Below are 70,630 nucleotides of genomic sequence, written 5' to 3' on the forward strand. Positions count from 1 at the left end.
CAAGCACTGTGCCTGTGTGGCTTTCGATCAGACGGAGCTGGGGGCCTGTGTATATTTGGTCCCCTTACACTTTGCAATACTTCTGCTTTTGTTATTACAGGAATAAAGATAGAGGCTTAGGGCCATTCGACCCATGAGGAACTAAATCTAGATGTTACGCCCCATTTTGCAATCAGTCTTAAACATCTAGACGCCTAGTAGACATATAGAAAAGGTCAATATCTATATTTAATAAAGGTTGCTTACTTCTCACAGACATACTGTGCTAATATTATAACAAGATATGTTTATGTACTTATTTTGTTTGCCAAAATTATGTACTGAGACAATTCCATGAAATCATAAACGCGTGACCTGGACCCTATGTAAGTGCTTGAATGCTTCGAATAAATCAGACTTGGAAACCTCACTTCCTGTCTCACCTTGTCTTCTTTCTTCACCGACGCCGTTCATCCCTCAGGAAACCTGGACTCGGCTGGAGCTGGACTCCAGCATAGGTGTAAGTCCTTCTAGTTCTTCTATGTGAGCTGCCACCACAGCATGGCAACTGATGGATCAGTGGTGTGGTTCTGCCACAGGGAAATGAACCCAGTCCACCAAAGTGGTGAGTGCCAAACTTTAACCACGAGGCCACCAGGGCTGGTTCTATGGATTCATTTTTTTTTCATTTAAATCTTTCATTGATCTGGAATATATTTTGGTGTAAGAAGTAAGATGGGATTTTTTTTTCTTCAAACGGCTAGCCAGTTGTTCCAGGACCACTTATTGAATGTGCAAAACCAACCTGCAGTTTCTCCTTCATCTTATCCTAAATTCTTATTCACATTTGGATCTACTTCTCAGTTCCTATTCTGGCCCATTGATGATCTATCAGCGTATTCTTACCTTAATTATTGTAGCCTTGTGTTTTTCCTAACTTTTCTTTTTTTTTTTTTTCGCTTGAGGAAGATTTGCCCTGAGCTAACATCTGTGCCAATCTTCCTCTATTTTGTATGTGGGTCTCTGCCACAGCATGGCCACCAACATGTGGTATAGGTCCGCACCTGGGAACTGAACCCTGGCTGCCAATGTCAAGCACACTGAACTTAATCACTAGGCCACATGCCTGGCTCCACCTAATTATTCTTTAGTTTTATTTTCCCAGACTAACTTTAGTACCACTTGGTAAAGGCAGATAAAAGAAGAGGAGATAGAGGAAGCAGAAATAGCTTAGGCCTCATCAGGTCCTACTCAGTTTGGCTCCTGGAAGGAAAAACAATCCAAGGAGGGAGGGGTCAACAGTGTCAAATGCCTGAGAAAGATTAAGATGAAGACTGAAAAGTGTCCTCTGAATTTAGCCAATACTATTAGAAATCATTTATACCCTTAAGGCAGATGGGCTGAGTGAGGATGTGGGTAGGAATTTATTTTTAAATAAAACATTTTATTAATAAAAATTGTATTTTATCAGTTAGGTTTCTGTTGCACATGCAGACAATCCAAATAAGTGGCTTAAAGAAGACAATGACTTCAGTCTCTCTCACATACATGAAGTTTGGATGCACTCTGCAGTGAATAAGAACCCAGGATTCTTTACTTTTCAGTACACCATCTTAGTGCTGGCTTCCATCTTTAAGATTCCCTCATGCTCTAGGACAGCTGCTTGAGCTCCTATCATCATGTTCACATTCCAGCCTGGAAAAAGCGGAAAGGGGGAAGGTTAAAAAGGTGCACTTCCCAGCTGAGGAGGCTTCCTTTAAGAAGCTTTCTCAGAATTCCCCCTCAAAAGCTACCATGTAGATATCACTGGACACCCACAATCTCAGGACCATGTTGAAGTGTGAAAGAAGTGCTGGTTGAGTTGAGTGTTCATGGTCACATCCATTACCAGCCAGACAAGGTTTCATATTGTAGCATTGTCTTCATGAATTTACCAGAGTTTTGGCAGCAAAGGGGCCTGGGAAGTATCTTTTAGTTGGGCAGATTGCTACCTGGAATAAAATTTTAAGGAAGGGGTGGAAATTGGCTATAAAATAGTCAACAACAGTCCCTTCCACGTTGTGCTAAGATTGAAAAGTTATTATTAAAATAAGTAGCTGTACCAGAAGTCCTGAACTGGAGGTCAGGAAGCCAATTTCATCTTGCAGAGAAGATGTTACAATTTTTGGTTAGTTTCCAGCACTTAAAAGTCAATAAATTTCACATAAAACTCCAGATTTCTGCCTTCTCTTTTGTTTGTGTGTGCTCATGGTGGCTTTATTTTTTATTGCAATAACATTGGTTTATAACAGTACATAAATTTCAGGTGTACGTCATTATATTTTGACTACTACCTCGTGTTTGCCACCAAAAGTCTAGCTGTCATCTGTCACTATATATGCCTTCTCATGGAAATCTAAAACTTAGGCAATATGCTGGGTCTACATCTCAGTAGTCCTCTTCAGCTAGAGACAAGAAATAGCTGCCTCTCAGGAAGGACCTCTGTCCTCCCATTAGTCACTGTCTTTGTCTTTCCCTGTTGTGTCTCTGGTCTGGTCTACTCATAAGTTACCTTCTTGTCTCCAACAGGCATTTGTGTTTGCACCCCTGTCACTTTACAAATGAATAAATAATAACTGTTATAAAGAAGTGCATAAAATGTGACAGTGGAATCATCAAGTTAATTATTAGTCTAATAACTCAAAAATTCAGGTATTTAAGTACTTTCAATATGATTAGAGCTATGTGCAAGGTGTAATGGAAAGCATAGGAGGTCTGGAGAGGAGTCTATCTTCATGGAGTTACTTAAGTATCTGATCTCAGTTTCCTTATTTCTAAGGTATGTTGGACTATAGGAGAGCACAAATCACTTCCTATTCTATTTATGCCCTTATTTGGAACCTTGGTAGACAGGTTAAGGGTTCCATACAAGGGAAAGTCTCCAGAAAATAACCAAGTACCAGGATTGGAGGATCTATGTGAACATGGGAGGCTGACAGTGTAGGGGAGGAAGACATTTCCTCTTCCCAAATGTGGGTTCGTCTGACCGGAGAACGAATTAAATTCACATGAAACAGAATAGCAAGAGAAAATTAAACAAAGCTTTATGAGGAACCATGGCCCAGGGCCTTTCTTCCCAAAGGAAGAAAGGGCACTGAAGAAGTGGGGTGCACAGAGTGGTTATATACCCCCAAACAGGGTGTTTCACATGATTGAAATGTCCCTCCCACAATAGTCACAAGATTGCCCTGTTGGCACAGCACTTGATGGACACAGCAGGCAGTGGGTCTGCTATCTCGGTGGGCATAGCAGGAGGCAAGTCTATTGTCTGGAGCTGGGTGGTCGCAGGTGAGCGCAGCAATCAGTTCCTAGCCTAAGGAAAGATGCTTAATCCTTAAAGAAATGCCAACGTTGGGAGGGGGAGGGAAGTCAGTTATAGGAGGTTACCAGACAAGCACAATAAAATGCAGATTTAAGTCCTTGCCTTTGGCATTGATTAAGAGTTTCTAGAGAGAAGGTCATCTCCTTTCTTCTTCCTGGTACAGAGAGGGAGGCACCTTTTACAGATAGAGATTTACCTTACAAATGTAAATGTGTCCTAACAAAGGGCAAGTTCCATTCCTCAGATCCTCCTTCCCTGTCCCAGTGTATCAAAAGCAATCAACCTCAAATAATCCTGATGCCAAAGAGACATATCTTGGGGTGGCCAATTCCAGTCCCCCACAACGGGAAAGGCGAGAGAGCCATGTGGCCTGTTTGTTTAGGTTAAGCTCTAAGGAAGGGGTACGATTCAGGAGTGAGCCTTGTGGAGGATTGTGGGGAGCACAGTCTGAGCCAGAGGCTGGGCTAGCAGCATTCTGAGATGACAGTGAACACGTCAGCCAGAAATGCTCAGACTGGACCCCATTCTCAAGGGTTTGGTCAATGTCCTGGAGGCAAAAAGGAAGCTTTGAAGATTTCTGAGTGAGAAGTGACAGAATGAAAGAAGCATTTGACAGAGGTTTTAAGGATGATTCTCTCCCTTAACAAGTTATGTAAATAGGTTAGAGGAGACTAGAAATAGGCAAACTAGTGGAACTGCTCGCATTCATCCAGTTACTAATTCATTTAATAAACATTCGCAAACTGACATTGTTTAAATAATTTAGATCAAATTGTATTAATGGAAATTAAAATGAACACAGGCAAGTTGAGAGAGAAAGCAAAGCAAGGCTGTCCAAATTCAATTAAATCTAGAGGATGAAGGGCAATACTGAGAAAACAGCAAAGGAAACTAGGAAACACCGAGGTAGGGATGAGGGAGCAAGGCAAAAGATTTGCAAATTTACTGGATAATAAAAAGAGCCCAAGACACCGGTAAGATTACCAATCTCCCTACACTTGGGGAGGGAGCAAGCATGTTTAGGTCCTATTCAATACAACTCTATGCACTGGGTATTTTATTATTTAATGGATAATTTCCTTATGGTTAAAAAAGTAAAAGATGTAATGAAATCTCCCTCCTTGCTGGAGTATAATTATTCCCATTTCACCAGAGAGTAAACTGAGGCTCAGAATGGGAAACCAATTTGCTTCGGCACAGTAGGAAGTATCAAGTAGGGCTTGTCTCACTTAGTTTCTGTCCTACAGAAATGTTGCAGTCTGATAACAAAGCCTTTCTTTTTTGAAACAAAATTGCGACTGTCTGTAAATGGGGTTTAATAAAGCGCCTCACTGACCGGATGGGGCTCCGTCGGCCACCCCCATCCCTCCAGCCTCCTGGAGAGGCCAGATGTCTCCTCCCATAGCAACACAAAGCCACCTTTCTCTCGTCTGGCCAAGGCCTAGGCACCTGACAGGAAACCCAACAAAAGACTAGCGGTCCAGGGCCGCCGAAACTCGGCGGTGGGCCGGGAGCGCGCAGGCAGGGGCTACGCTGTCACCGCCGCGCCCCGCGGACACCGCCTGCCTCCTACACCGCTCCCGCGGCTCGTGCTCCGAGCATTCTGCCCAAGGGCGGATAACCGGGCCGCCACCGTCCTCCGGGGGAGGAAACACTAGGGACCAGAAGCCAGTAAACCCGGCGGCGCGCGGGAGGCCCGGGCCAAGCCCCGCCCCCCGAGCCGCCCCTTCCGCTCGCGCCGGGGTGGGATCTGCGCGGCCGCCGGGATCCGCTCGGCCGCGGCCACGTTGTCTTGCGCGCCCCGAGCGCCCGGCTCCGCGAGCCCGAGCGGCGGAGCCTCCTTCGCGCAGCCGCTGCGCTCGGCGGGGCCGCGGGGTCCCCACGCTCCCTCGGCCGGGCCCCGCTGCCCGGTTCGAGCGCGCGGGCGCGTCTGGGATCCGGGCCCGGGAGGCGCCGCCCTCCGTCAGCGCCGCTCGCCTCCCGGCGCCGCCCGGAAGCAGCGAACGGGAGGGAGCGCGGCAGAGTTGGGCTCCGCTCAGAGCTGGGCGCCGGGGCCCATGCCCGTGCGCCCCCGCGGGCCCGCGCCATGGCCTCTGGGAGCGTGGCCGAGTGCTTGCAGCAGGAGACCACCTGCCCCGTGTGCCTGCAGTACTTTGCCGAGCCCATGATGCTCGACTGCGGCCACAACATCTGTTGCGCTTGCCTCGCCCGCTGCTGGGGCGCGGCGGAGACCAACGTGTCGTGCCCGCAGTGCCGGGAGACCTTCCCGCAGCGGCACATGCGGCCCAACCGGCACCTGGCCAACGTGACCCAGCTGGTGAAGCAGTTGCGCACCGAGCGGCCGTCGGGGCCCGGAGGCGAGATGGGCGTGTGCGAGAAACACCGCGAGCCCCTGAAGCTGTACTGCGAGGAGGACCAGATGCCCATCTGCGTGGTGTGCGACCGCTCCCGCGAGCACCGCGGCCACAGCGTGCTGCCGCTCGAGGAGGCGGTGGAGGGCTTCAAGGTGAGGGCCGGGCGCGCGGGCCGGGGAGGGGCAGGAGCGCGAGTCGGACAAAGGGAAGAGCGAGCCAAAGGGGCTTCCTTTTTTCCGCCTAGAAAATGGCTGAGCCGGACGTGTGGTTCCCAGCCGTCATTTCCTCTCTGTCCGCTCCAGAGCCTCGGCACTCAGATTTGGGAGGAAAACCTGTAGCTGATGAGGAAGCCAGAAGTCTCCCCACCCCCACTCTCCTTATGTGCCCCTAGGTTTGCCGGCTCACGAGCACATTATGCATAAAGACGGCCCCTGGAGACCCCTTTGACTGTATAAAAGATGTGAGTAAAACCACGTACACATCGACAAGATACAGAGACTCTCTTACTCCTGTTGGCTCCTAGATCTCAGACAAAACACACTCGCACCGCAACTGTCTGTATACACATCGAGCAGATGCTCATCACCTAGTCTATAAGCATTTCCTCGGTACTTCCCTGTTCTCCATCCTGTTCTGGAAGCTCACGGAAAGAACAGAGCTCTTTCCTGTTTGAGTCATTTAACCGCTCTGAAACTCATAGGAGATAAAATAGTTATTGTGAAGATTAAGTGAAATAAAATGTGTGGAGCTCTTTGTGAACTGTTGGACCAACAGACTCGCCCAGCTAAGCAATAACGTGGAAACAAAGTATTCAATATGAAACAGTTGTAAGGCAGCATTCAAAGAGTGCGTGATGTGGTGTTATTTAGATATTTGAGGGCTGCGGGAATATGTACATGTTTAAGTGTGAGTACATTCATGCCTAATTAGTAAACTTAACTTTTACCGTGCTTTCTCATGTATTAGTTTACTCACACTGATGATAACCCTTGAGTAGTTGGGAAGGTGGTGTTTGCCCATGTCACATATGAGGAAAATAAGTCAGTTTCTCACTATGCGTCTGTGGAAGAGCTACAACTTAGCTTTAAGCTTCCTAGTCCAATCATCTTTCCACTAAGCTGCACAGTATCCTTCCAAGGGCAAGTAGGTGACCCACTGTTTAAGATACACACTAACTGCCAAAGGAGAGGTGTAGTGGCCCCTGTGCTCTGGTGATAACAGTGTGGTCCAGGGACAAGCTCTAACCACCGACTTGACATGTGAGTTGCATGTGTGATAAGCAGAATAGCCATGCTAATGTTAGGGTCTGCCTAATCTTGAACTGCTTAACTGTTTTTGTTCTCAGGAGCAAATCCATAACCAGCTGGACCACCTAAAACGAGTGAAAGACTTAAAGAAGAGGCGTCGGGCACAGGGGGAGCAGGCACGAGCTGAACTCTTGGTAAGGGTCATTGGAATTCACAGATTGCTGGTCACTCCTTCTTTATGAGGCTGTTACTTCCCTTAACCTTTTCTAGCCAGGTCACCTAGAACTTCTTGGGGCAGGTAGAACAACCCCATATGGCAGTTGGGAACTCACTTGGAGAACGAAGGGATTCCCACATTTTTGGGGAAAGGATAGAAGATCGCGATTGGAACCCCTGGAGATCTGACCTATCAAAAATTTAACCTGCTAGCTTTGTGTAGATCAGAGCTGATATAGGTATAATTCTTGGATACAGTTAGCCTCCTTTGGTACCATTCTGCAGACAGTTGCTGACAGTGGCTTTGCATAAGGCCCGCTGTTGCTTCTCAGTGGGGTGTTAGCTTTCTTAACGACACTTGAGTTCTGAACTTTTTTTTTTTGTCTTTTTTATTTTTCCTTTTTCTCCCAAAGCCCCCCATACATAGTTGTGCATTTTTAGTTGTAGGTCCTTCTAGTTGGGGCATGTGGGATGCCACCTCAGCATGGCCTGATGAGCGGTGCCATGTCCCTGCCCAGGACTCAAACTGGTGAAACCCTGGGCTGTCGAAGCAGAGCGTACAAACTTAACGACTTGGGGGCCGGCCGGGTGGCGCAGCTGTTAAGTGCGCACATTTCACTTCGGTGGCCCAGGGTTTGCCAGTTCGGATCCTGGGTGCGGACATGGCACTGCTTGGCAAAAAGCCATGCTGTGGTAGGCATCCCACATATATAAAATAGAGGAAGATGGGCACGGATGTTAGCTCAGGGCCAGTCTTACTTAGCAAAAAGAGGAAGATTGGCAGCAGTTAGCTCAGGGCTAATCTTCCTCAAAAAAAAAAAAACAAAAAAACTTAACCACTTGGCCATGGGGCCGGCCCCTAGTTCTGAACTTCTTGCTTTGTTCCCTTCCTCTAGTTTCCTAAGGCCTTAGCAAGTGGCTGATGTACTAATTTATGATAGGTACATTTGGGAGTTTTGTTTCAAAAAACCAAAAAGCGCAGAGGCTTTTATAACATAATACTTATATCTTCACCACCTAGGTTTTTAAGCCTCATTTTTTGAACAATAAATAAAATACTACAAATTCCTACCTATTAGAGGTATTTGCATCTAAAAAGCAAACTCTTAGACTAGCATTGTCTTGTGAGAAATTTTGTCAGTTCTGGCCAGAGTGTAGTCAAGAACTTTGGGACGTGGAACTTATTCCCGTGATGCCCTCAGATCCCACCACTTGTTCTGCTCACACAACCTGCTGTGACGTCAGATCCCCTTGCTTGAAAATAGATCTGATGGATGGAGAATCTTCTCAGTGAGCCTGAATGGACTCAGACCATTATGCACAACTGTATCCTCTGTGGGAAGATTGTCAAAGAAGGGAGACAGCCTTTCTCTCAGAATCAGGGCACCTGACATACTTCTTGGCTCTGACACTAGCCACTTGGATAGATAGAGAGGGTAATACAGCCTCTCTGGGCCTCGGTTTCCTCATCTGCGAAGTGGGTAGGTTGGACTAAATTTGTGGTTCTTCAGCAAGGCTAGCACCACTCTCTCCTCCCCTCCAATGGTGTGTGGGTGTTTCTTTGGTTGTCACTTGAGGAATCAATTGATTGGGGAGGGTGGGGCAGGGCTGCTGAATGTCCTGCAATGCAAGAAACAGTCCCATGCCAGGCAGAATTCTCCCTACCAGGGTGCCAGCAGCACCGCCATTGAGAAACACCAAATTAGTTGATGTTTAAGATCTCTTTCAGCTTTAATTTTCCATTTCTAAGATTATATTGTATCGTTTATACCTTTGAAAGACTTATCCAGCTGAGAAGTATGAGCTTATGAAAAGGATTTACAAATAAAGGTATGTGTGCATCACTATGTTGCACAGTAAATGCTTAAGAAGGGTGGTTAGAGGGATGGTTAGTTGGGGAAGGTTCTCAGGAGGAGATGAGTTTGGAACAAGTGTCAGCAAACTTTCTATAAAGGACCAGATAGTAAATATTTTTGGTTTTTTGGCCCATATCATCTCTGTCACAATTACTCAACTCTGCTCTTGTAGCTCAAAAGCAGCGAGGAACAATGTGTAAATGATAAGTGTGGCTATGTCCCAATAAAGCTTTACTCCAAGGGAGTTTGCTGACCCTTTGTTTAGTACAAAGTGTTAATAGAATCCGGTCAGTGGGAGGTGGGGTACAGAAGGAAGGGGCAGACAAGCTTTGGCAAGCAAATCTGCTCCAAGAGGGAACCACGCCCAAAGCCAGTGGGATAGGGCAGTTGATGAACACCTTTGAAGGCCAGATAGAGGCTGTGGGTTACATGTGAATTGCCTAAGGGAACTGGTGAAAGTTATTACGCGAGGATTGCTGTAGAAATTCTGCTTAAGTGTTCCAGACCATCCTCCACAGAGCACATAGCTGACCTAACCGTGTCACTTCTGTGTGTGACAGTCTTTTGTTGCTCCCAGTTGCAATAAAGTCCTTGCCCATTAGCCTGCCAGGCAAGATCTGCTCTGATCTCTTCTTACCTTTTCTGGCCACTTCCCTCAGCACTCATGTGCTGCAGCCAAACAGAACCGTTTGTCTTGTCTCCCCACTCCTTTGCCCATGACATTTCTTCTGCTTGGAAAGCTGACCTGCTCTTTGAAGTCATGGTGAACTCCTGTTCATCCTGCAAGACTCTGAACATTGCTTCTGTGAAGGATGTACCAGCTTCTCCCTCTGCAGGCTGTCACCTTATCCTTAATTATCCATCCATGATTACATGTATCACATGAACCTCTCACTTTGACTGAGTTCTTTGAAGGCGGAGACCGTGTCTTAATTATCGCTGGGGTAATTCAGTTCCTGGCCATTATATATCTAGTCACTAATGACTGGAAAAAATGAGTGAGTGGAAAAGGTGCTTGTTTGAGTACACTGGGGTGAAATGATGAAGTCTTTTGGTGGGTAGTCAGGGGAGGGGATGTGAAAGGCTCTAGAAGTGAGTCTCCTCGTTTCACTGCCCTTCCCTGTCATCTGCACAGAGCCTGACCCAGATGGAGAGGGAGAAGATTGTTTGGGAGTTTGAGCAGCTGTATCACTCCTTGAAGGAGCATGAGTATCGCCTCCTGGCCCGCCTGGAGGAGCTGGACTTGGCCATCTACAACAGCATCAATGGCGCCATCACCCAGTTCTCCTGCAACATCTCCCACCTCAGCAGCCTGATTGCCCAGCTAGAAGAGAAGCAGCAGCAGCCCACCAGGGAGCTCCTGCAGGTAAGGCTTAGAGTGCCCTGTCAGGATGCTTCTGCTAAAAAGCCTCCTTTCTCTCTTTGCCAGGAAGTGTCCAGGGCCCTACTCCCTTGTTAACTCTGTGGGAGAACCAGGGACTTGCCAAGCTCTCTATTTGGCAATTTGGAGGGAAAACATGTACACTAGAAGCTCTGGTTGACATGACTTGGATCAGTCAGTTGTGTTGACTCTTGGAAAGGGCAAAGGGAAAAACCTAATGTCCAGGCCTGTCCTGCACTAACAAATGGTGTGATCACAGGCAAGGCTCTTGACCTCTCTGGGCCTCATTTGCTCATTATGAAATGAGGAATTTGGCCCACATGCCATTTAAAGACGCTCTTCACTTCAGGATACTGTAGCTTTAACACATACATGTGCTTTACCATAGCCACGAAACAGCAAGCACTGAGCTGGAGCTGTCAGCCCAAGCAGTCCTGTGATTTCACCTTGCTAGTGCAGGTGGTTAAGCTGCAGTAGATCTCACCTGGCAAGACCACAGGGAATGAGCTACGGCCTGTCTGTCATTTGTTCATTCGGTGCATATGAATTGTGTGTTCTGGGTCAGGCACCATTCTAGGCACTGGGATTAAGTGGTGAATAAGCTCTCCTGAAATTTATCTCCTAATGTCAAGATCAGACAATAAAGAAGTGGACAAACAAGTATAAGTACCATTAAAAAAGGGAAGATGGGATAGGTCAAGAGTCAGCAAATTATGGCCCACCACCTTTTTCTGTGGGTCTTGTGAGCTAAGTATGGTTTTTACAGTTTTAAATGGTTAGGAAAAAATGTTAACATTCAGAAGAATGTTATTTCATGATACATGAAATTATATAAAATTCAAATTTCGTTGTCCATACATTTTTGTTGGAACATAGCCATGCTCATTCGTTATATATTACCTATCGTTACGTCTCCACTACAACAGCAGAGTTGAGTAGTTACAACAGCAACTGTATGGCCCATAACACTGAAAATATTTACTGTCTGGCCTTTTGAGAAAAAGTTTACCGACTCCTGCTTTAGACTAATGAGAAGAAGGCCTAGTTTTGAGCCTTAATGAACGCCAATATTTAATTGCCAAGGAGAGAAGGAAGAGCTTGCAAAAGGAACAGTTGACCAGAGAGGCAGAATGTGAGCAGGAAGGAAGAATGTTTCAGGAAGAAGGGAGTAGACAACAGAGTCTTATGCAGTTGCGGTGAAATAATATGAGGGCTGATATCCATTTAGTTTAAAACATGGGCATCATTGATGACCTTAAGTAGAATGGCCACAGTGGAACAATTCAGGCAGAAGCCACGTTGGTGAGAGTTGTGACTGGGTAGGGTGAATGGAGATTTCAAGAGTAGATGACTATTTCAAGAAGTAAGTCTGTGGAGGAGATGTAAGAAAATCCTTGGAGATGAGGTAGCATTGTGGGCCTTCATGGGGAGGGGATGCTTAAAGAAACTGGCTAAACATATTTTATAAGACTATGTGGGAGGAGAGCCTGTGTTGTAAGGATCCAGGTGAGGAAAATCACTGAAGCTGTAAGGATGTTGAGCTAATCACTAACGTGCTATTCCTGAGAAGGCAGAAGGAAAGGGAACTAAGGCATGTGTGCTGGAGTTACTTTTGGAAGATCCTCTGTTGTATGGGAAGAAAGGAGGGTGGGGGAAGGTAGATGCAGGCAGGTTGTGAGGTGTGGTAGCAAAACCTCGTGGCTTTTGTTCTCGTTTAAAGTTGGAAAGCAGGATCGTCTGCTGCCTTTGAGCAGGGGTTAGGGAAAATATGAGCTTTGAAGAACATGGGAAAGTTCTGACATTATTGTTTCAAAGAGTGTGGGAAAGCCAGTTGGTTCGTGAGACATAGTAGGAATGGTCAGTGAATGTCAGTTTACATTGGGACCGGTCTGCCCTGTTGTGTGACTTTCACATCTGCTTTGTTTTCTCAGGCCATGAGTGCTTTGGTGCAGGCACAGGGAAAACAGGTAGTTGGGCTCATCCAGGATTAGGGCTTTGCAAGATGGACTTGATGTTTTTGTTTCATTTCTTGTTTTTTTTATTGTGATAAAATATACATAACATACATTCACCATTTCAACCATTTCGAAGTGTGCAACTCAGTGCAACCATCATAGCTATGTAGTTCCAGAACACTTTCATCACCTCAAAAGGAGACTTCAGACCCATTAACAGTCACTCTTTATTCTTTTCTACCTGCTGGCAATCACTAATCTGCTATGTGTCTCTGGGTTTACCTGTTCTGGATATTTGATATAAGTGGACTTATACAATATGTGGCCTTTTTGTGTCTGGCTGCTTTCACTTGGCATACTTTTTTCAAGGTTTATCCTTGTTGTAGCACATATCAGAACTTCATTTTTTTACGGCTGAATAATACTCCATTGTGTGGATATATACCACATTTTGTTTATACATTCATGGGTTGATGGACATTTGGTTTGTTTCTACCTTTTGGCTATTTTGTAAATAGCGCGGCTAAGACCATTAATAATATGAAATGCTTCACCAATTGATGCATTATCTGTGTGCAGGGGCCGTGCTAAACATCCATACATGGTTCCAATTTGAGAATATCTGTTGCCAAAGTGAGTAGTAGAGGTTTTAAAACTTATTATTTGATTATTATTTTTTTTTTGAGGAAGATTAGCCCTGAGTTAACATCTGCCGCCAATCCTCCTCTTTTTGCTGAGGAAGGCTGGCCCTGAGCTAACATCTGTGCCCATCTTCCTCTACTTTGTATGTGGGATGCCTACCACAGCATGGCTTGACAAGCGGTGCATAGGTCCGTACCAAGGATCCAAACCCAGGCTGCCGAAGCGGAATGTGCGAACTTAACCACTGCACCACCAGGCTGGCCCCAAAACATTTTTTTTAAGGTAGAAAGTATTTGCAAGAGTACGTTTGAGCAGGTGGACAATGAAATCAAAACTGGATGATGAGGAAAGTGGGGAAAGGAAGAGAGCTCATTGACTCCATGGGGGAGAGGGTCTTGATCATTATCAAAGAGTGGTTATGGTGGAAGTCATTCGAAAAGCAAGCTGAATCTTACTTACTGGGGAAATATTGGAGGCATTCTCACTGAGATGAGGATCTGGCCACGATGCCCACTATTGTCTACCTCTGTTTACATTGCATTGGAGGTTTAACCAATTTAGTTAGATACGAGAAAACGATTATAAGCATAAGAGTTAGAAAAGAAGTTGATCTTATTTGGAGAAGATATGAAACATAATTGTAAAATAAAGCATCAGTGATGAAAGTAATTAAAGAATTCAGCAAGGCAGTAGGATATAAGATTAGCATACAGAGATGAGCAGCCTTTGTTTGCACAGATAACAGCCACTGGAAGACATATTAGAAAAGAATACCTCATTTCCAGTTACAAAAAAAAAAAGATAAAATGCCTAGGAAACTTAAATAAACTTATAAGAAATGTATGAAAGCCTGTGAGGAGACAATTATAAAACGCTTCTGAAAGATACAAAATAGGCTTGAGCTAAGAAAAAGACATCCCTTGTTCTTAGACATCTCAACATCGTCAGGGTGTCAGTTCTTCATAAGTTAATTTATAAACTTAAATGCAATCCCAATTAAAAATACAACACATTTTTTTTCTGGAGCCAGACAAATTGATAGTAAAGTTCAGATAGAAAAATAAGCACATAAGAATAGCTAGGCAACACTGAGAAAGAAGAGCTATGAGGTAGGAACTGGCCCTATTAGATGTTAAAACATATTACAAAGCTTGTATAATTAAAGCAGTTAAAGGAAAGAACACAACCACATTGTAACCAGTCAGAAGACCACTGTCAAATTCAAAGAACATATTGCAACAAATATCGCTAATAGAAATAATGTATTAAGAACTTTTAAAAATTGAGAGGAGGGAAAAGACATTCTGTAGACAAATGATCAAAAGACATGAACACTGGGGCCAGCCTGGTGGTGCAGCAGTTGAATTTGCACATTTCTGCCTTGGTGGCCCAGGGTCTGCCGATTTGGATCCCGAGTGCAGACATGGCACCACTCATCAAGCCCTGCTGTGGCAGGCATCCCACATATAAGGTGGAGGAAGATGGGCACAGATGTTAGCTCAGGGCCAGTCTGCTTCAGCAAAAAGAGGAGGATTGGCAGCAGATGTTAGCTCAGGGCTGATCTTCCTAAAAAAAAAAAAAAAAAGACATGAACAAACAAGTTGCAAAAGAAATATAAAATTGGACCATGAACTTGTGAAAAAAGTTCTATTGTACTTATCTTCTTTTAATAATAAGAGATGCAGGTTAAAAGCACACTAAAATATCCTGTCTAAGAAAATAGCAAAATTTTCTTAATTCAATGCACTGTTAGCAAAGATATGGAAGAGACAACCTTAGTGAGAATGCAAATCATTTGGCAGTATTTAACAAAACTACATATGCAGTTAGACTTTGACCAAGAATCCTTCTAGGAATTTACCTTGAAGATAATTCCTGAGTATGAAAATATGTACAAAAATAGCTATGTGCAAGGTTACTTGATGTTACAAATGTAACGTTTGTTTATAATTGCAAAATATTGGAAACAACTCAACTTCCAAACCTAGAAGATTAGTTAAATCAGTTATGCACGTGCACCCACATGGAATGGAATGCTATGCAACTGTAAAAAAGAATAAGGAAGATACTTATGAAAGGATATAGCGTGGTTTGCAGGATGTATTGTTAAGTGAAAAAACCGAAGCGCAAAATATAAAGTATACTACTTTCTGTGTAAGAAAAGAGATAGTTGGAAAATACATGTATCTGCTTATTTTTCCAAAGGCAACACTGCAAGTATAAACCAGAAAATTACAATTCATTGAATAAGAATCCATGAGTCCATACAAATAGTAAGTAAGAAGACAGAATTTGTCCTTCTAATAGAATGTTGACTAAGTAATATGGGAGGAATTTTGAAGTTAGAAAATAACCATTTAAGGAGCTGCCTCCATGGCTGAGTGGTTAAGTTTGCATGCTCTGCTTCGGCAGCCAAGGGTTTTGCCAGTTCAAATCCTGGGTGCAGACATGGCACTGCTCATCAAGCCATGCTGAGGTGGCATCCCACATGCCACAACTAGAAGGACCCACAACTAAAAAAAATAATAGACAACTGTGTACTGGGGCGCTTTGGGAGAAAAAGGAAAAATAATTTAAAAAAAATAAATAAAAATAACCATTTGGCAACCATTATTGTAAAAATTAATTCAGACAATAATTATCGATGGATGTGAAATCTAAGGGGGGAAGTTTGATAACAATTAGAATATTAACATAATTTCAAAGTATCACTTTTAGGCTAATTATTAATTATAAAAGGAAAAATAGTAGCTATATAGTGATCAAAATGTCACCACTAAGTGGCAGGGGAATATCATGTACCTTTAGGAGGACACAACATAAACTAGTCAAAGATGATACAGCCTGAATTTAATCAGGAGGGCTTGAGGGGAATATCTGACAAACCCAAATGGAGGGACATTCTATAAAATAACTAGCCTGTATTAAGCCAATATCAGTGTCACGAAAGACAAATCAATGCTAAGGAACTGTGGCAGATTAAAGATACATGTCATGATAACTAACTGCAATGAAGGATCCTGGATTACCTGAGGAGGGAGGGGACTAGCTGTAAAGAACATTATTAAGACAGTTGATTAAATTAGAATCTGGACTGTGGGTTAGATAAATGTATCAATGTTTAACTTCCTGAGTTTGGTAACTGCACTGTAGTTATGTAAGAAAATGTACTTGTTCTTAGGAAACCCACCCAGAAGTCTAAAGGGGTAAAGGAATATAATGTAAACAAGGATCTCTCATGATTCTGAAGATCAATATGTTTATAATCATCTGGTAAGTCTGGGAAAAGAGTATACAGGAGCTCTTTGTACTAGCAGATTTTCTGTGTATTTGAAATTATTTCACAGTAAAAAGTCAAAGAAAGCAAGCTAGACAAATATGCAGTTGTGTTCCAACGGTGGGATGCTTGAGCTAGTAAACTTGAAGTCATGAGATCCTTGACTAATAGTCCAGGAGGACATAGGAAGTGCTCATGTACCAAACAGTGTGCATCCCAGTTCCTCTGTCTGATTTTTAGCTCCTTGACTGTGAGTTGTGTTCCTTGTCTCCCTGGTTTCTCCCAGGAGGGCCAGCCCATAGTTGGGTTTTCTGCTAACTTCTGTGAAAGAAAACTGAAGTTATGAATGACTTCTCATGGTTATCCTTTTCCTCTCTCTTGTAGGACATCGGGGACACATTGAGCAGGTACAGTTTTCTCTCTCCTCAGTGTTAAATCAAGCACGGGAAGACTATTTCCCTCATACTTATAAATCCTGAAAGCAGCCCACAGCTTGAGATGGACATCTTAACAGATTGACACATATCTGCCTGTCCCTGAACTGAGTCACTAGTGTGCAAAGAGCTAGACAGACCACAGCTCTTCTCAGTAAAACTCAGGAGTTACTTAACAGTGTGAGGATGAGGGGGTGGAGTAGGGGCCTCATTTGGGAGGATGCTGCTGATTTACGAGGACACTTCTATGGAGAAGGTGGAGACTTACAGGGACTTGGGCAAAGTGCAAGGGTATCTTAGGGTTATTGCTTCTAAAGCATTTCGGAATCCTTTCTCTCCTCTCTCTCTCTCTTTTTCTGTAATGGGGAAAGCATGGCCTAAGAGAAGTGTGACCAGCTTAGAGTTGTAGAATTAGCGATGAGTTACCTGGATCCTGGCTGTTCTCTTTATTTCTCTACTGTATCATCAGATAGAAAGTGAGGAAGAGTTCCCTGAGAGTTGGGACCTGGCAGAGCAGGGAGAGCTCAGAGTGGGCAAGAAGCCAAGGCTAAGTTGTGTTTGCAGGGCAGATGGCAAAGGCAAACGGAATAAGCCTTGGGAACATGTTTGGTCCAGGAGTGCCCACCGGCGTGGAGACTGACTTTGAGGGAGCTAAACTTTGAAGCTGATTAAAATCCTGAATGGTGAAAACCTGCTAGAGGAAATACAGCTTGACTATGTGGGAACATTTGAGGAGATGAGGGGGCCCTCTTACATGGGGTAGGTTGGCTAGGAGGGCTATGTGGATAGAACTGTGTTGACACAATTCTTGTGTTGAGTGCCCCTGGGAGGGAAATGAATTGGAGCTTGTGCTAGTCCCACCAGATGACCCCAGCAGTTGCTGCCTTTACTTGCTGCTTTTACTTTTTGACACTAGTCTGGTCTGACCTAACATCAGGAGATAGATCCTGCAGATCCTAGCATTTTGTGTCATTAAGGGTTGGGTTTTGGCTATATGATATGGGAAACCCAAAACTACATTGGCTTCAGGCTTAAACATAATAAAAATTTTTATCACCATATAAGAAATGTGTAAGTAGGTAGCCCAGGACTGGTATGGGGGCTCCAGTGGTCATCAGCCTCTCAGGTTTCTTTCCGTTCACTCTTCTGCCGTCTCTGAGATATGGTCCTCCTTCTTAGAGTCCAAGGTAGTTGCTAGAATGCCCACCAGCAACAAGGAGATAAGTCACATCACATTCCTTTTTAAGCAGATTTCCCAATTACTATGAGACACTTCTTTCTTCTCATTGGCCATAACTCAGTCACAGGGTCACATCTAGACTGGGCAGCCATGAACCCAGTAAAATTTGGAAGATGGGAGAAGGGGTGTTGGGTAGGCAACTAGCAATCTGTTTTTGCCATTGACTGCATGACAGGGGTAGGTAATTGGGTATTGTCCAGAGAGTACCTATCTGTCTGAAGATATCGTTCTCACCATTTTGGGAACCCGAGGATTCTGGGTCGTTGCCCACCATAAATATCAAGGACTTTGTCATGGAATCTTGCTTTCTGGCAAGGTCAGCCTTATAGTCAATTTAATTCAGTAAACCTTTTTGAGGACATACCATTTGGAAAGCCATGAGCTAGGTGCTGTGGGGGATATGAAAATGAGTAAGATGTCTCCTTTGTTCTAGTCTAGAGAATCCTAGTCCAGGAGGAGAATAGGGTAAAAGCTGTAGTGGCTGCTTTTAAAGACTGTCTACCTGTATTGGCCAGTTTAGCCCAGGCTTTGTCCTGGCCCCTGGAAGGTGGTAGAGTTGGGAGACGGATTCACTCATGTTTTTTTTTTTGAACTTAGAGCTGAAAGAATCAGGATCCCTGAGCCCTGGATCACACCTCCAGATCTGCAAGAGAAAATCCACATTTTTGCCCAAAAGTGTCTGTTCTTGACCGAGAGTCTGAAGCAGTTCACAGGTAATGTGAAAAGAGGGATCCATGAGGGGAAATGGATTATACTCTGAATATCTGTGTATTGCCTGAGAGAATATATTTTCCAGGCAGATAGTGGGATGCAAACTGAATATCTTCTTTTCTCCCCTTAGAAAAAATGCAGTCAGATATGGAGAAAATCCAAGGTAAATTTATCTGCTTAATGGGTTTTTGATGTTGAAGTTTTCCTGGGAAGATGAACATCTGCATTAAGTGTGGGAAAATGGGAAAGGGTGGTACCCCCTGGCCAGCCTTCCCTCATAGTTTATATCTTCCTTTTTGTTTTGTTCATTTTTTCAGTTAAGAGCCTCTTGTTTCAATTTGAAGTCTTTTTAACTAAAGGCACTCAGTTCTTAGTCTGATTATGGGGATAATCTCTGATAATTTTCTGTGGTATGTATGCTAAAACTGTATTTGCATTGTATTTTTTCAGATACATACTTTTCTTGGCATTTAGCAACATATTTAGGGGACACTCACGTGTCCTACACAAGCAGAACAAGTAGAGAGAAGCTCCACTTAATGCCATGGATAATACCAGAAGTGTTAGTTCAGACATGAATTTCCTTGATCTGGCGCTCATTTATTTTCCTTCTCTTCTCCTGCCACTGAAAAGGCTCACTGAGAACATATCTGTGAAAATGCTCTGTCGACCGTAAAGTGCCTTTTAAGTGAATGGTCTTGTTTGCCCTAGCATGGTAGTGGGTGTCACTTGAGCCACCCAGTCCCTACAATAGAGGTGGCTTACAGAAGCCAAGAGTTGTGTATGATGTAGACTTGGAACCGTGTTTCCTCCTGCAGAGCCAGCTGGCCCACTGAAGGGTGGAATCCTTGATTTTGGCTCCATTTGATGTCATATGCTACCAATCTCAGACATGTGGTTATCCTTCTACCCAAAGTTCCCAATTCCTCTTCCCTTAAAGCTCTTGCCTGGATGATGGCATGATACACTGTATGAAGAAATCAGTGCATGGCTGATGACGGGTTCTGGGGTGTCTAATGGAGATCTCTGTTTTATGATGACTCTAAAGCTCCCTCAGTTAGGTATTTCCTGGAAATACTCATATGATTTCCATAACTTCTTTTCTCTTTTGTTCTTTCAGAATTGAGAGAGGCTCAATTATACTCAGGTAGGTGATAAGAGACAAAAACGTATGGGAAAAGGTGTAAAAATCCTTATGAACTAGCTACCACTGTGAATGATTTTGGATATTGCCTAAATTTGAATCCTTTAGGTTACATGTGTAAAAATGATAAACAGCAACCAAAAAAAAACATTGGTTCTTTCTGTGTGTTTATAATATCTTTGCCTCTTAAAATGCCTCAGAGTTGGAGCCATGGACCTTTGAAATAGGAGGAAATCAAGCTCAGGTGCTGTGAAGGTTTATAGAGTGGAAACAGCAGTTCCCAAAAAGTACAACACTGTTAGTACACAGCTCTGCCGTGGGGGCAGTGTGTGGTTTTCAGAAAGAGTCATCCTTCCAAAAAGATTGATTGAACTCAAGTCTTTTGTTGAGTGCCAGGGAGAGTCTGGGAATCTTGTGTCATTGCATCTCTGTGCCTCAGGGCGAGGCCTGAAACTCCCCTACTCCTTGACCCTCACCTTCACCTAAGGTTCAGAGAGATTGGGTAAGTCTGTGATCCCAGAGGTACTTGAATCTGAGATGTGTACTTTCCATAGTCACATGACCACCTTCTGTTGCATGGAGTCCTCTTCGTGAAGAGAGAGATTCTACATACAACAGGTCTTTTTTTGTGTGTGTGTGAAGAAGATTCATCCTGAGCTAACATCCATTGCCAATCCTCCTCTTTTTTTTTTTGCTTGAGGAACATTAGCCCTGAGCTAACATCTGTGCCAATCTTCCTCTACTTTGTATGTGGGATGCCTCCACAGCATGACTGATGAGTGGAGTAGGTCTGCACCCGGGATCCGAACCTGCGAACCCGGGCCGCCGAAGCGGAGCGCACAGAACTTTAACCGCTAGGCCACGGGGCTGGCCCCACAACAGGTCTTCTTTCATTGGTGTCCACTGGCTGTAATCCATATTTAATTCTTTCAACAAATGCTAATTGAATATCTTGCTTATGTCCTCACTGTCTAACAGTGTACAGGGTAGTGTAGGGGGAAGAAAAGAGCGTAAGACACTGTACTACCCTTGGAGTTTAGTGTCTGGTTGAAGGTATGAGATATAATCTTGATAAGAGAAAAAGATGGGCAACTGTTGTGACAGATTTTTGAACCAAGAACGGAGCATCACCTCTACCAGTTGCCTGTGATGAACCTTTGGTGGGAGTCATTTAGCCTGCCTGAGCTTTGGGTTGGAGGGATAACGTTTGGGACTCTTCCTCATGAACAAGATGTGAAGAGCAAATGAGAGAATATATATCAGTGCTTTTAAAGCAGGAAAACACCACGTGATTGCTAGTTGCTGTAATACAAATACTGGAATACATGACATGGGTGATACACAGTTTTGGATTTAAGAGAGGGCTAGTGTAATGGCTTGGGCTAGTTAACAACTACTTTTTGAGGAAGATGTGGGTCTTGCACTGGACATTAGAAGAAGATGAATAGGGTTTGTTGTGTTGAGTAAAGATCCCATGGAATGGAGGATATAAAAGAGTGATTTGAATGGTGGTCAAATTGGTATATGTTCCCAAACTCTATCTACAGTTCCTAAGTCCTAAAACTCTGAATTTATGTGAGACTGTTTAGAGTCTTTATCCCATGTAACATATCCTGTGTGAACATTCATGTGTTTTCACCGCACATCTATTGATACTTGATTATAGAGTGCTGTGCTACACCCTGCCTGCCTAAATTCTATGATAGTCTGAATTCTGTGAAACTTCCAGCTCCTGAGGCTTTCAGATTAAGGGATTGGACACATGTAAGACAACCTCAAATTCAGTTTATAATGGATATTGTAGCATAAGATGTGAAAGAAAGCAAATAGAGGCAGAATTTCAGTACTTTCAATATATCCTGCCTAAAAAAGGTAACCAGCTAATCCAAACAGTAATTTTTGGAATGTCAATTTCAGGATGTATTTCATCATAAGATGAATGCAGCCCATATTGGGGAGCTCTTACTCTTGTTAAGGAGGTAGGAGAAAAGCTGGATGTTCTAGAGTGGGCTCTTCTGGCCCTTGGCTGACCCTCCTCTTTCCCTCCTCTTTCCCTCTTTGTCTTTGCAGTGGATGTGACTCTGGACCCAGACACGGCCTACCCCAGCCTGATCCTCTCTGATAATCTGCGCCAAGTGCGGTACAGTTACCTCCAGCAAGACCTGCCCGACAACCCTGAGCGGTTCAATCTGTTTCCCTGTGTCTTGGGCTCTCCATGCTTCATCGCTGGGAGACATTATTGGGAGGTAGAGGTGGGAGATAAAGCCAAGTGGACCATAGGTGTCTGTGAAGACTCGGTGTGCAGAAAAGGTGGAGTAACCTCAGCCCCCCAGAATGGATTCTGGGCAGTGTCCTTGTGGTATGGGAAAGAATACTGGGCTCTTACCTCCCCAATGACTGCCCTTCCCCTGCGGACCCCTCTCCAGCGGGTAGGGATTTTCTTGGACTATGATGCTGGCGAGGTCTCTTTCTACAACGTGACAGAGAGGTGTCACACCTTTACTTTCTCTCATGCTACCTTTTGTGGGCCTGTCCGGCCCTACTTCAGTCTGAGTTACTCGGGAGGGAAGAGCGCAGCTCCTCTGATCATCTGCCCCATGAGTGGGATTGATGGGTTTTCTGGCCATGTTGGGAATCATGGTCACTCCATGGAGACCTCCCCTTGAAGAGGTGAACTCAGGCCAAAAGGGCTGTTGGCCATTCTCCTACCCCAGGCATAAGGCATCTTGTTGCCTTGCCTGCCACTTCCTGTCCATCACAGCTGGATATCCTTACCACTTTCCATGCCACTACAGTGGAGACAGGATGTCCATGTTCTCTGCCATCCTCTCCCTTCCCATGAAAATTGTGAGATGTAATGAGAAGTATCAAGATTTACCCAGAAATAAAAACCAGATTCCACCTCCAGTGTTTTCACACTTTTTGGTGTTACACACATTACTGGAGGGGATAAAGAATATGGATAATCTTTGGATTTGGAGAGCCATTCAAGATACTTAACACCTTGGTTCAGCCTGGCTTCCTATGGTTCAGCCCCACATAGTCATCATGGGTATTTGCTGTCATTTCTGGACTGGGGCTTCTTTCTAGGAACCTAGAGTGGAACTACAAGGCCCTGTTAGCATGGCTCCCTTTATCCCAGTTTTTCCTTCTGGGAATAGTACCTCCCCCCTGATTCCCAATCTGCCATAGTTTTATTAACTCCATTAAAGAAGCCTATATGTGTTTTGATTAGTTACAGTTATTTTCCAATAATGGTGGGAAATGGCCCCACCTCTGTTATGAGATAATGTTCTAATCAATGTGCTCTTTGCTGAGGGCTTTGTCAGCTCCCTTCATTCTAATGAAAGGTGTATCTTGGTGCTGGATGCATACCATCCAGGATAATTTTCTGCCCAACACCATCCCTTGTCCCTAGATACGCTCCCACTCCATTTGTGGACTGACAGTCAGTCATACACCATCCCTGGAAGGATTCTGGGGCAGAATTCCAGGGATTCATTTACTTTTTGCCTCCTTTAATCCATCTTATTTGAGGATGAGGGAATTGACCTTCCTAATGCGTGTACCATCAAGGGGCAGTTCCATTCCCATGGCCTTTGGATCACTAGGCATTCTGAAGTCAGAAGGCTAAGGCAGATTACTTTGAGCAAGCTCCTGTGATGGTTCTTAGTCCTGCTTCTCTTTGGGTACATGCCCCTCTGTTTGAAAATAAAGTGAGTATGGATGTTGTTTACATTGTTGTTGTTTTCCGGGTCTTAGTAGGTTTGGGTTCATAGATGTTGGAGGAGAGGGGAAATGGTTAATGGTGTTTGATTTCCTCATGGGTCGAGAATCCCATTCTGGCCAATATTTTACTTCCAACTGGACAATAAGACTACTTTCTAATGGGGCCAAGAAAGTAGTGTTGGACGTCCACAGCCTATAGCTCTGTATTGATTAATCCTGTAACTTTATTAGGAAAGTGTTCTCTCAAGTCCTTTTTCTAACTGGCAGTGGGGTAATGCAGCAATGCTCGGCATAGATCAGAGGGCCCAGAGCTTGCTTCCCAACCCAGAATCACCAGCCTAAGCCCTTGGTTGTACAGAGGTTGCCACGTGCTGAGAAATGAAAATCAGGCTGTGAGAACAGCTCCATTCCCAGGGATTTGGATCTTTTCTGCTTCTGGACATGGCCTTAGAAGACGAGATTTTATGATCTATACTTAGTCCTGTACCTGGCATTGAGGTTCTGTGGCTGAAAATCATGAATTGGTGATATCGTGTCCGAATTAATTCATTTATTTACTAGGTTTTAAGGGGAATAATATAACCAGGAGCTATAGAGAGGGACTTCCCTGAGGCTAGGTTAGCTTTTGCTGGATACTCTTAGATATAAATACATGTGATGACATACATATATTACGTAAAATAGTACTAACACAGACATAGAGCAGTGCTTGGCACATAGTATGAAGTGCTTTATGCACAATAGCTTATTTAATTTAATGTTCATAGCACCCTACAAAGTGGGTACTAGTGCCCTTGCTTTACAGATGAGAGAACCAAAGCACAGAAGGTAAATGATTTATCCAAAGTGCACAGCTTGGAAGCAGCAGAGCCATGATTCAAACTGAGGTGGAACACCTGACCACGTATACCATATCCTGCCCCAAAATGTACATGGCTTATGATTTCCCATATGGCAAGGCAGAGCAGAGACTGGAAGTCTTGGAATGCCAGTCCATTGACCTGGGATACCTACCTTTAACTATCTAGTCTAGACTTAAGGATCTGCAACTAGAAAATTGGGTGAAGAATCCCAATCAAAGTCACACTGCAGTTTCACTTAACTTAGCCCATTGGGGCAAGGAGAATAAGGGCCCACAAAGAGAGCACCTTGCTTGTACAGTCCAAGAAAATGTGTCCCTGGGATGTTGATCCTTGCTGTTGGTCCTTGCTGTTGGAGTGATGGAGCTGTCTCCAGGCTTAGAGGGTCTCACACTGGGTCTGCTTTATCCCCAGGAGACCCAGTGCTTTAGGAACAAGCAGCCTCTGGATGCTTTTTTGTGTGTGAGAAAGATTGTCCCTGAACTAACATCTGTGCCAATCCTCTATTTTATGTACAATGCCACCACAGCATGGCTTGACGAGTGGTGCTAGGTCTGCGCCCAGGATCCGAACCTACGAGCCCCTGGCCATAGAAGCAGAGCACGTGAACTTAACCACTATGCCACCAGGCTGGTCCCCCATCTTAATGCATTTTTATTAACAGCAGCAGCAGCTGGAGCAATGATAAGCAACCTTGTTGGAATCAACAAAGTGACTTCCAATTTGAATGGGGATGTATTACATGGTGAATTTTACTAACAATGCTGAGTGAAAAAAGTCTCAGAAGACTATATACCTTATGATACCCTTTTCATAATATGAACAAAAGGATCATGGTTACCAGTGGGATGTGGGGAAGGATGGGATAGAGGAGGAGGGCATAGGTTGATATGTGGTATTGGTTATCTTCTGGTTCTTGTGGGTGGTGGGTTCATATATATTTAAATTTTTGAAAACCTGCCATTTTGGATGAGTTACATGAACTTGTAAACAATGCTAAATTTACTCACCTGCAGAAAGGTAAGCAACATTTGAATTCATCAAATCAGGATTTGAACCCCTTAAAGCAGACATGGGACACAGTAGCATTCCTTTGGCTCCTCTGGTTCTTTCCTCAGAATATCTGAAGTTCTTAACTACGTATTGAGGCTTCAACAACTCCTCATTCTCCAGTTCTTTTGCTGCTGTTTTTTCCTGAAACTGGCCTGACCGGCAAAGAAGAACATCTTCCCCAAGAGTAGACAAGGACTGGAAGAGACAGGTTCAAAGAATAAAAAGAAAGTGAACATGGCCTCTGCCCTCCTGGATGTACAATTGAGAAGATAGAGAATACTCATGATAAATAACTGCCTAACACTTAAAGGCACTATGAAATTAAGAGCAAATAGTTGTCATACAGTAAATGAGCCATTTGTTAATGCCTTAGGTTATCTGTGATCCCAGCCAAAGAGTATAGATGGAAATCACACATCTCCCAGCAAAATAAAAAACAAAACTCAAAAAGTTCTTAGTGTACTGGTGGTGGGCGGGTTGCCTCTTCTTCACAAATGAAAGACAATGATTCTTTGAAATATACAATTAACTAGTGTTGGTGCCCCAGCTGAACTTGACTCCTGAGGTGAATTGAGAGAATGTAGCTTCTGTCCTTGGAAAAGTTCATAAAGTCAAATAAGAGGTGAAAAAACATAACATGAAAAAGAAGTAGAGAGCAGAAAAGACGATTTGTGGGTAAGTGAAACACTGCTGTGGGAGACCTCCGTGTGGACCACGGTGGTGTGACAGGAAGCTGAAATCCTAGGTCTTCATTTCTTCCTTAGTGCCCTTTTTCTTGAAGCTGAAAGGCTGGGACCCACTCACTCAGGCCTGCAATAAATTTTGACTTGTGTAATTAAATCACTAAACCTTTGCACCTCCTTTAACCCAGGAATTCCTCCTGTGTAAGGTGTCTGCAAAGAATAATGAGAAAGGCCAACCAAACCAGTGTAGATTATTGTAGGGGAACAGGCTTTGCTAGGATCTTAATTAAGGAGCTTCGATTTCAAAGGGTGTAACCAATACTTCACTGTGACAGTATTGCCCCAGATACATTCCTTTTTCCTTATTGGAGAGAAAGTTTAAATTTCTCAGATCTGAATTTGCTTAATTTTGCATTTGAAGTTTGAAATGAAACCAAGGCATTTGAAGGTAACCTTTTTGAAGTACACTCATATCTCTTTCCCAGATTTCTCATTCAGAGGGCATACTTAATTTGCCTGGATAATAGTATGGGATATGATGGCCAAACCCAGTTTGGGGTTTGTGATACACAAGAAGAATATAATAGAAAAAGAGAAGATATTAACTTCTAGTGTAGAGAGATTTCACGGTTTTCAACCTATGCTTTTTTTTAAGAACTGGAAAGAGATATACCAAAATAGTAACACATGCTTTTGATGAGATTATGAGTGATTTTCCCCCTCTGTAGTGAACTCTTCACTATGGAAACCTCTAAGCACACACAAAAATGACAAAAATACACAGTGAACCCTCTCATACCATCTCCCAACAACTATCAGTGGTCAATCCCACTTCAAATATAGCCTCATCTCAATTTTCCACCCCTACCCCTGTATTCTAAAGTAAATCTTGGACTTGAAATCAGAGAATCAGATGTTTTAATGAGCTTCACATGAACCAGTCAAGAGATTCAAGGTTGATAATTAAATCCTGTTTTTTAAATTGGGATAGACCACCAGTGTCAGCTTGTTTTCTTTTTAGCCTCCACTCTTAAATTTTTGGACCTTTAAAAATCCCTTTTGTAGAAGATGTTTTCATAAAAGTGTAGAATGGCCTCTGGGGAGTCCTATTGTACAATAAATATTGTAAGTAAATAGAAAAAATATTTACATATTTAATTATACATAACCTTTTGGAGAAAGGAGTTCAATCCATTTAAAACAAAATAAAGATGCCAGGAATTTAGCATGCCATAAAGGAAGAAAGAGACATAAATGGGACAAAACATCCCAAGGACACTAAATGTGGGCCACAGTTTGGTTTTCAAAGATTGATATGGGAACTTGGTTAACTTCATAGCTCATAGTTTCTATGAGATGGAAATTGACTAAATGTTTAAGGGACTTAGTGGGATTCTTGTTAGTCAAGGATAGGCCTGGGTTCTTGGTAAATAGAAACTATCACAAGGGGTTCTCTTTTATTTAATGTTTTCAAATCAATGAGGAAAGATAAACACTGCAATAAAAACTTGGTAAGCAATTTACTGAGGAAGAAAGACAAAAATCCTTTAAACATGAATGTTGATCCTCACTCATAAAGCTGTATAACAATGCCTTACCATTTTTCACCCATTAAAATGTTTTGTTGTTGAGGTTTAATCGTATTCTATTGGTTAGGTTTGTGATATCTAAATTGTTTTAAATTTTTTGGTAGGCAGTTGGACAGTATATATCAAGAGCTGAATAAACTTTGATCTAGTGATCCCACTTACCGAAATTTAAGGAAATAATTACGGATATTTGAAAATATTTACACAAGGATGTTCTTTAGAGCATTGCTCATGAAAATGAAAAATTAGAAATAATCTAATGTTCAACAACACTTGTTTGATATGGGATATCTGCAGTACTTTACAATTAGGGGAAAAAATAAATTTTGAAGAGGTTACAATTGTCATGTCAGGAATCACTTCTGAAACTTTCTTCAAATAGAACTATAGTATATGACAGAAAATATAGCAAATCTCATATCTTGGAGGGAAGGAAATTAGGAAACCATTGTTCCCTGTACTTCTCACTCCCCGTTTTCTCTTTAACTATCAAAAGTAAACTATGAAACCAAGGAAGTCTGGAAATCTAAGCTAGGGCATACCGAAACTCAAATTGTTTCTCTTCATGCAGAAAAGAGCTCTAACCTTTGCCTTAGAGAAAGAAAAAAGAAAACCTTTGTGTGTTAATAAGTACAGAAAATAACCTATCTGGACAAAATCTATTTAAAATTTACAAGTGTATGTTTCTACTCTCTAAACTTAGCCCAAAATCCAACAGTTGAAACGAGTCAAATACATTTATTGAGCTCCTACCATGCATGCCGGGTGCCGCCCTGGGCCTACAAAGGTTATTTTAGCACAGTTTACCTGACCCCTGAACGCTCTCAGTCTCGTTGGAGGAATAAGTTCTTATTGTTTAGTCTCAAGTCTTCATTGAAATATGTGACCTCGGGCCTTGCAGACCACAGCTCAGATTACTTTGCGCAAAGCTGAGAAAGCTGTAAAGATGCAGCTCGTCCCCCTTATTCTCACCCCGCCATCTCCCTTAAAAATAACTGCCAGTCATGCCCGCCCCGGCAATGGACGCCACGGAGACTTTTAATTTGGAACGTCTGAGCGAGACTGGGACGGTGGGGAGGCCAGCGGGTCCCTCCAGGGGGTTCTCTGGACCCGGGACGGGTCAGCCCCCCGGAGCAGACACTGGCTTGTCCCGCCCGCCCCGGCGGGAGCCGTCGACCCTACACGGACTTCCCCAGGCTGTCCCCAGCTGTTGCTTTCGGAGCCCAAAAGAAACTGCCCAAGGAGTGGCAAGGCAGTTCTGGGGACGAAAAGGAACCTAAATAGAGATCGAGGGGGCCATGCCACTGAATCGGGGTCTTTTTTTAGATTCGTTGTTGTTCCTCACTATCTCCAAAAGAAAGAAACCCCAGAGCGAGGCTAACCACGCTCAAGATTTCGATGAGGATTAGAGGCTGCAGGACCGACGGAGCGACCCAGGCAAAACGATGTTCGTTCTTTCCTTTCCTTCCTTCCCGAAATATGGGCCGTCTGGGCCCAGGAAGTGTTTGCACTCCCTTCGCGAGATGGGGATGACAGTTGTAAGGCCCCCGAGAGAAGTGTGTCCAGTTTTATGCATAAACATTTTTTCTCCGCCCGCGAAATTCTTCCTCTTCAATCCACAGGCGGCTTTTTCCCTCTCCGGCCGTTACCCGGCAACACTGATATCAACACTTCCTCGAGTGTACGTCACAGAGCCGCTGCTTCTGGGTATCTATTTTACCGAAAAAATCACCTACTTTTCGCAGGGTGTCAGGATGGCCGAGTGGTCTAAGGCGCCAGACTCAAGCTTCGCTTCCCCGCGCTGGGGATTCTGGTCTCCGAGTGGAGGCGTGGGTTCGAATCCCACTTCTGACATCGTTTTTTTTTTTTTCCCTCCCCTAATTTCCAAAACAAATACTGTACCCACCTGAACAGTACGCATAAACAATTTACCAACTCATGATGCTAAAAACTGACTTTTAAAATTTTCTCACAGGGACTGCTGTCGAAAAGATTAAAAGCGGAAGCATCGCGATATTTCTTCGAAGCCTCACGATTTGAGGCAAAGACACTTAAGAGCCGAGATTACTAGAGGCTAGTGACGCTGAGGCATCGGGAGATAACCTCGAAACCGCAAAATTGTGCACCTGGGTAGTTCCCGCTCCTGTGGTGCTTGAGGAGAATGCGTGCGGTGGCCGGGTGCCTTCTCTGCTCCTTCACTCGGGTCACTCGCTTTGTCCCGGACCCGGGCCCTCCCTGAATGCTTCCGGTATTACTGTCCCACCAATCCCGCTCCCCGGCTGGCCCACGGCAGTGCCGTCTCTAAATAAACCCTGCACAGATCCTCTGCCCTCTTCTGCGTTTTCAAAAGTCATGGGACTAGTTCTCGAACACTTCCTTTGTAAATTATGCACATTCGCACTCACGTTGGCATCTGATAATTATTGTTTTGTCTCCTCTGTCAAAATTGAGTACCATTTTAACTCCTGAATAAAATATGAAAGCTATACTTTCCTCCTCCAAATGTAACCACCATCAATATTTTATCGTATTTCTTACAATTCTACTTTCTCTGAACTTGCATATATGTATTTATAAGTAAGTATTTTATTTTTTACAGTAATGTGGTCATACCACACACGTTCTCTGACGCATTTTTTACTTAACATATCTTGGGCTCTTTCCATGTGAACACAATCTTTTTCCTGACAATGGAAATATCGCAAATCATTCCACAGGATAGATATATCCTGCTCCATTTATCCACTTTTTTTTTTTTTTTTGCTGAACATTTAGGATATTTCTAATTATCGGTCATCCAACAAGTATTTAATGAGTGCTTATTATTTGTCAGGCGATGCAGTCCTGGGGCTGTGGCATAAAAATATGAAATAGAATAGGATAGGAGAAAAAATTAGATTTAATTTAAAAAATAAGAAAATAAAATAAATTTCTGCCCTCGTGTTGCTTATATTCCAGTTCAATGACTTTGGTTCTGCCTTAGAAACACCACATTCCGAAATTTCCCTTTCTCTCAGGAGAAGAATATAAATCTTGGATCTTGAGACACAGTGTTTAATGCCAGCCATTGAAGATTCATGTCTGCATGACCATATATTTCTCTGTCAGTATAACTACTCACGACTGTACTTATTTGATTATTGATTTTAGCCTAATAGTCAAAATATGAGAGACTGGGCAGGTGAAAAGAAGGCTGGTTTATTTGACAATAGAATTTTCAGGAGATGTGCATCATGGACAAGGTCCAAGTGCTCCATTGGAAAGACCACATTTTGAATTCCGATAGCTTAGAACCAAATGGTCTCCAGTACTACCAAACAGACTCAGCTCTCTGCGGTACTTAAATTAACTGTGGTTAGGAGAGATACGAAATGAAATATAAAAGCTTAAGAAGGATAAATGAAACTAATTCTCACAAGGTTTTTATTATTATTATTAAATATATAAATGTGCAGGGCAGAATATATCATATGCGTGTACATACATCAACTACGCTCATAAAATCATTTTCAGTGGAGCAGACAAGTGTATCTCTGAAGATTCTGGAAGAACTTGTAGTTTGCCCTCCCCGTAGGAAAAGAAATCTGAGTAAGAGTTTTTGCTTTCTTCCATCCACATTTCTCTTTTGGGTGACATTAATGTTTAGCTGTGCTTCTGTGGTCTCCCTTAGCCCTTTGCATTGGTGGCTTTTAGGGGTATTTGTGTCTTCACAGAGTTGCTGGGTGAATGTGTCCACTAGGTTCCAGGTCTAGACACGGGAAGGAGTGGAGAAAGCTCATTCTAGCTTCAAATCCAAACCATGTTCTTCAGTCTACATTTACCAGTGACAAAGCTGATATTTTGTTTCTGCCACTGGTGTTTATGCCTCAATTGGTTCCAAATTGTTAAAGGATTTTTTCTTTTGTAAAAAGTAAAATTATGACTTCCATTCAAATAAAAATGAATATGTGTCAAAAACTATTTAATTCATGAAATAGTATAATAATCAGTAAGATGTTCAAACTGGTTCAAAAGAAAATTCAAAGTACCACATATTTAAAGATAATCTGGAATGCTGAAATAAATTTACAAATAGTTTTTTTTAAAACCTGTCAATTTCCAGGGCAATGATCAACTGCATTCCACTAAACACAATTCATTTGCATTTCTGTGAATGAAAATCATTTGCACTAATTATTAGTTTTCTACAACTTAAAGAGTTGTAATTCACCTCAAAATCAATGAAAGTAGCTCTTATGGATTGAATGTTTGCATCCCCCCAAAATTCATATGTTGAAAGTTTACCCCCTAAAGTGGTGGTATTAGGAGATGAGGTCTTTGGAAGGTAATTAGGATTAGATGAGGTCATGAGGGTATAACCCTCATGATGGTATTAGCGTCCTCATAAGAATCCTGAGAGAACTTGCTTCCTCTCTCTGCTCTTTCTGCTAAGTGAGGACACAGCAAGAAGACAGCCTTCTGCAACCAAGAAGAGATTCCACACTAGAACCTGACCTCTTGGACCACCCTGATCTTGGACTTTCCAGCCTCCAGAACTTTGAGAAATAAATTTGTTATTTAAGCCATGCAGTTTATGGTATTTTGTTATAGTAGCCTGATCTGACTAAGATAGTTGTCCTAGACAAGGTACCCAGGAATCTTTTTTTTTTTGCCCATTTGAAACTTCATTTTTTCCTGACAAAACTCACATGGGAGATGGATGTGATTGTAACCTTAAAAACTGAACACATCCTTCCCTATGTAGCTAATACAATCATGTAGAATTGGGTTTTAGAGTTTAATCTACTAAAAAGTGAAGAATATAGGCATCCATTTCACCACATCTCAGCAAGCACTCTCCAATTTGAAATAATTCTGCAGCCAATCAGTGTCCTTCTTTTTGTATATAATACTGTAATAGCAGACATTTATTGAGCAATTCTATGAAATTTACATTATGTTACATGCAAATGCTTTATATGTGAGTTTTTCAGGTATTTTTATTTTCATTAACATCAAGATAGTGATGACAAGAAAGAAAAAGAGAAAGAGAAGAGGAAAATGACTAAAATTTCTATCTATTCAATCATTTATGGTTTGAAGTATTAGCCTCTGAGCTAAATGACCCTTGGCCCAGGAATGTGACATTCCTGAGGAATCTAAGAAAACATTAGTTATTTTCTTATCAGGGAGAAAAGGACCAGTTTTGGCAGAGGACTTAAATCCTCTGCCAACAAGTCACTCTCTCTACTGGTTACTGACTGGCTACTGATCAGCTTGCCTATGTGTAGTTCTAAGCGTTTCTCCAAAGTACACTGTGAGAACAAGATGGGGGGGAGCAGTGCTTTAGACATGGAGCCTGTCATGTTAACTCAGTCTCAGTGTGACAAGTGTTAAAAGAGGCAGAAGAGAAAGCTTCCTTGAAGTGCTAAGTTAAGGCCTCAGTATGGGGAGGGGAAAGCCAGGAAAGGACCAGGGGTGGTAGAGAGTCTGATTTAAGCAGAGGGAACAGCATGTGCAAAGGCCTAGAGGGACCCAAAGTAGTTCCAAATGAAATATATATATACATATACATATTTTTTTAGAAAGATTGGCCCTGAGCTAACATTTGCTGCCAATCCTCCTATTTTTTGCTGAGGAAGACTGGCCCTGAGCTAACATCCGTGCCTGTCTTCCTCTACTTTCTATGTGGGACGCCTGCCACAGCATGGCTTGCCAAGCAGTGCCATGTCTGCACCCGGGATCCGAACTGGCGAACCCCAGGCCACCGAAGCAGAACGTGCAAACTTAACCACTGCACCTCTGGGCCAGGCTCCCAAATGATATTTTTAAAGAGTTTGCTGCAAGGATGTGGTGGGAAAGAAAGCTAGGGAGATTAGCAGGGGCTAAATCACAAAAGGCTTGGCCTTGTACTCTTGACCTTGTAATACTGAGGAGCTCAGTCTCTATGCTGAGGCTGGGTGCGGTCTTCTACATCTATGGCCTATATCAGTTGAAAGAATCCAAGAAGTATAATTAGAGATAAAGTTTACGATTTAGTTCTTGACCTGAAGAAACTCTTTGGAGTGGAGAGTTTAAGCTGGACAGCTGGAGGAAGTTGGAAAATGTCCTTACATGCTATGAAGGGAAAGGACACAAGACTGGTATTCCTTTCTTTCAAAATCTGGTCACAAGGGCTGGCCCTGTGGCATGATGGTTAAGTTTGGCATACCCTGCTTTGGTGGTCTGGGTTTGCATATGCAGATCCCAGGCATGGACCTACACCATTTGTCAGCCATGCTGTGGCAGCGACCCACATATAAAGTGGAGGAAGATTGGCATAGATGAGAGCTCAGGACTAATCTTCCTCAGCCAAAAAAAAAAAAAGAAAAAAATCTGGTCACAAATCAAGAGATTATGATAAGGAAAGAGAATCAGAAGTTTGAAGGGCAGCAAAACATGCCACCCCAAGATATGCCTCTTTGGCATAAGGATTATTTTCAGAAACAGCAGACATAGGAAAAACTCTGAAAACAGAGTAGAAGTTAGTCTTTTGTAAGGGTGTCTCTCTCTCTCTGCACCAGGAAGAGAAGGATGACTCTCAATCACAAGAAAGAACAAGGCAGTGACTTAAATCTATATACAAATTTAACTCTTGTTTATCATGCTTTTCCTGGTCACTCCCCATAACTGTCCTCCCCCACACCTTCTTTCTTTTGTCTTTAGCTGAAGATGGTAGTTAAGCCTGAATTCTAAACCACCTCTGTGAGTAACTCATTTTTCCCTGGGTATCTCCCATGTATATATGAAATACATATGTTAGTAAACTTGTCTGTTTTTCTTTTGTTAATCTGCCTTTTGTTACAGGGCCCCCAGCCAAGAACTTAGAAGGGTAGAGGGAAAATTATGTTTTCCTCCCCTACAAGTTTTAAAATTCTACAAGCCTTTTCTGGGAGAGTCTTATCCATTGCTCCATCCATAGAGAAGCAAAACTAGACTGCGACCCGGTTAGGGAGTGGACTGAAAGTTAGGGAAAACAATTAACATTTGTTAACAGGTTTTGGAGCCTAAGTTAGACTTGTCTAGAGAGCTTGTAAAATATGAGTTAGACACAATCAAATGATGACTTTTCAAAGACGGCCGTGCGGAGGCGGCACCCCACATACCACAACTAGAAGGACCCACAACTAAAAATATACAACCATGTACCAGGGGGCTTTGGGGAGAAAAAGGAAAAAAAAAATAAAATCTTTAAAAAAAAAACAAAACTCGTCAAACTTAGAATTGTCCTATCATAGGGCTAGAGGAAGAAACACTGTGACTGAGTTAAATTTTGAAGATTTGTGGAAACAAGCTAAGGTCTAATTTCAAGTTCTTTGACTATCAGGAAACCATCTACCTCATGCCCCATTTCCAGGCTCAAATGAAATAATGTGTGCAAAGTGCAGAACTCTTCCCACCACAAAGAAAGGGGTCTGTAAATGCTCTATGCAGTGTTGGTGGGAGAAGCAAACAGCCAGTTAACTCTGGTGGGGGCGGTGAGTGAGTTTGAAAGCTTTGGCGGCTCTTCTGCCCTCAGTGCAGGAATTGGAGCTGGGGGGGGGGGGGGGGGGGGAGGGGGGGGGACCAGTGAGAAGGTGAGCCCTCCAGCGTCCTAGAGAGGACCCGGAAGTAACCTTGGTATGTGTACCCGAGGCTGGCTCTAGGACAGGCCTCTTTAAGGTCAGTTAGAAGTTAACTTTTACCTCTTCCTTCGTAACCTAGGACTCTGGGTAAGACGGTCCCATTCGCTGGCTAGAAGAATGAGGTTAGTCAGAAGTGAGGGTCCCTGGGCCCCGCGGTGGGCGTGGCCATGGGGGCTGATTGGAAGCCCTGTCGGGGCCCCCTTTTCTGGTCTGGCTCCCTGGGACGTGTCACACTCGGGACTCCTTGCTGCTCCTCCGCGCGGGTCAGACTCGGGTCCTGGCGGACCACCTACCCTCACCGCTGGGCTGCACACTTTCGCAGGGTCTGGGAGGATCTGTCACATGAAAGGAGTTTAAACAGGAGAAGGTTTTCCTGTTTATTCTTTTTCGGAGCCCTAGAGTTATTTGGAAGTACATATTATTTGGCTTTTTTAGCTTTCATCCTGTTTTGATGTGACATCAAGAAACTGTGAAAGCACTTCTTAAACTGTAAGGGAGTGTATAAATGTGAGATTGTTATATAGAAGGGGGGAAATCAGCTCCTGTTGGTGGAGACAGACATATAAACGATTAGTACCAGCATCACCTGGTAAGCACCATGGAGGAGATAAACAAATGCTGTGGAATCACAGAGGAAGGGGCAGCTAATTTCTTCGAGAAGCAAGAAAAGCAAGAATCTTTCATTATCTGGGCATCTGGGTTTGTGATCTGTGTTCTCTTACAGTCTCTCTTTGCTTATGGACAAACTATTCTGGAAATTGTCTTTTGGTAGCATGTAAATTTAGCTTACTTTTTTTTTCTAACAGTAATTTCTTATGCCGTTTTCTAAATCAAAATATATCTGTCCCAGTTGAGTTTCCTACTTCCTTGCCACATTGGAAAGAACTTTAAGGGGAATATCTCTCAACGGAGAGAGTTCAATACCTTCTTTGTGGGGCTTATATCGAGCCAGCAGACCATGAAGCCAAGCGAAGCTGGAGGTTTCTCCCTCCACGTTCCAGGGGAGCCTGTGGAGCTTGTGATACTGACGGTGGAGAAAGATAGAACATGTTGCGAAACAGGAATCCAGCATTCAAAGGAAGCAACCCCAGACCAGGGAGGGCTTTTGCCGGCGTTTCGGACAGTTTTGTTATCGAGAGATCCCTGGGCCCCGTGAGATACCTGAGTCCTGTGAGGCTCTGAGTGGGCTCTGGCTCTGGGAGCTCTGCCACCAGTGGCTGAAGCCCCAGACTCGCACTAAGGAGCAGATCCAGGAGCCGCTGAGACTGGAGCAGCTCTTGACCATCATACCCGAGGAGCTGCAAGCCTGGGTGCAGGAGCAGCATCCTGAGAGTGGGGAAGAGGTGGTGACTCTGCTGGGGGATTTAGAGAAAGCTGGTTGAGCCAGAAGAGGTGGGAGAGAGAATGTGAGCTCTCCCCAGGAAAGGGGTTTAGATCTCTGGTCTGTGGGGAGGCATCTATCCAACAATTGGAGAGTGGGCAAATTTCAGTTTTCTCTAAACAAGTATAGAGCTACTAGCTTCTCATTTTGTCTTTATCTTTGGAAATGAAAATGTTTGCTTCTCTCTGTTAGGATTTTCTTAGATTTTTCTCTCACCTCTAAGATTTTTTACTCCAGTTTTCATATTGATGCCCACATGGGCCCATCTTTACACACTTTTTCCTAGGTTCCTGTTAGTACCCAGAAAATACCCTAGAGGGAGACGGAACCCATGGAAACAGCACAGAGGTCACCATGTTTTAAGCTCCTGTCCTTGGCAACACAGTTAAAAAGTGAATCTCCATAATCCAACCATTCCTTACAAGAGAAGGGTAAGAACCAGGGTTCAATCCAGTATGAAGGGAGAGAATGGGAGGAAAACAGATATTTTCCTTTATCTGTTCTTGGAAGTGAAAGCAATATTGATTGATTGATTGATTGTGAGGAAGATTGGCCCTGGGCTAACATCTGTACTCATCTTCCTCTGTTATATGTGGGATGCCTGCCACAGCATGGCTTGACAAGTGATGCATAGGTCCATAGCCAAGATCTGAATGAGCGAACCCTGGGCTGCTGAAACGGAATGTGCGCACTTAACCTCTATGCCACTGGGCCAGCCCCTGATTTTCTACTTTTTAAATTCCCACATAGTATATGTCATACAGGAGAATTTGGTTACAATTATTTTGTATCTTATATAGATAAAATATTCTGCTCTCTTTCAGAGCCACCTATCACAGATACTGAATGTTGGATCATGGGATACCAAGTGACTGTGACAGCCATGCTGCTTGTGCTGTTCATGGTAGCGCATTCGCCCAGCCATAGAGTCAGGTGTGTCCAGCATTACTACGGTATGTGGTTGAAGTAGAACATTCAGTGTCTGCTCTAAGCAGAAAAGCTCTCAGTGTGATCCTGTTGCTGAGTGGCTCTGTCTCTATAGCAGCCACTGGAATATGTGGTAGCTGTGGGCTTTGCTCTAATAGGGGATCTGAAGGGAACCTAAGAAGGCAGTGGGAATTGCAGAGTTTGAATTCCCCTTGGATGGAATCCTATTGCTCTAATAGGACTCTTAAAGAGGAAAGAAAATCATTCATATTTAACGACTTTAAAGAGAAAAGCAGGGATCAGACTAGATTCCAGGTTTTGGTCAGCTTGTCTGATTACAAATGTGTGTAACTGTCTTCAGGATAAGGTTTTGAGTCAGTTATAGAATGTTCATGATCCTGTGGGAATTATTCTGTCTTTTTGCCTAAATCATATTGTATTAACTGCAATTTGAGGCTTTTTTTTTACTGTCTGTTCCTACTACCTCTTTCCTATTCACTCTGGCTTTTTCTGTGTTCTTTCACTTACACATACTTTTCTATGTCTGTTGCATGTATAGGAAGGCTGACTGGGCTCCAAGTGCTGGTATACAAAATGAAAACTGAAAATATTAAAAAAAATTATGTCAAATATGGGAAAAAATAAAATTTTTAGTCATACAATAGAAAGTAATATGGCAGTTGAAGGAAGTAAACTATGTCTATAGCTATTGACATGGATAAGGCGCAAAAGCACAATGTTAGCTGAAGAAAGGAAGTTGAATGTATTGTATCCTTCCTGTAAATTATTTATTTTTTTTAGGAAGATCAGCCCTGAGCTAACATCTGCCAGTCCTCCTCTTTTTGCTGAGCTAGACTAGCCCTGAGCTAACATCCATGCCCATCTTCCTCTACCTTATATGTGGGACGCCTGCCACAGCATGGCTTGATGAGCAGTGCCATGTCTACACCCAGGATCCAAACCGGGGGACCCCAGGCCACCAAAGTGAAACGTGCACACTTAACCACTGCCCCACCGGGCCAGCCCCCCTTCCTGTAAATTTTTAAAACATACATTATGCTATTTGTTATTACTAGAGGTATGAACATGTGGGTAAAGACAACAGTGACCACAGCAACTAATTTAATTCCCTGGCAAACAAGAGTAAAAAGATTTTTAAAACGCATATACCCACAATGACAAGGGAAACAGAGAGAGGCAATAACAAAGTTTTGGAAGCAGGATGGCAGACGGGTTAAAGCTAATTGATTTTGCAAACTCCCTGTCAGTGAGAAAACTCGTTTCATATGATGGAATCCCCAGAGGCAACATGAGTTATCTCTGGGAATGAGAGTGCTGTGGGAGCTAAAAGAAGGAGAGGTGATTTTAAGTTGTTTAAGAAGCACTTAGATTCTGAGGTCTCCAGCCTGTTCCACATTGATGGGTGTGATTGCTTCTCCATCACAGGTGAATATTGGAGATTTTCTCTGGAGAGGATGCCTATACTGAGAGATGTTAGGCACAGCAAAGGATAGGAGTGTAGTACTGAAATGGGATTAAGTGAATTTATGCACAATGAATGCTAAGACTGCCCCCCTCCTCTGTCTACCCTCCAGCCCTCTTTCCTTAGTCAGCTCCTAGGATGCCTTTATTCTCTAGGCGGGCGATTGGAAGAGCCTGCTCTGGGGAATCTGACCACGCTAAGTGAAAGACGTAGATACCAATGATGAAACAGCTTGGCCAGATCACCCCATTGTGATCCTATGTGCAGGCCATGGTAAAAAGCCCCATTCATATACTCAGAGTTTCCAATTAGTTTTTTTCCTTTTAATTAATAAGTTTTACATTTTAGAACAGTTACAGGTTTACAGAACAATTGAGCAGTTAATACAGAGCGTTCCATATAGCAACCTTCTCCTCTTCCCAGTACAGTTTCCCCTATTAGTAACATCTTGCATTACTGTGGTATATTTGTTATGAGGCCAATATTGATACATTATTAACTAAAGTTCACAGTTTACATTGGGGCTCACACTTTGTGCCTTAGAATTCTCTTGGTTTTGACAAATGCAGAATGTCATGTATCCACCATTAAAGTACCATACAGGATAGTTTCTCTGCCCTAAAAATCCCCTGGCCTCACTCTCTCCCCTTCTCATCTGAACCCATGGCAACACTGATCTTTTTACTGTCTATAGTTTTGCCTTTCAGTATGTCATATAGTTGGAATCATACAGCCTTTTCAGACTGGTTTCTTTCACTTAGCAATATGCATTTAAGTTTCCTCCATGCTTTTTCATGGCTTGATAGCTCATTTCTTTTTCTCGCTGAATAATACTCCGTTGTCTGGATGTACCACACTTTGTTTATCCATTCATCTATTGCGGCACATCTTGGTTGCTTCCAGGTTTTGGCAATTGTGAATAAAGCTGCTATAAATGGTTATGTTCAGGTTTTGTGTTTTCAACTTATTTGGATAGATATCTAGCAGTGCAATTGCTAGATCATATGGTAAGATTATATTTAACTTTGTAAGAAACTTCCAAACTCTCTTCCAAAGTGGCTGTGCCGTTTTGCATTTGTACAAGCAGTGAATGAGAGTTCCTTTTGCTCCACATCCTTGACAGCATTTGCTATTGTCAGTGTTTTGGATGTTAGCCATTCTAACAGATGTGTGGTGGTATCTCCTTTTAATTTGCAATTCTCAAATTGTATAAAATGCTGAGCACTTTTTCATGCGCTTACTTGCCATCTGTATATCTTCTTTGGTGAAGTGTCTGTTTAGATCTTATGCTGATTTTTAAATTGGGTTGTTTGTTTTCTGATTGTTGAGTTTTAAGAGTTTTTTGTATAATTCGGATACAAGTCCTTTATTAGATAATGAGTTTTGTAAAGATTTTCTCCCAGGCTGTTGCTTGTCTTTTCATTCTCTTAGCAGTGACTTCCGCAGAGCAGAAGTTGTTAATTTTGATAAATTTATCAACTTTTTCTTTCTCAGCTCATGCTTTTGATGTTGTATTTAAAAAGTCATCACTAAAGCGAAGGTCACCTAGATTATATATGCTGGATGTTAGCTCAGGGCCAGTCTTCCTCAGCAAAAAGAGGAGAATGGGCAGTAGTTAGCTCAGGGCTAATCTTCCTCAAAAAAAAAAAAAGAATTTAGTGTGAATTTCTATGTGTTTTATTCTTTATCTATAGCTGGTTTTACAAATCTGTTGAACAAAGGAAAATAGAATTTATTCCCCTTATTGGAAAATCATGTTTCTCTATTAGCAGTGAAATTTAAATACTTTTTTGTTGTTGTTTTGTTTCAGAAGGTGAGTGTAGGTTTAGAAATGTAAAACTGACTCAAGAGAAGAAAAGTTCTGAAGAAGTAGCATGTCACCCCCCTGTTCCTGGGAAGATGAAAAGGTGAAGATCCCCAGAAGCCTACACCTGAACACACTTGTGACCCTAAGGGTAGGTATGAAAGGCATTAAAAACCCTTTATTGGTGAGGGAGAGAAAATCTTCATCCCAAGAAGGAGATCACAGAGTAGTCATGAAGGTTATACCAAAGAAAATACTTAGGAGACAGAGATGTCATAAATGTGATGAATGTGGAAAGTTCTTCACTAAGACTTCAAATTTTATTTGACATGAAGTAATTCGTACTAGGGAGAGACCCTATAAATTTGAAGTTTGTGGGAAAGCCTTCAGTGGGAGCGCCAACCTTTGTCTCCATCAGAAGATCCACACTGGGGAGAAACCTTATAAATGTGATGAGTGTGGGAGAGTCTTCACCGTGAGCTCCAATCTGACCCTGCATTATAGAGTCCCTATCCTAGTCAGACTGTATGAATGTGATCAGTATGGTCTGACCTTCAGCTAGAGCTCAGATCTTAGTAAGCATCAGAGACTTCATACTGGAGAAAACCCATATGAATATAATGTGTGCAACAAGTCCTTCAGTTAAACTTCTGACCTTAAACACCAGAGGGTACACACAAGAGAAAAATCCTACAAATATCGTATGTGGGGAAAGCTTCTAATCTGAGTCCACACTTCTTTTTTTTCCCCAGCTTTGCTTCAGAGTCTGCACTTTATTAAGCATCTGAGAATACACGCTGAAGAGAAACCCTATCACTGTAAAGAATATGATAAAAGTCAGAATGCAGGTCTGACATCACATCAAAGGCTGCACACAAGAGAGAGACCTTATAGGTGTAAGGAGTTTGGGAAAGCCTTCAGTGAGAACTCACACCTCCTTAAACATCCCAGAATTCAGACGGGGGCAGGGAGGGGCGACTTTATCAGTGTGCTGAATGTGGGAAATGCTTTACTGAGAGCAAAGGTTTTATTTCACATCGGAAAATCCACATTGGAGAGAGACCTTGTAATTATGATGAATGTGGGGAAGCTTTCCACAACAGCACAAACCTTTTTAGACATTAAAAAAGAAAAACATATCAGAGAGGGAAAAAGACATAACTGATGAATGTGTGTAAAACTTTAGATTTCCCTTATAATTGACCATGAATATAATTGTGAAATGTTTCAATGATAGCTTCTTACCTCACTCTAGAGTATTCTTTTCAACACCACCAAGCAATTAACTCAGTCCTGACACTATTTACCTGGTGATAGTGTCAGATCCAACAGGTTAGAGACTCAGTCCCACAAGACTGCACCCCTCCCTATCCCCCCCTTCAGACACCAATCTGAGGTTGTTACCTGTGCTTCTGACCAACCGGCTATGGATCGGAGATTCCGATGACCCTCTCCCGGGGTTCAATTCATTTGCTAGAGCAGCTCACAGACCTCAGAGGAACATTTACTTGCATTTACCCCTTTATTATAAAGGATATTGTGAAGGATGCAAATGAATAGCCAGATGAAGAGGTAGATAGAGGTGAGGTCCAGAAGTGTCCTGAACGCTGGAGCTTCTGTTTTCGTGGAACTGGGGTGCACCACCCTTCAGGCATGTGGATGCTTCACCAACCTGGAAACTCATGAAATCTTGTTGGAGAGTTTTCACAGGGCCAGCCCAGGGGCCCAGCAGTTAAGTTTGCACATTCTGCTTTGGCAGCCCGGGGTTTGCCAGTTCAGATTCCAGGTGTGGACCTATGCACTGCTTGTCAAGCCATGCTGTGGCAGGGATCCCACATGGCAAGATGGGCATGGATGTTAGCTCAAGGCCAGTCTTCCTCAGCAAAAAGAGGAGGATTGGCGGCAGATGTTAGCTCAGGGCTAATCTTACTCAAAAAAAAAAAAAAAAGTTTTTATAGAGCTTAATCTGGAGCACCCCCACATCCCCTTCTCAGAGGTGGGTGGTGCTGAAAGTTCCAACCCTCCAGTCATTTTTGCTTTCTGGGGACCAGCCTTATTCTGAGGCTATCTGAGGGTACTTGAAGTCACCTCATTCCTGTAAGATCAAAAGGGGCTCTTGTGACGGACAAATGACACTGTGGTCACTGGAGAATCCCAAGGGTTTGAGGAGCTTTGTACTAGGAACTGGGAACAAAGACCAAATATATTTCTTATTATACCACACTCACTTAACATTAGCAAATCCATCAAGTGCATGTCAGCAATGGGTTGGCTAAAATTTGGTTTAGCAGAGATAAATGTAAGATTTCAGTCGTTATACTCTTTCAGGAAGGAGTCAGTCTTACCCAGTGACCAATTCCAAGCTCCAATCTGACTCTTAGGCAACAATGAGGAATACTTCATTTGAGCCTATAGATATTTGAAAACTTTGATGTTCAAGGTCCGTAAAATATTGGAAGTGGTTTTCACTCTGAGACTTCCCTTGTGAAAATAGTGCTTTGTAATGTTCATGATTCCCTGCTCTCTGTTTCCTCTCTCTGTGATCTTATCGTTATTCAAAACCTGGACCACTATGTGTAGTCCTGTCCCTAAACTCCCACAAAGATTTAAAGGTGTTGGAGCAGATCTAGAGAAAGGCAGCCAGACTGTTCCTCATCTTTGTTTGCTTGTACCTGGCATAGTGCCTGGCACTTGAGTTCCATAAATGTTTATTCAAATGAGTTAAAATAAATTCAAGTGATAGATCCCAAAGTTATACAGTACAGTTATTGAAATTTGCTCTCAAGGGGCCGGCCCGGTGGCACAGCAGTTAAGTGTGCACACTCCACTTCTCAGCGGCCTGGGGTTCGCCGTTCGGATCCCGGGTGCAGACATGGCACCGCTTGGCAAGCCATGCTGTGGTAGGCGTCCCACATAGAAAATAGAGGAAGATGGGCATGGATGTTAGCTCAGGGCCAGGCTTCCTCAGCAAAAAAGAGGAGGACTGGCAGTGGTTAGCTCAGGGCTAATCTTCCTCAAAAAAAAAAATTAAATTAAAAAAAAATTTGCTTTCAAGAAGTGGCATAAAGGGAAAATAAAAATATTTTAAACACATTTAGAAATATTAGTGGGGTGACTACAGTAGGAGTCTCTGATCTTCTGAAGGTATATATGTAACCCATGAGTTGATGTCTGGGAGAGCACTGTTCCCTCCCACATTTTGTAGTACTGGAGGACCATAGCCCTGACCAAATGGGACTATTTTTAAGTTATGCTCTTAAATTAAAAAAAAAAGGTAACATCAATTCTTTAAGTACATGTACTTAAAGTACATTGTTAATGTAATTATTCTGTTCTGTATAAAACTATGATACAGTGTTATTTGTGAAATGGCCTTTCTTCACTTACTACTGTGGAAACAAACTAATAAATGCTTCTTTTAAAAGAATGAATCTCCTTTCAAAAAAAGGAATCAACTTTGAAAGATTGGCCCTGGGCTAACATCTGTGCCCATGCTCCTGTATTTTGTATGTGGGTCACTGCCGTAGCATGGCTTGATGAATGGTGTAAGTCCACGCCTGGGATCTGAACCCGCGAACCAGGGCTGCCAAAGTGAAGCACGCTGAACTTAGCCACTACACCACCAGGCCAACCCACAGAATCAACTTTTAATTAAAAGAAAACTATGGAGCAAATCACTTGAAACTTAAAATACTTTATATAGTCAAACAGTGAATAAACTTTGTGCTAATTCTTTATCTGTGCTAATATGCAGTGGTTCTCAAGCCAAGGCATTGCTACCTTCAATCCACATTTGGAAATATATTTGGGAACATTTTTGATTGTCACAATGACTGGGGCGTGCCACTTATATTTTATGGGTGGGGTCCATAAATTATAAACACTGTAGTATATTATTATAAACAGTATAGTATATTATATACTATACATTATAGTATATAGTAGAGACAGAAATTATAGTATAATATACTATATTGTGCTATATATTATATAAAATGGAGGACAGTATATTGTAGTAGAGTATAAAGAAAGAATTGTTCCATTCAAAATGCCAGTAATATCCCTTTTGGAAAACAGTGAACTAAATATGGAGTATTTCCAACCCAGGGAGCTAAGCAAAGAATGTTTGTTAATTAAATTAAGCTAAAGTTGCAAATAAGACTAAACTGTACTTTCTTTATTAAAAGTGACATATTTCTTTGAAAACAGTGTAGTGTGTTAAATTAAACGGGGAGGCCATTCGACTGAGGTGGCTCTACAGCCACTTACATAGCAGGTAGGTGCCACCTCACGCAGCAGCCTACATAAGCAAACCAGAATCTAAGCCTGTAAGTGCCTCAAGGTTATGAAATCGAAAGCTAAGGACAACCAATCACAGCCAGCTAGGCTTTAAACTATAGCCAATCGATGCTTTCGTTGCTTTGCTTTTGCCTTTTCTCCGTGAAGGTCGCTCCCTGTGCTCCTGTTGGCGGAGCACTGCTTACCCCTTCAGGTTTGGTGCTGCCCTATTCAAATCGATTTTTGCTCAAATAAACTCTTAAAACTTTTAATGTGTCTCAGTTCATCTTGAAACAAGTGTAAAGGGATAATATTACTTGTTTTATTCACCTGAAACGTAGAACCGTTATGTCTGTATAGATGTCAAGATTTGTAATAATTGTGAAATGTTAAAGCGTGCCTCAGTGATGGTTGTTAATTGTATGGTTGTTGTTAGTCAATTATTAACATACTCCCCTGTGGGTACTACTATCATAATTTCAGTTGCCCCGCACTGTGCTGTTGTCTGTTTGGCTCTCTTCCTCTCTAGGTCAGTCACCTCGAAGGAGGAACTGTATCTTTATTCGTCTTCCAATTATCAGCGCTAAGCATACTACCTGAAAAAGAGTACCAATAAATGTGGATATGCAAGCACTGCATCTAACTCTGTAGTCTTGAATTTTGGCTGCTCTCTTGGTTTTATTAATTCTCTTTCCTCTACCCCTTGCATCTTGGTGCTTTCTGGAATTACATTAGCATCACAATATTCCTATTTAGCTTTGATTTTCACTGTCACTTCCTGCACCTGATTATCCCTCACCTCACCTCCACAAAGCCAGCACATTGGGAGAGTGTTGTCCCCTTAGCAACCTATTTATTCTGAATCTTTGGAAACTTATTCTAACCTGCTTATTTGGAATCTGACCCCTACCCAGCTTAATTACAATTTCATACAATACAAACTGATTGCAAATGAAATTTTCCTGCCCCAAAGAAGCTCACAGTCTAATTGTAGGCCCAAGGTTGTGTAGGCAGCAAAATATAATTACATATAATATTTTATTTAAAATAGTTTGTGTCGGGGGCTGGCCTGGTGGTGCAGCAGTTGGGTGCACACGTCCCACTTTGGTGGCCTGGGGCTCACTGGTTCGGATCCTAGGTGAGGACATGGCACCACTTGGCAAGTCATGTTGTGGTAGGCACCCCACATATAAAGTGGAGGAAGATGGGCACGGATGTTAGCTCAGGGCCAGTCTTCCTCAGCAAAAAGAGGAGGATTGGCTGCAGGTGTTAGCTCAGGGCTAATCTTCCTCAAAAAAAACACAATATTGTGTGTGGATATTGGAAAGCCAAATATTGACAGTAGTAGCAATCATCTCTCTTTTTGATGAGAAGACCCCCAAAACACAGAAAGCTAGGGGCTTACTTTTCCACCAAATAACCCTTGTTTTGAGTGACTTTTGTTCTGTATAATCTGAGACTATTTTGCAACCAGCTATTTTAAATGGGATTTTATATGTTTTAATTGAATATAAAGTGTTTGGTCTGAGACTACACCTTTGTTATTATTAATCATTAAGCTCTAAGGTATCAAAAGAAAAACATTTTAAATATCAGAACTAAGAATAAAAATAAGTATATCTAATATTGTGGAAGACTCATTGCACGGTGTGCATTTTTTTCCTTTCCTTACAGGGAAGTGAAAGCGTTTATCCCATGCATTTTCCGTTTGCATTTAAGAACCAGTGTCACCTGCTGATAGTGCGGTCACCCTTACCTCTATCTCACTTCTTTCTCATCCTTTAGGAAGAATAGACCTCTTGGCAGAATCAAAATCTAGAAAGAAAGCAGATAGACCAGGCTTTAGGACAACCCATAGATTGCAAAAGAAATAGTCATAGTTCTCTCTGAAGGTTGTTACTTCGTTCTCACCACCAACGTTCAATTCCCAGGAGATGGATTCTGTACCTTTCCTTAGGTCTTTACACAATAGCAACTTGCTTGTAAGTGAGTCTGATGGACTTAGCCATGGTCACATGGATATGTACTAGCTAAAAACTGGAGGGTAATAGAAAGTGAGTACCTGACTTTTTTGACCTTTTAAGTGTGAGTAAAATAATGAAGAATAGTGCTCACTTCGGCAGTACATACACTAAAGTTGGAATGATACAGAAATTAGTGTGGCCCTGTGCAAGGATGACACGCAAATTTGTGAAGCATTCCATAGTTCTAAAAGAAAAAAATTTAAAAATCAAGTAATAAATTTGGGTTTGACTAAGCTATCCTTAGAATGGTAAATCTCATCCTAGCAATTTGAGTTCATATAACTGACCTAAAACTGACCTAAACCAGTACTCTTCAGTGTAAAGCATGTCTAAGATTTAAAAAGTGAAGGTAGGGGGAGGGCACATGACTAACAATAATGTACAACTGAAATTTCACAAGGTTGTAAACTATTATAATCTTAATAAAAAGTTTAAAAAAAAAGTGAAGGTAAAATTCAGCTAAATTACCGATGGCTCCAGCTGAAAAAAAATGAAGACACTTTTTAAAAAATGCAGAATACCCAGCATAGCAAGTAGGTTCAGAAGATGGGTGACCAAACCATAACCACTACAACACAGGTCTGATATCTCTGTTGATGATTGGATGTGAATGAGATGCGTGTGGTCCACCAGCAGAAGTCTCCTAGGAAAGCTGTAGAGCAAGTCTCCAAATCTGATTTCTCTCTGAAACATCATTAGGCCAGTATTCTTTAGTAGAGAATTCATTTAACTCATCTATTCTAGCGTCCTTCAACTTTTTTATAAGTTTGATGTGAAAAGGTGACATTTTATTGAATTAACACACAATACTCTTTTTTGTTGGTGAGGAAGATTGTCCCTGAGCTAACATCTGTGCCAATCTTCCTCTATTTTGTACGTGGGATGCCACCACAGCGTGGTTTTTTTTTTTTGAAAGATTGGCACCTGAGCTAACTACTGTTGCCAATCTTTTTTTCTTTTTTCTTTTTTCTTTTCTGCTTTATCTTCCCATACCCCCCCCCCCCCCCCCGCCCCCGGTACATAGTTGTATATTTTTAGTTGCAGGTCCTACTAGTTGTGGGATGTTGGACGCCACCTCAACGTGGCCTGCCAAGCAGTGCCATGTCCGAGCCCAGGATCCGAACCCTAGGCCGCCTCAGCGGAGCACGCGAACTTAACCATTCGGCCACGGAGCCGGCCCCCACAGCATGGTTTAATGAGCACTGTGTAGGTCTGTGCTGGAGATCCAAGCCCGCAAACCCCAGGCCACCAAAGCAGAGCAGCCAAACTTAACCACTATGCCACCAAGCTGGCCCCACAGTACTCCCAATTTTACCCCCATTTTATCCATTTTTATTATAGATATTCCCCCCCTTTCATGGACAATGAGGTGAGAAATAGACTGTGCTTCACCACTTAAAACATCATGCCCGGGGCTGGCCCAGTGGTGCCATGGTTAAGTTTGCATGTCCCGCTTCGGCAGCCCGGGGTTCAGCGGTTTGGATCCTGGGTGTAGCACTGCTTGGCAAGCCATGCTGTGGTAGGCGTCCCATATAGAAAGTAGAGGAAGATGGGCACGGATGTTAGCTCAGGGCCAGTCTTCCTCAGCAAAAAGAGGAGGATTGGCAGCAGATGTTAGCTCAGGGCTAATCTTCCTCAAAAAAAAAAAAAAAATCATGCCCTCCTTCAACATGTTAAAGAGCATTTATGAAAAACCCACAGCTGACATCATCCTCAATGTTGAAAACCTAAAAACTTTCCTTCTAAGATCAGGAATGAGACAAAGATGCCTGTTTCACCACTGCTGTTCAACATTGTGCTGGATGTTCTAGCCAGAACAATTAGACAAGAAAAATCAATAAAAGTTATCTAAGTTAGAAAGGAAGAAGTAATGCTGTCTCTGTTCACAGATGACACGGTCCTACATATAGAAAATCCCAAAGAATCCACAAGAAAACTACTAGAGCTAATGAAGAAACTCAGCAAAGTTGCAGAGTATAGTAAGATCAACACACAAAACTCATTTGTGTTTCTATACACCAGCAATGAAGAATCCGAAAAGAAAATTAAGAAAACAATTCCAATTATAATAGCATCTAAAAGAATAAAATACCTGGGAGTGAATTTAACCAAGGAAGTGAAAGACTTGTACACTGAAATCTATAAAACATTGCTGCAAGATATTAAAGAGGACCCAGGGGCCGGCCTGGTGGCGCAGCTGTTAAGTGTTCATGTTCTGCTTGGCGGCCTGGGCTGGCCGGGTGCGGACATGGTACCGCTATGGCATGCCATGCTGTGGTAGGCGTCCCACATAGAAAGTAGAGAAAGAGGGGCATGGATGTTAGCTCAGGGCCAGCCTTCCTCAGCAAAAAGAGAAGGATTGGCAGCAGTTAGCTCAGAGCTAATCGTCCTCAAAAATAAATGAATTAATAAATAAATAAATACGATCCAAATAAATGGAAAGATATCCCATGTTCCTAAATAGGAAGTCTTAATACTAAGTTGTTAATTAAATGCTAAGATGTTAATACTACCCAAAGTGATCTACAGATACAATATAATTCCTACGAAAATTCCTACAGCCTTTGCAGGGAAGCCACTCCTCAAATTCATATCGAGGGGCTGGCCACGTGGCTGAGTGGTTAAGTTCGCTTGCTCCGCTTTGGCGGCCCAGGGTTTCGCCAGTTTGGATCCTGGGCACAGACATGGCGCCGCTCATCAGGCCATGTTGAGGCAGTATCCCACATGCCACAAATAGAAGGACCCACAATTAAAATATACAACTATGTACTGAGGGGATTTGGGGCGAAAAAGCAATTAAAAAAAAATGAAGATTGGCAACAGTTGTTAGCTCAGGTGCCAATCTGAAAACAAACAAACAAACAAACAACTTAGTATAAAGCTATAGTAACCAAAGCAGTATGGTACTGGGGAAGGATAGACATATAAACCAATGTAATAAAATTGAGAGTCTAGAAATAAACCCATACATTTAAGGCCAACTGATTGTTTTAAAAGATGAATATTTATGCTTTTTTTTTTTTTTTTGAGGAAGATTAGCCCTGAGCTAACTACTGCCAGTCCTCCTCTTTTTGCTGAGGAAGCCTGGCCCTGAGCTAACATCCATGCCCATCTCCCTCTCTTTTCTATGTGGGACGCCTACCACAGCATGGCTTGCCAAGCAGTGCCATGTCCACACCCGGGATCCAAACTGGTGAACCCCAGGCTGCCAGGAAGTGGTAGCTTCGGACTTAGCTGCTGTGCCACCGGGCCGGCCCCTATTGATGCTTTTTTTGTGTGTGAGGAAGATTGGCGCTGAGCTATCTGTGCCAATCTTCCTCGATTTTATGTGGGATGCTGCCACAGCATAGCCTGGCTAGCAGTGCCATTTCTGTACCCAGGGATCGAACCTACCAACCCGGGTGCAGAGGCTGAGCACAGGAATTTAACCTCTACGCCGCTGCCTGCCAGCCTGTCCCTGTATACTTTTAATTGTGGGCAGAAAACCCATCAAACTTGCCATCTTAACTATTTTTGAGTGTACTGTTCAGTTGTTAAGTATATTCATATAGTTGTGGAACAGATCTCCAGAACTCTCTTTGTTTTGCAAAATTGAAACACTATACTCATCAAACTCCCCATTTCCCCCTCCCCCACAGTCTGGTAACCACCATGCTACTCTCTGTTTCTAGGAATTGGACTACTTTAGATACTTTGTATAAGTGGAATTATATAGTATTTGTCTTTTTGTGACTGGCTTATTTCACTTAGCATAATGTCCTTCAAGGTTTATCCATGTTGTAGCATGTGACAGGATTTCTTTCCTTTTTAAGACTGAATAATATTCCATTGTATTTATACACACACATACATTTTGTTTATCCATTTATCCATCCAAGGATGTTCGGGTTTCTTCTACTTCTTGGCTATTGTGAGTAATGCTTCTGTGACCATAGGTGTGCAAATACCTGTTTGAGACCCTGCTTTCACTTCTTTTGGACATATACTCAGAAATGGAACTGCTGGATGATATGGTAGTTCTATTTTTAATTTTTTGAGGAACCTGCCTACTCTTGAGATCCATTTATCGCATTTACTCTCTTGCTAAAACCCAACCTATCGTGACTACTTTAATAGAAGTTGCTCCAGAGGACAGTTCAGTTCGGGATAAAAGCCTTTGGTGGCTTCTGCCTTTTATGCTTCTCTCTGAGATCACTATTTGGGATGTAGTGGCAGTTACATTTATGGTACTAAGGAAAATCTGGAGAAGATCAAAAAGTGCCTTCAGGTTCTCAGCGAGTTAGCACTGTTATTTCTTCTGTCAGGAATACTCTGCCTAAAGAAACCCCCACCCCTTATTCTTGATCTCAGCCCATTGCTTATTTCTTTCACAAGTCTTGAGACAAATCTTCATCATTTTGTTTCTGTGTTTGCTTGATTTCATCCGTCGGGTCCAGTAGAAAGTAAGCTCTTTGAAGACACGTGCTATTTCCACCTCCTTCTTTTGTAAAGCACTTGTCACACAGCAGGCATTCCATGTATACTTGTTAAATAAGAGTTTTACCTTTATGTGTGAGGTGGTAACCAGAGCACAGCAACAAGGAAAACGCTGCAAATCAAATTTTAAGCATCTTCCGGACTTTATCCAAGCTGGCGGTAATCAGACTAGTAAGAAAAAAACCACGACCACGAAGGGACTCGAACCCTCAATCTTCTGATCCGGAATCAGACGCCTTATCCATTAGGCCACGCGGCCAGTTGTTGGGAAGCTCTTGTCACGTAACCTCCAAAGGGTATGCAGAGAAGTTGGGGAGAGGGGCTTTCCTCTCGCTAGTTCTAAAGATCCAACTTTATAGTTTCCTGTTTGAGATTAAAATTCACCAACAGTTACAAACCATTTACAACACCCTCTAAAATTTGCAAAAACTAATACATAGAATTTAGGAGCTGTTAGATGGTTCATCAATGTGAACCCTGTCGAAGTCTTTGATTAATTACCTTGAGAGGTATTTAATCAAAGGGATAGGGCGGAAGACTAAATAGGGAGCTGAGGCTGCAACGCGCACGGAAAAGAGCAAAGAGGAGAGAGCGAGCGCAGACAGATGGTACACAGGGAGGGTGGGAGTCTGAAAGGAATGGTGGCGGGGCTGGTGGAAGGGCAGAGACGGCCTAGAAGCTTTGTAAAAGGTTCTGCTGGAAGTGCAAGGTTGGCTTAAACCTGGAAAAAAGTAGGTTTTTCAATTCATATATACTGTAGGTTTAAAAAGATTAGAGCGACTGGATGCCGTTGTTGAACTTGGTGACTCCATGCTGGACTTGGAGACTTCTCAAGTTTGACTTATTCTTGACAAGAAGATGTCCATTGGTTTATTTGTGGGTTAATCCACAGAGGAATAGGGTGTTCTGAAAGAACCTCGTGGACACCGAATATATGGGTGGAACACGAAAGCTGCAAAACACATGCCTAGAAGTACAGCAGTTAACACTCATCTGCTAACTCAGTGGTTTTGGTTCCTTGAACATGAGGAGTTATTTGAAAGAAACCAAATCAAAGCAAAACTTCTCCCCGCCGCCGTCCTGCACTGTCCCACAAAAAGTCTTTCTCAGCAACTTTTCCCATTTTTTTCCACTATTTTCTTCTTATAGTATCTTCTGGGGGTTAACTCAAAATTCAAATTGTCTAGGAATCCTTCAGTTAACGTTTTTGGAGTGCCTACTGCAGACTTTGACGTCTAGCTCAGGGCTAGAATTTAGGGGTCATTGATGATCGAGAGACCATGGGGTGGAGTGGAGCATGTCCCAGAATGAGCACAAGATTTGGAGTAGCAACACAGTGTGCTTCCCTGTCCTTCCAATACAGGATTGCACAAACTGTTGCAGAGCACAAAAAGGGACAAAAATAATCCTAATTTTAAGGGAGGAAAAAGTTTTCCTGGACCCTCTTTGGATCTCTGGCTGTTTCTGAAAATTAAAATGACAAGGACAGATGAACAGGAGAAAATCATACAAATTTATTTAATACAAGTTTTATGTGACGTGGGAACCTTCACAGGAAAATGAAGACCCTAAGAAACAGTTAAACCTGAGTATTTTTATGTTGAGTTTGATGAAGAGTGGACAGTCATGGAAAAATATGATATGTCAAAAAGTATAAGTGTAGTAAACTGGAGAAGCTTAGCAAGGCCTGTTTGTTAGGATTCTTCTTGGTGTCCCTTTGTCTTCTGAGATGAGGACGCTCCTTGTCTCTGGGTATAGGGTGGGTACTACTCCCTTGAGGGTTTTATGACCTGTTTCAAGGGAGAAGGGTGCCAGGGAAGTCAGAGTGATCTTCCTGCTTCTGCTGTTTTCCAAATTCCATCAGCTTAAAATATTCAATATGCCAAGATGCCATATTTTGGGGTAACATGTCCTGAACTCCTTTATATCCCCTGGGTAAAACATGAAAGATTTACAATTCCTGTTCACCATGTATTGTCACTCTTAAAGATTTATTTATGCAAAGGGTGGAGATCTTTCATCAAATTTCTTTTAAAATAGGGCCACGGAAAATAATTTCAACTAAACACAAGATCCAACCACCAAACTTTAAACCTTCAGTCCAGTGCTCTGCCGACTGAACTAATTTGCTCATCAAGAACATTTTATGAATTCTTTGCGTGAGGCAATGTTTTGGTGGATGGGCTTCCCAAACTGCTAGTCATGATTAGGGAAAGCCCCTCGAGCCCTGGGTAGGGCTGGTTTAATGGAGAAGAGTAAATGCATCTTCTGTTTTCAGGGACCTAGGTAATGGTTGCACCCACTTTGCACCCCAAACCTCACAGAAAAGAATCTTCACACATTCTCTCTAAATCAATTGGACCCTAGCTTCTTTGTCTCTTTCTCTCTCTCTCCTCTACCCCTCCCCTCCTTTGACAGCTTAACAGATAGCCCTTCCCCCATTCATATATATAGAAATCAACACATTTGCACTACCTTAAAAGTAACTTCAGGATTCATCTTAGAATTTACACTTCAGAGAGGAGAAAAGGAAATAAAAAGAAAGAAAAAAAGGAAAGCAATTCTACGTAATAATATTTACATCTATAGCTATCTCTCTATCTCATCTCAATCTGATAAATCACATGGCTGCAAAAGTTTCTGCATCGTTGTTGACCCTGACATGCCCCTCAGTCCTTAGGCATGCCAGGGAATGCTGCTTTCCACGGAAACCTAGGTTTCAAATCCAGGAGCGTTTCTTTGAAGGGGTGGGGAGAGGAGAAGGGCTGATAAAGTTTAACAAACTACAGACCTGCTGCTTCCAGTTCTGTCACGGACCAAATTGCGGAAACGAAACCACTTTGACATATAGTTTACAGACAAAGAACATGCTAGAATTCATGATTTTATTAATAATCCTTTGCCAAAGAGTGAAAATACAGGACGGAATCTTAATACACTCTAGCAAACAAATTCAGAAATTTGTGGGTGGGCTAAGGCTGGGAATAAATTTTGCATGACAGTTAAGTAGCACTCCTTGGACATAGGTGGTTACACTCCAGAGGAGGTAACATTAAACTTTTGAAGTCTGAACTCTTTAATGGCTTCTCTTGGATTTTGATCTTGACATCCACATCATTTGCAAATAAAAACTGGTGTCCCCTAACCCAATTTTGTACTTTTAATTTCTTTCTCCCCTTCATTGTTCTTGTACTCGATAAGACTAGACTGACTATAGATTATTTGTTAAATATGATGTTTGCTTTGGATTCACATGGATGATCTTGATTTCATTAAGAAAATGTTTGCTTTTTAGTTTTAGGATATAATAGAAACATAGAAGCAATCTTCTCCAATCTGATGGGGTTAGCTTTTGATTATTTTTTCTCTTTGGTTACCATGCTGTATATTACATCCTCAGGACTTAGTTATCTTATAAACTGGAAGTTTGTACCTTTTGACAACCTTCACCCATTTTGACTCCCCCACTCCCCGACCTCTGGCAACTACCAATTTGTTCTCAGTATGTATGAGTTTGGGTTTTTTTTGTTTTCTTTTTAGGTTCCACATACAGGTGAGATCATATAATATTTGTCTTTCTCTGTCTGACTTATTTCACTTAGCCCTCAAGATTCATCTGTGTTGTCATAAATGGCAGGATTTCCTTCTTTTTATGGCTGAATGATACTCCGTTGAATATATACACCACATATTCTTTATCCATTCATCCATCAATGGACACTTAGCTTGTTTCTGTACCTTGGCTATTGTGAATAATGCTGCAGTAAACATGGAGGTGCAAATATCTTGTCAAGATAGTGATTTCATTTTCTTCAGACAAATACCTAGGAATGGAATTACTAGATCATATGATAGTTATATTTTTAATTTTTTGAAGAATCTACATAATGTTTCCATTGTGGCTGCACCAATTTACATTCCCACCAACAATGCACAAGCGTTCCCTTTTCTCCACATCCTCACCAACGCCTATTTTTTGTCTTTTTGATAATAGTTATTTTAATAGGTGCGAGGTAATATCTCATTGTGATTTTGATTTGCATTTCCTTGATGATTAGTGATGTTGAGCCCTTTTTTTCTTTTCCTGATGATGAGCACCTTTTCATGAATGTGTTGACTATTTATATGTCTTCTTTGGAAAAATGTCTGTTCAGAGCCTCTGCCTGTTTTTTAATTGGACTGTTTTCTTTTTCTGTCAAGTTGTATAAGTTCTTTATATATTTTGGATATTAACCCCTTATCAGATATACGATATGCCAATATTTTCTCCCTTTCTGTAAGTTGCCTTTTCACTTTGTTGATGGTTTCCTTTGCTAAGCAGGAGCTTTTCAGTTTGTCCCACTTGTTTATTTCTGCTTTGTTGCCTTTGCTTTTTCTGTCAAATCCAAAACGTTATTGCCAAGAGTGATGTCTAGGAGCTTACCCGCTATGTTTTCTTCAAGGAGTTTTATGGCTTCAGGTCTTACGTTCAAATCTTTAATCCATTTAGAGTTAATTTTTGTGTATGGTGTAAGATAGTGGTCCAGTTTCATTCTTTTGCATGTGCCTGTCCTGTTTTCCCAATACCATTTATTCAAGAGCTATCCTTTACCCATTATATAGTTTTGGCTCCTCTGTTGTAAATTAATTGACCATATATGTGTGGGTTTATTTCTGGTCCCTCTTTCTGTTCCATTGTGCCTATTTTCATGCCAGTACCATACTGTTTTGGTTACTATAGCTTTGTAATATAGTTTGAAATCAGGAAGTGTGATGCCTCTAGCTTTGTTCTTCTTTCTCAGGATTTCTTTGGCTATTCAGGATCTTTTGTGCTTCCATACAAATTTTAGGGTTGTTTGGTTTCTTTTTTTCTGTGAAAAATGCCATTGGAATTTTGATAGGAATTGCATTGACTCTGTAGATTGCTTTGGGTAGTATGGACTTTTTTTTTTTTTTAGGAAGATTAGCCCTGAGCTAATATCTGCCGCCAATCCTCCTCTTTTTCTGCTGACGAAGACTGGCCCTGAGCTAACATCTGTGACCATCCTCCTCTACTTTGTGTGAGATGCCTACCACAGCATGGCTTGCCAAGTGGTGCCATGTCTACACCGGTGAACCCCAGGCCACCGAAGCGGAATGTGCACATTTAATTGCTGTGCCACTGGGCTGGCCCAGTATGGACATTTTAACAATATTAATTCTTCCAATCCATGAGCATGGCATATCTTTCCATTTTTCTGTGTCTTCTTCGTTTTCTTTTATCAATGTCTTATAGCTTTCAGTGTATAGGTCTTTCATCTCCTTGGTTAAATTTATTCCTAGGTATTTTATTGATTGGTTTTTTTAAGAGTGAGTAAAAATGGAGAACTAAAAATAATGATATAACCTCAAATATTTTGCTTTAACTGAATCACCACCAATTTTTTTAAAAAGGAGAGGGGAAATTCCTTGTATATTTCTTTCATTAAATAAACATACAATGTGTCTTGTATAGATTCCAGTTTCCATTTACTTAAAAGGAGTGAGAACTTCAAGATTTTTTTAATCTGAGTAAGAATCCTTTTAGATTTTTACACTTCCTCCCTTATTTGTTCATGGTGATATTGTATTTTATTAATAATTGCTGCATTTTCGGGGCCAGCCCCGTGGCGAGGGGTTACGTGCGCATGTTCTGCTTCGGCGGCCCGGGGTTGGCCAGTTGGGATCCCTGGTGCGATGGCAAAAGCCATGCTGTGGTAGACGTCCCACATATAAAGTGGAGGAAGATGGGCATGGATGTGAGCTCAGGGCCAGTCTTCCTCAGCAAAAAGAGGAGGATTGGCAGCAGCAGTTAGCTCAGGGCTAATCTTCCTCAAAAAAAAAAAATAATAATTGCTGCATTTTAATGCAATCTTTACAGCTTTTAGAATCAAGGTTAAGCTACTGATGGGGTTCAGGACATGCTACCCCAAAATATGGCACCTTGGCATATTGAATTCTTTAAGCTGAAGGAGTTGGAGAAAGCAGTAGAAGCAGGAAGGTCACTCTGACTTTCCCCTCATCCTTCTCTCCTGAAAAAGGTTATAAAACCCTTAGGTGAGAGGTGCCCTGCCTATACTCAGAGAGAAAGAGCATCCTTACCTCACATCCCCTACAGATAGAATAGCGATTTCTCTCCTAACTCTTTCATTCTGATCTTTTACCTTTTGGCCCGTTTTATCTAAAACCTCTTTCCTTTTCAAGGGCAGTTATGTTTACATTCTTCTGAATACATGTCTTTTCTGTCATTTCCATCCGTCCTCGGAAGGGGAGAGGTTATGCCTAGCTGCCAACCTTCTTTCCCTAGCCTGTGCCTTCCTTACTCTCTTTTACTTTTTCTCTGTCCTTCACATCCTCAAATTTTAATTTCTTCAAAAATTGGAGACATTTTAAGGATTATTCTGATCATTCTTTGGTTGATGAATTCACAAGCAAGCAACAGTTGTTGGGTGGTGTAGCGACTGTGAACGTGTGTGCTGGCGTGGGACATTAGCATTGCGGAGGTGCCCCGGGCTCAGCGCTCCAGAGAATTCACTTTCTCAACACGGGCTGGCAACAGGAACAGTGGATTTTTTGCCCAAAACAATTCTTTTTTTTTTTTATTGAGTTATTGATAGGTTACGATCTTGTGAAATTTCAATTGTACATTAATGTTTGTCAGTCATGAACAATTCTTTTTTTTTAAAAAAAGATTTTATTTTTCCTTTTTCTCCCCAAAGCCCTCCAGTACATAGTTGTGCATTTTTATTTTATTTTTATTTATTTATTTGAGGAAGATTAGCCCTGAGCTAAATATTGCCAGTCCTCCTCTTTTTGCTGAGGAGGCCTGGCCCTGAGCTAACATCCGTGCCCATCTTCCTCTACTTTTTTATATGTGGGACGCCTACCACAGCATGGCGTGCCAAGTGGGGCCATGTCCCCACCCAGGATCTGAACCGGTGAACCCCGGGCCACCGAGAAGCAGAACGTGCGAACTTAACCACTGTGCCGCCGGCCGGCCCCAGTTGTGCATTTTTAGTTATGAGTCCCTCCAGTTGTGGCACGTGGGACACCGCCCCAGCATGGCCAGATGAGCGGTGCCGTGTCCGTGCCCAGGATTCCAACCGGGGAAACCCTGGGCCGCGGAAGCGGAGCGCACAAACTTAACCACTTGGCCACGGGGCAGCCGCTACCCAGAACGATTCTAAGTAGGGAAATCATTTTAATTTAATCACTTTAAACTCTGTCCAGCAGCTCCGCATAAGGATCATTACTAAGGATTATTTGAGGGTGGAAGATATGAGAAAATATGACTTTTGTTTCTGTGAGCTAGGTACCTCTTGTTTCAGGAGATGCCAACGCACTCTACTCTCTACAGGGTGTTTGATCAAACGAAGCCAAACAGTAGAAACAAAACCTTTTAAGTAGAAATTGCAAGATGAAGATTTGGCTAGAGTCAGAGATTTTATTAACATCTTTTCTGGTAAACAAATTCAGAAAATTTGAGCCAGACTAAAGAACTAAGATGGAAAGAGTTTTACATGACCATTTAGTGGCCAAGATTGGAAGGTTGATAATTACCTTCAAGAGGAGACAAGACTAAACTTTTTGAAGCAGAGTTCTTGAGTCCAGTCTTTGGTCTTTCATGGGATGCATTACCTCAGAGATGTTGATCTTTCTGAGACAGCTTTCCCCTTGTGCATTGGTCTATTGTGTGTTTCTTCCCTAAAGCATACCAGCTCCCACTGTTTTAAGATGTTGTGAGGTTTACACATTCTCTAGTTAGAATGCAGCATCCTTTTAGATGCTTTCATATTCCTTGTATCTTTTCCAGTTATATCTCCTGCACCTAGTTTGAAAGCATCTATTTTTTCATCAATTTGCTTTTATAAAGTCATTTCAAAATTTTACTTGGCAAAAAGCTATTCTTTTTTGAGGGGTACTTATGTTTATCAGTTTACCTGACAAATAACTAAATTGTGTAATTTGCAACAAGTACAACTAAAATGCAGGTTTTGGAACAAACATGATAAGCTTTTGGTATGTATACAATTAAATTCTTGGGAACAGGATTTGGGTGTGAATGCATAAGCATTCAGGTGCTATGGGTATCTTTCAGCATATTTACAGAGAGAATGGAGAGGATAGCGTTATCCAGCCAGTTAAATGTGTATTACTCCATGATTCTGTTACTGAACCAAAGTGGGCTTGCCTCCTGGCGAGTTAATAGATTCTCCACCAGAAGTAATTCTTTCACAAAGTAAGATATGTTTGTGGCAAACAGGAGAGCATGCAGAGTCATTTCCGAAAGTCATGGCATCCCTGAACAAAGGGAAGCAGGGACATTTTATTTCAGGTGGGGGATGGATATTCGAAAGGGAGAGGTAGGCATTCACTTGCACAGGCTCAGTTAGAAAACATGCTTCCACACACACTGTAGGTTATGGTAATAAGGCCTAAGCTCCTCCTGGAGAGATCCTAGCATTAAAAATAAGGCCAGGGTTATAGGTGCAGCTCCTGTGGTGAGGCTTGGTTGGTTCTGGGGGATTGGTGATTGCTTCTCCTTAACATAACGAAAGGAAAAAGAACAATTTGGAAAAACAGTTAAATGCTTCCAAACCCACCCTTGAGTTCCTTGGGGTGCATAGATGTGACAATTCTACTAGCATATAAATTTAAAATCTATACTGGATTTTGAATTTTTCCAAATTCCTTTTGACATCTACTGAGATCATTTCATTTTCTCCTTCAAGCTGTTAATTCATCTTAATGATAGATTTTCTTTCTGATGATAAATCATTCTTATGCTCCTGGAAAAATAATTTGTTTCGGTCAATACGGTGTTTAATTTAACACGCCAATATTTTATTAATAATTTTTGCAATAGTACACTTGAATGAGATTGGTCTTTGGTTTCTTTTTCATTCAGCTTTGGAAAGTTTTGGAGTCAAGGTTACACTAGCTTCTTAAAATGAATCAGGAGGGGCCGGCCTGGTGGTGCAGCCATTAAGTGCCCACGTTCCATTTTGGTGGCCTGGGGTTTGCCGGTTGGGATCCTGGGTGGGGACATGGCACTGCTTGGCACACCCTGTTGTGGTAGGTGTCCCACATAGCAAGTAGAGGAAGATGGGCATGGATGTTAGCTCAGGGCCAGGCTTCCTCAGCAAAAAGAGGAGGATTGGCAGTAGTGAGTTCAGGGCTAATCTTCCTCAAAAAAGTAAATTAACTAAATAAAATAAATAAAAAAATAAAAATGAATTGGGAAACTTAGATTTTTTTTTTTTTTTTTAAACTGCAAAACAGTTTAAGTGGCATTGGAAGTGTACATATGTTATTCCAAAGCCTGCCCTCATTTTAGGTCACCATGCTGCTTTTCTTTCACCAGCTGCTCAAGGATTTCTGGAAATTGTTGCTGTATCCTGAGTATGTTTCAGATTCTGTGTGAGATGCTGAAAGATGCTGGAGACCACTCCAACAAGCTGGTCTTCAGTGAGACTCTCCAAAACTGCCGACTCACGGTCAGTGAGACTCTCCAAAACTGCTGACTCACAGTCAGTGAGGCACTCCAAAACTGCTGAGTGAATGAATTGGAGATAATTAGGAGCAGCACATGGTCCCTGAAAACAAATCATTTCAAACTTACTTTCTGGGGCTGGCTCGGTGGCATAGTGGTTAAGTTTACATGCTCCACTTCAGTGGCCCAGAGTTCATGGGTTTGGATCCTGGGTACAGATCTACGTGCCACTCATCAAGTAATGCTGAGATGGCATCCCACATACAAAGTGGAGGGGAATTGGCACAGATGTTAGTTCAGCAACAGTCTTCCTCAAGTAAAAAGAGGGAGATTAGCAACCAATGTTAGCTCAGGGCCAATCTTCCTCACCAAAAAAACCCTTACTTTCTCCCTGGGTTGAGGTTATGTTACTGCCAAAGGGGGGTCATCTGCCTGCTGCAAGACATGCCAATAGTCAAGAAGCAAGGTGGTAGGAGAGAAAGGGATTTATTACAGCTTGCTAGCAAAGGGGAAGATGGCCAACTAACATCCAAAAGGACCATCTTAGAGAACAAAGACTACAGGCCAGTTACATAGGCGGCTGGTCTCCAGGTGGGGGAGGCATCTAGTCTCTGGGTGGAGGCATCCGCCTGATCTCCAGTGGGGGCAGACATCTGGTCTTAGTTCCTGATAGTCTTGTTTTACTGGATATGCATCAGAGATCAGAGCAACGCCCTATACCCTGATCTTTCAGTTGTCATTGATGATGGCTGTCAGATTAGACTCTCTGCCTAGGGGTCATTACATTCCTATGGAACTCAAAAGAACAAAGTTATCAATTTACAGCAGCTGGGAGTGGCCATAAAATTACAGAGCATGTCTGGGTTAGTTAATCAGAGGTCATTCAGAGTTACAATATGGTTTCTTTTCTACGATCTGGCTTCCCTTATTTCAACCTTGTGTTGAGCCACTACCAGTTACAGAATTGTCAAAGTGGAGAAGTTATTTCAAGTTTGGAGTACCTCGGCTTTGGGAATTTTCTTCTCCAGCAAGTCAAGAATGCTGAGATTTGAATCTGCATATTATATGTGCTTATCTTGCTAAGCAGTATCTAGCCCAAGGAGGGGTTTGTTTAAATGGTACTAACTTACCAAGCAGCACCTAGTACAAGGAAGGGGTGTCTTTTTTTTTTTCCCCCAAAGTCACCTTTGCCTCAAATGACTCTTGACAAGAGTCTGTCAGAAAGCAAAGCTCTTGTTGATACCAGCTCAACACAAGGGTGACATTAGGGAAGCCATATTGTAGAAAAGAAACCGTATTGTAACTTTGAATGACTTCTGATTAACTCAATAGCTCCTTTGAATCTTTGCTTTAGTTTGCTTAGATAAGTAAGGGTCTGTCTCTGGGGGATTTCTAGGCTCTGTAGATTTTATGGCCTCTCCCAGCTATGATAAAATGATAACTTTGTTCTTTTGAGTTCTGCAGGAATGTGATGATGCCCGGACAGAGAGTCTATGCTGATACCCATCATCGATGACCACTGAAAGATCAGGGGATAGGGCGTTGCTCTCGTCTCTGATGCATATCCAGTAAAATAAAAGCCTATCAGGAACTAAGACCAGATGTCTGCCCCAACCAGAGGTCAGATGGAGGCCCCACCCAGAGACCAGGCCCATATATACCTGGCCTGTAGTCTTTGTTTTGCAAGATAGTTCTTTCGGACATTGAAACACAGGACAAGAGACAGGCTGCTCTGTCCTCTTTGCCTCTGTTGATGAAAATAATCCATAACCAATCTATAAATGAAAATTTGGGTGAGTTTATTCTGAGCTAAAATGTGAGGACCATGGCCCAGGGCCTTTCTTCCCAAAGGAAGAAAGGGCACTAAAGAAGTGGGGTGTACAGAGTGGTTATATACCCCCAAAGAGGATGTTTCACCTATGATTGAAATGTCCCTTTTACAATAGTCACGAGACTGCTCTGTTGGCACAGCAATTGATGGACACAGCAGGTAGGTCTGCTGTCTTGAGCTGGGTGGTCACAGGTGAGCTGGGTGGTCAAAGGTGAGCGCAGCAATCAGTTCCTAGCCTAGGAAGAGATGCTTATCCTTAAGGAAATGCCAATGTGGGAGAAGTTGCACTTTTATCTTAAAGGCATTTGTTCTTGCCATAATAAATGTTTAAAGCAGATATACAATGCATACTCAAAGGCCACATCAGGCCCTTTTGGAAAAAACAAAGTCAGGCCGAATTAGGTTTACAACAAATGGCTTCCTCATATACTCCAATATATCCTATTGCTTGCCATTTCTATTTGTCACCTCTGATTTGTGAGAAACCTGATTAGCAATCTCTTTTCTGCCTGGCGTCTTAAACCCGGGTGTGGATGGAAGGGAATTGCCTCTAGACAAGACAGTGAAAGAAAGGAATGTGACCCCTGAACCCTTAGGCATGAAACTTGGGTGAGGCTTATGTATTTTAAATACAATGAAGATTCTACAATTTCCTTTAAGTATTTTAAGTTCTCATCTCAAAAAATGTCAGTCACCATGTACTCAAACATACCATTCAACACATGAAATAAAATATCTGTGTTTTTTCTTAACTCTAGAGAAAATTCTTAGAGGGATGTCTTGGAGAAAAGAAAAAGATCAAGTGGTGAAAGAAAGGCTAGACCCTGTGTGGGAAAGTGGGTATTGGACCCAAGAGAAAATTACTTTTGTTTTTTTTCAGTAATTCATCCAATTCAAGGAACATAACCATGGCATCCACTGGAGAGAAACAAGTGTGATTCTTTTATTAATTCAGTGGCAGGGAAAGATCCATGTTTTATGGGGCCTAAAATTTATACAGTATTGGGAGTCGTCTTTAAGAAAGCAATACGAGAGTGTGAATACAAAATTAGATATGAAAGTCAATATTCATTTAGAATGAGAAAATAAATCAAAACAAATGGCAAGTAATAGGATATATTGGAGTATATGAGGAAGCCATTTGGTATAATCCTAATTTGCCCTGACCTTCTTTTTCCAAAAGAGCCTAACATGGCTGTTGAGCATGCATTGTATATCTGCTTTAAGCACTTACTGTGTCCCAAAGACAAGAACAAATGGCCTGAAGATAAATATGCAACTTCCGCCACATTGGCATTTCCTCAAGGATAAGCATCTGTCCCTAGGCTAGGGATTGATTGCTGCTCCCACCCTGTGACCACCCAGCTCCAGACAACAGACCTACTACCTGCTGTGTCCATCAATTGCTGTGCTGACAGAGCGATCTTGCGACTATTGTAAGAGGGACATTTCAATCATATGTGATACATGCTCTTTGACAGCATATAACCACTCTGTACACCCCCACTTCTTTGGGCTCCTCCTTCCTTGGGGAAGGAAGGCCCCAGGCTAAGCTAGTCTTCAGATCTGGCTCAGAATAAACTCACCCCAATTTTCATTTATAGATTATAGATTGGTTGTGGGTTATTTCCACCAACACAAATTACAAACTTTAAAAAGCTGATGAATTCCACACACATTACAAAAGCATAATTAGAAATTAACTTACAGATATACCTCTATATTTCTCCTACATTATTTAGCCGCATTATCTTTGATTACCTGTCATACGACAATAATTTTTTATATTATTTTCTATAGCAAGAAATAGATAATTCAGCCTTTCATCTAACAGTAGAATGATTTTTAAAATATAGTTTAGAAAAGTTTCTTTCAGCTTCAAAACTCCTTGTTGGCAATGCCAAGCACATTTTTCAAATTGTTTTTACATTTGGGAAATCCTTAAAGTTTTTTCATATATTAACTATAATGTTTCAGGCTCCAGCATTTCAAACATTGTTTCTCCTCATTACTCACTTAGAGGGCCAAGTATGGAAAGTAAATTGGCACAATGAGAGGTGGAAATATAATTGAATGTCATATCAAGTTGGTGGGGCTAGCAAAGACTTAGCAACATATGGAAAAGATCTTGAAGTGCATATTATATTCCTTATACTGAAACTAAATGCATCCTCAGTCAACATTTTCTCGGCTGGATCCCCCAAATGCCTGATCCTATGCCAATGCTATTGGATAGGAGGGAAAATGAAATGCTAGGGAAGTTTGAGTGGAAAAAATGGTAATATTAACATATTACGATTAAAATTTCTTATTTTTGAAAACTTTATACAGATAGACCATGTGAATACATTTTAGGCCTTGGAAAAGGCTGGGGCAAGTGAAAGACGAGATGCTTAAGGGACGAGATGCTTAAGCTTCACTAGCTTCTTCCATCTCTGCAACTGCAACCTCATTTTCCTCATTCCCAAATCCCAAACGCCTTTCTCAGCTCCACTGTCCCCTACCCCCATTTTCATTTGTAATGTCCTTTTAATGTCTTTTTTTCTTTTTGAGGAAGACTGGCTCTGAGCTAACATCCGTGTCCATCTTCCTCTACTTTCTATGTGGGACGCCTACCACAGCATGGCTTGATGAGCGGTGCCATGTCCTCACCCGGTATTTGAACCAGGGGACCCCAGGCCACCCAAGCAGAACGTGTGAACTTAACCGCTGCACCACCAGGCCGGCCCCTCCTTTCAATAGTCTTATGTTATTTACTGTACAAGCTACAAGTTCAGGCTTGCTTCTCTCTGGAGTTGACTTCTCTAAAGGCAATACATTCTGGTGATTAAGATTGCTGGCTTTGGGGGTGTGGGGGCCTGGAAGTGGCCGCCCCAAGATATGTCTCTTTGGCATGAGGATTAGTTGGGGCTGGTTACTTTGCAGATAGGAAAGCAACTGAAAAGTAGAATTTACTTGCCTTTTGTTAAGAGACATTTACATTCTAAAGGAAATCTCCATCTGTAAAGGTCCCTTCCTCTCTGTACCAGGAAGAAGAGGGGGATGACTTTATCTCTAGAAACTCTTAATCAATGCCAAAGGCAAGGACTTAAATCTGCATAATAACCTTATTTCTGTTTCTGGTAACCTCCTGTAACTGACTTCCCCCACCCCCAACTTCCTCCTTTGTCTTTAGCTGGATATGATATTTAAGGTGAGGGCTCCAGCCATTTTGGCGAGTTGCTCAGCTTGCCTGAGCCTCCCATGTATACATGTTACAAGGCTTTGTTTAATTTTCTCCTGCTATTCTGTCTCATGTGAATTTAATTCATTCTCCAGCCAGACGAACCCTGAGAGGGTAGAGAAAATGTCTTCCTCCCCTACAGGGGCAAATCACTGTGATTAGCATTAAGGTTTTGCCTTGTACTAGTTGTAGGGGTGTTGGTAATGTTGCTTAAACTCTCTAAGCCTCAGTTTCTTATTTTATAAAATGGGGATAATAATGGTATGGACTCATTGGGTATTATGAGAATTCTATGAGGATACACATACATGTACAATCATTAGCACAGTGCTTAGTTCAATGACTGGCATATTTGGTGTTCACTAACGATAGTTACTATTAATGTTCTTGCTATTGTTCACAGATGTAGTTGCTTTGTGATTACTTCTCTTTCTTCAGGAAACTACTTCTAAAAGAAAGGAAGTCATGGTAAATGATGAAAAAATGTAGGGGTGTGTCCTGGGCTGCTTACATACTGAGCAAGCACTTTACTCTTCAAACTGAAACTAAAAAAAGTTAAGCCTCTGAAAGTATTTTCTCATCTTCATCATTAGCACTGGGGCTCTCTTACTGTGGACAAAATGTGTGGCTCACCTTTTTAATGAATTAGGATTGGGCCACCTGGGGCTTGGAGCACTGTCTTGGACCATAGAAGGACAGATGTGGCTGATACCATGATTCATGGTCCTAATTTTTCCTCCGGAGGCCAGAGAGGAGCTAAAAGTTTTGGATCCTGAAGAGTGATAATATTAAGATTTGAAATCTCTGAATTAAAATCCAGTTGACAGCTTTCTCACAAGGCTCTAACTCTAAAATAAAAAAGAAAGATGGAAAGTTCATTGAGATTTCTTCTATCCTTTTTTATCTTATCTTGCTTATCTGAGAATGCTAAGCCTCTTAACCTGTGTGTCACTCTATTTCTGACTTTCTTTACCTGGTTATCATTCAGAACTGTCCCCGACACTCTCTTCTGCTCAGAGAAAGGCAACTCCTGACTCAGTCCATTTTCCTTCCTTTACTTGTGCCCCCTTTTCTGTGTTGACTTCAGCTTCATCTCCATCCCCTTTTCCATTTATACTTTGCATCCTGTGTCTTCTGCAAAGTATATCCAGAAATATGTGCTAAACTGAGCACAATCTCTCTTGTGTCTTGGTGTCTTATTCTTCTTTTCTCATTTTCACTGGCTCTAGACAGAAATACGTCTGTCATTTGAAGGAAAAATAGTGGAATTTCAGTAGATTCTCAAAGACTCCCCCTTTTGAGGTCCAAAAACTTCTTCCCTTTCCATTCTTCCACTGCATCACATGAAGAGAAAGTGGAGAGTGAGGGAAGTGTGAATGGAAGCTTGCTGGAACCTGGAGGATGAGAGTTCCACACACTCTTACTATATTCAAGATGGTGTCTAATTCTTGCTTCTCTGGTGTTTATGTAAGAAGGAGGAAATAATAGAGGGGTTACTTTGAAGAATTCCAGGGCGCTTTGAATCCCCTCAGTTCCTTCACTAATTGCTGAATATATTTACAGATGCAGAAAAAGAGTCTAAACAAATCAAGTCAGAAATAAAAATACCTAGTTATCTGGACAGGTTTTCTGAGAATTCCCTTCACTCTTCCCATAACATGGAGCTAGAGCACTGGAGGAGCAGGTAGGATGGAATCATTACCTTCTGTTTTCCTCCTTCAGGCCTTTGCTAAGAGCTTTCCATGAGGAAATTCCACATGGTGATGACTCTAAAGCTCAGGAAATCTCTCTGAGAGTAAAAAAAAAGACAAAGAAATGGGAACTTAAGAAAATTAGAGGATAATTCCAAGTAGTTCGGCCAACTAACAGGAACTCTAAACAAGAGGAGAAGAAAGAGAATGAAAAGAAGAAAGGAGAAAAGAAGGTGAAGAAAGAACAAAGAGAAGAAAATTTATCAAAGAAATATTTTTTAAAATTTCCTAGAATTGAAGGCCATGAATTTACAGATTAAAAGGTGAATTCGTGGGGCTGACCTGGTGGCATAGTGGTTAAGTTTGCATGCTCTGCTTCAGCAGCTCAGGGTTCGCAGGTTTGCATCCCAGGCAGGGTGCACTGCTCCTCAAGCCATGCTGTGGAGGCATCCCACATAAAATAGAGGAAGATTGGAACAGATGTTAGCTCAGGGCCAATCTTCCTCACCAAAAAAAAAAAGGTAAATTAGTTAAGATGATACTAATCAGTGTAAAACCAAAACAAACTCCCAAATATGGAATGGCTTAGGCAAAGAAGAAACTTCTTTCTTGTCCATATTCAGCTTAGATTGAGGGTTCTTGATCAGTAGGCACATTTCTTCAAGCAATGAGTCAGGGACCCAGCTCCTTTCAATGTGTGGCTCACCATCTTCAACATATGATTTCCAAGTTTGCCTGCTTCTCTGCATTAAGACAGTAGATGGAGAAAGAACTTGGAGGATTGGCTAAGAAATGTTTTTATGATTCAGCCCTGGAAGAGGTACAAATCATGTCTGCTCACATTCCACTGGCTAGAACTCAGTCACATGGCCACATCTAACTACAAGGAAGTCTGGGAAATGTAGTCTACTTGTGTGCCCAGGAAGAAGAGAGGCCAGTTTGGTGAATAGCTGGCCGGTATCTACCACAAGAGGATCTAACAAATGCTAAGCAAAATGAATGAAAAGGATCTGTATCAAGACATAGCATAAAATTTCAGTAGTCTAGGAGGTTCTCGCACAATATTTTTACTGATGGAACAGTTTGGCCACCCATACCTAGGGACTGGACATTTAGTAAACAAGAGAGGAAAAAAAGGAGTAGTTCATCAGAGATGTTGAGACTTAGGGCCTTTTTACATGAGAAAAATGTAGCGCAGTACTCCCTTCACTATGGTAAGGCCCTGTGGACTGTTTACTCAGGCTGGAAGGTAACGGGAACTTTACTAAGGCCACACTACTCAGGACTCACAGACTACCCACTCCTGGAGGGAAATAGAGCTGAGAAGAAAGAAGAAAGGTGGCTTTTCTCACTGAATTCTCACTGGGGGAAATGACAATAGACTGATATAACTTGACAATATAGTAACTAATAACAGTCAGACAAGATTTGTTGAGGCCCTAACTTGCATTTTGCATCCTTGCCTTCTAACACAGGGCCTGACATAAGGATGATCAACTAAACAGGCTGTGTGTGGATGAGGATATGTGTGAGCGCACGTGTGTGCATCACATGATATGAAGAGAAAATAATCCAAGATTTCAGTCAGATAATCCAGGTTTATGCTTCATAAATTTGATGAATGTCACTGAAGCTTTCATTTCATATCTGTAAAGTAGGGCCAGCCATGATTATGTGTAATGCTTTTTCTAAAGATAAATTCCTATGTATATGAAACAGTCCCTAAGGTCAGAGGGAGTCTGGAAAACAGCATTGAATAGGAATCTGTTAGTAGGAAATGGTACTTCTTTGGATCATCTAAGGAAGTTTCAGAGCCATAATAGTAACCAGTATAAATCCCAGGGTGCAAGATGAGCCCAGAGGCAAGTTCATCCGTTTGCTTTCCATACATTTTATTAATGAATTCCCATCCTCAAATCCCAAAGATCACTTTTCGGTCTTCTACCCATCCTTCATGGACACTGTCTTCTGTAGACACCAAATAATCAAAATTTCTACATCTGAGTTCTCTGATCCATGGGTCATACTGTTTATCAGACATTTCCATGAGGTTATCCTGTAAGTATCTAAAAATTCTTGTCCAAAACCAAATTAATCTTCATCTCCTTCTGGATCCCGTCCCACTTACTGCAAATAAAAGCAAATAAATAAACAAGCAGAAATCCCTCTCCTCCTCTACTTATTGGCTGGTGAAAGGCAATAACATCCACATTAGTCCAGCTACTTGCATATGTGTGCTTGTATTTCTTGAGAGCACTCTCTTTCTCTCTCTTTAAATCCATCAGGTCTCTAAATCCCGTTCATCCAATTTCCATCTGCTTGAACAGGTCCTTTCCTTTCCATCCCTAAAGGCTCTGCTAGTTTAGGCCTTAAGCAGTTCCACTGAACGATCGCAGGAACCAACCATCATGCCCTCTTCCCTAACGTAGGACATAATGGGGTCCGTGATTAACAAAAGGTTGAACAATTGACTCTCCAATTGTATGGCCACCCTTCCTCTCCCCTCCCTTGTACAATTCTGCTCTTCAGATGTCTTTTTAGCCAACAGCAGTGTGTGATCACCAGAAATGGGAGACACCCAGGGAAGGGAACAACTCTCAAAGAAGTGGCTTAGAATGCAGGCTTAAGTACCATCTTCAGCTAAAAAGAAAGAAAGAAAGATGTGGGG

The 70,630-nt window shown here is 42.1% G+C and overlaps 1 protein-coding gene, 2 long non-coding RNA genes and 4 other non-coding genes across 11 annotated transcripts; 4 read left to right on the top strand and 3 right to left on the bottom strand.

Moving 5' to 3' along the window:
- The first annotated feature begins 4,814 nt into the window (after positions 1–4,814).
- TRIM27 (tripartite motif containing 27) lies at positions 4,815–23,533 on the top strand. Of its 2 annotated transcripts, XM_014847783.3 has the most exons (9): positions 5,067–5,846; positions 6,086–6,154; positions 7,040–7,135; positions 10,149–10,379; positions 16,653–16,675; positions 18,540–18,655; positions 18,784–18,816; positions 19,774–19,800; positions 21,868–23,533. In XM_014847783.3, exons 1-9 carry the CDS (start codon positions 5,427–5,429, stop codon positions 22,461–22,463), a joined length of 1,611 nt encoding a protein of 536 aa, XP_014703269.1. In that variant the 5' UTR covers positions 5,067–5,426; the 3' UTR covers positions 22,464–23,533. The 2 variants fall into 2 exon arrangements, with proteins under 2 accessions (XP_014703270.1, XP_014703269.1); XM_014847784.3 differs by lacking the exon at positions 6,086–6,154 and having other exon boundaries at positions 4,815–5,846.
- On the bottom strand, positions 12,884–12,990 carry LOC123288494 (U6 spliceosomal RNA). The gene has a single exon (XR_006532193.2). It is a non-coding gene; the product is annotated as a U6 spliceosomal RNA (small nuclear RNA).
- LOC106835444 (uncharacterized) lies at positions 13,589–29,951 on the bottom strand. Of its 3 annotated transcripts, none has more exons than XR_011505127.1 (3): positions 29,838–29,951; positions 25,397–25,634; positions 13,589–14,557 (listed from the first exon to the last, which is right to left on the bottom strand). It is a non-coding gene; the product is annotated as an uncharacterized lncRNA (long non-coding RNA). The 3 variants fall into 3 exon arrangements; XR_011505126.1 differs by having other exon boundaries at positions 13,943–14,557; positions 29,448–29,921; XR_011505125.1 differs by having other exon boundaries at positions 14,239–14,557; positions 29,618–29,921.
- On the top strand, positions 29,460–29,565 carry TRNAL-CAA (transfer RNA leucine (anticodon CAA)). Its single transcript has 2 exons — positions 29,460–29,497; positions 29,520–29,565. It is a non-coding gene; the product is annotated as a tRNA-Leu (tRNA).
- Positions 29,952–35,320: 5,369 nt separating the features above from the next.
- LOC106835441 (uncharacterized) lies at positions 35,321–42,881 on the top strand. 2 transcript variants are annotated; one of them, XR_001399117.3, is made up of 5 exons: positions 35,321–35,476; positions 37,022–37,166; positions 37,560–37,688; positions 40,956–41,100; positions 41,702–42,881. It is a non-coding gene; the product is annotated as an uncharacterized lncRNA (long non-coding RNA). The 2 variants fall into 2 exon arrangements; XR_001399116.3 differs by having other exon boundaries at positions 35,326–35,476; positions 37,560–37,668.
- A 4,453-nt stretch (positions 42,882–47,334) lies between these two features.
- On the top strand, positions 47,335–47,437 carry LOC123288492 (U6 spliceosomal RNA). The gene has a single exon (XR_006532192.1). It is a non-coding gene; the product is annotated as a U6 spliceosomal RNA (small nuclear RNA).
- A 4,476-nt stretch (positions 47,438–51,913) lies between these two features.
- Positions 51,914–51,986, bottom strand: TRNAR-CCG (transfer RNA arginine (anticodon CCG)). Its single transcript has one exon. It is a non-coding gene; the product is annotated as a tRNA-Arg (tRNA).
- Between the last annotated feature and the right edge of the window lie 18,644 nt (positions 51,987–70,630).

The sequence above is a fragment of the Equus asinus genome, chromosome 8 (assembly GCF_041296235.1).
Source record: "Equus asinus isolate D_3611 breed Donkey chromosome 8, EquAss-T2T_v2, whole genome shotgun sequence".
NCBI classification, from domain to species: domain Eukaryota; kingdom Metazoa; phylum Chordata; class Mammalia; order Perissodactyla; family Equidae; genus Equus; species Equus asinus.

What these genes read in the sequence shown, in the direction of transcription:
- TRIM27 (XM_014847783.3), top strand. Translation starts at nt 5,427, where the DNA reads ATGGCCTCTGGGAGCGTGGCCGAGTGCTTGCAGCAGGAGACCACCTGC. An exon ending in AGGCGGTGGAGGGCTTCAAG is followed by an intron (nt 5,847 to 6,085) that starts GTGAGGGCCGGG and finishes ATGTGCCCCTAG; the next exon opens with GTTTGCCGGCTCACGAGCAC. An exon ending in CCTTTGACTGTATAAAAGAT is followed by an intron (nt 6,155 to 7,039) that starts GTGAGTAAAACC and finishes TTTTGTTCTCAG; the next exon opens with GAGCAAATCCATAACCAGCT.